The sequence below is a fragment of the Melanotaenia boesemani genome, chromosome 20 (genome assembly GCF_017639745.1).
Source record: "Melanotaenia boesemani isolate fMelBoe1 chromosome 20, fMelBoe1.pri, whole genome shotgun sequence".
NCBI classification, from domain to species: domain Eukaryota; kingdom Metazoa; phylum Chordata; class Actinopteri; order Atheriniformes; family Melanotaeniidae; genus Melanotaenia; species Melanotaenia boesemani.
Window position 1 is genome coordinate 2,592,258 of NC_055701.1, and position 55,451 is coordinate 2,647,708.

General features: G+C 42.5%; 1 protein-coding gene and 1 long non-coding RNA gene across 12 annotated transcripts; both read right to left on the minus strand.

Annotated features, from left to right (window-relative positions):
* Window positions 1-2,073: 2,073 nt before the first annotated feature.
* LOC121631177 lies at window positions 2,074-4,340 on the minus strand. Of its 10 annotated transcripts, none has more exons than XR_006008693.1 (5): window positions 4,297-4,340; window positions 3,985-4,200; window positions 3,621-3,928; window positions 3,525-3,556; window positions 2,074-2,823 (listed from the first exon to the last, which is right to left on the minus strand). It is a non-coding gene; the product is annotated as an uncharacterized LOC121631177 (long non-coding RNA). The 10 variants fall into 10 exon arrangements; XR_006008691.1 differs by adding an exon at window positions 4,225-4,248 and having other exon boundaries at window positions 3,621-4,172; window positions 4,285-4,317; XR_006008692.1 differs by adding an exon at window positions 4,209-4,224 and having other exon boundaries at window positions 3,621-4,172; window positions 4,285-4,311.
* Window positions 4,341-4,710: 370 nt separating this feature from the next.
* clmna (calmin a) lies at window positions 4,711-39,522 on the minus strand. 2 transcript variants are annotated; one of them, XM_041971887.1, is made up of 14 exons: window positions 39,201-39,522; window positions 15,952-16,013; window positions 13,963-14,058; window positions 13,778-13,861; window positions 13,560-13,652; window positions 13,221-13,417; window positions 12,957-13,150; window positions 12,402-12,484; window positions 8,621-10,265; window positions 8,322-8,524; window positions 7,835-7,992; window positions 7,263-7,353; window positions 7,125-7,177; window positions 4,711-6,828 (listed from the first exon to the last, which is right to left on the minus strand). In XM_041971887.1, the coding sequence occupies exons 1-14, from the start codon at window positions 39,283-39,285 to the stop codon at window positions 6,711-6,713; spliced, it is 3,162 nt and encodes a 1,053-aa protein (XP_041827821.1). In that variant the 5' UTR covers window positions 39,286-39,522; the 3' UTR covers window positions 4,711-6,710. The 2 variants fall into 2 exon arrangements, with proteins under 2 accessions (XP_041827821.1, XP_041827820.1); XM_041971886.1 differs by having other exon boundaries at window positions 8,322-10,265.
* Between the last annotated feature and the right edge of the window lie 15,929 nt (window positions 39,523-55,451).

Sequence of the window (55,451 nt, forward strand, 5' to 3'; positions counted from 1 at the left end):
AAAATCAGAAGTCATAAAACCGTCAAGATGAGCTGATTACTGAAAGTTAAACATGGTTAATTTTTTAATATTTACAGAAAAAAATGGAAAATTCTGTTAGTTGTAATTGACAACGGGGAAATAATAAAGCTTTGGTATATGAAAAATGTAAACAAAAACTAATGCAATTATTTACAAATGTCATCAACCCACATTTTATTCCCCTTTGTTCCCAAAACAGCATAGCAGATGCTGAAATTGAGACATTTTACTATTTCATGGAAAATAGGAGCTGATTGTGAACCTGAAAAAACTACATCCTAAGTTTAAAAATGTATAAGATGTATGAAAAGGTATTTAAAAAATAAATTGTTCAAATAAAAAATATATGAATAAAATTATTTGTTTATTTTAATAATTTTATATGTATTTAGATATAGATATGTGTGAAAATGCATTTTATTTATAAGATATATACAATAAAAAAAAAAAAAACATTAAAATAAATATGTAAATGAGATAAAATGTTGTTTTCATGTTTTCTAAATGAATTCATTAAATATAAAGGTCTTCATGATGAACATGTACTTCTTTGTACTAAAACCAAGGAGAAATTTGCAAGTTTTCATTATTTATATATGATATTATGCTGTTATTTTACTGGTCCGACCCATTGGAGATCAAGTTGCACCATGTGTGGCCGCTGAACTAAAACAAGATTAACACCCCTGAATTAAACCCTTTTCGTGTGTGTGTGTGTGTGTGTGTGTGTGTGTGTGTGTGTGTATATATATATATATATATCTATATATATATATATACACACCTTATAAACATTGAAGAAATTGTCAGGAAATGAAGTCTTTTCACAGAACATGTGATCATTCAGATCTGATCAGTCTGATAGCAGAAACCAAGACAACAGACAGGAGACAAAGCTTAAACTGGGACATTTCTTCCACTCCAATGGTTCTGCTGGAACGATGACAACAGAGGTCCAAACAAAAGATCCGACGTTGTCGTGGGTCGGTGCTGTGGCATCGGGTGGGGGTGGGATCTGAAACATCTCAGCTTCTACCATCTGTCTATCACCTGTCACCTAAATTTTAAAGTTTCATTCCTGGAAAACAAAATCATTTATAGGTAATCATAAAAATATATATTTATATAAAAGTTTTCTTCAAACTCAGTTTTTCTAGAATTTGTAGAATTTAATTAATTAACCAAAAAAAAGGATTCCAACACTGTGGTGTTCATCTTTTATTAGTGCTGCAGGTCAGGTTTTCTTCCACTTTCTCCTTAATGTGGTTTGAAGGCAAGAAAACTGAATTTGGTCCAGAGGAAATAAAACAAGGTAACAGGAAAGTTCTGGTCCCTGCAGCACTGATTAATTTTCATCAGTAACACATCTGTAAAGAGTTGGAACAGGAGCAAAAAAAAAAAAAGGCTGGACAAGTAAAAGCTAGAGGAATGTTTGATAATTAATTAGGTTTTATACCCAGTCAGGAATATGAGTATAAAATGAGCATTTCAGAGAGTCAGACTCTTTCAGATAATATATGGACAGAGGTTCACCAATATGAAACAAACTGGCTCAAAGTTGTAGAAGTTCAATAAAATGTTCCTCAGACTTTAAAGGTTCCACCATCTACAGTGTGTAATATCATCTACAGATTCATAGAATCAGGAGGAATCTCTGTGTACATGGGACAAGGCAATTCACAAATGCAGATTAAAGTTCTATCACTTTCAAAGAAGTCGCGAGTGAAAACATTTCAGAAACACCATCTTCTCTGAAACAAAGCTCATTTAAAATAGTCTGAATCTGTCTTAATGTTAAATTCACATATTACGCAGCGTCTCAACTTTTTTGGAACTGAGACTGGATAATGTTAAATGTGTCACTTTTAAAACTGATTAAATTAAATGGAAATAAGTTTTTACCTAAACAGATTCTTTTAGTCAACAGCAGCTCAAAATGAGTTTTTACCAGCTCGATCGAACGCAGTTTCTGTTTAACATTAAAGGAGCAGCAGAAGATTTTGTGTTTTAATATTAAAAAATGGAAAAAAAATCAAAGCATTACACTGAAAATTTGCATAATAAGAACACTTTAATGATTATTTACAGTATAATAATGTCATATAATATATACAAGATAGAATTCTTCATACTGGCCATTTTTCGTGCAGAATAAAAAGTGGTTTTACGTCTGGAGACAGAACTTGTGAACTTTTAACAGAATTTGAAAGCAGAATTTCTGGTGTTTTAAAGTTTGTTACAAAATTTTACATTTCTTTTCAGTAAAGAAACAACCAAAACATTAAAACCACCTTCTTAATGTGATGCTGACTTGTTGGCATGGATACCGCAGGTGATGGTGGTCTGTGGTAGTACTGGGACACTGTGGAGTGGACTCGGAAGTGGGCATATAACCAGGTCAGGTACCTGAGCAGCAGCGCCAGGAGTGTGTTTGGCCTGCTCCAGGTGGGGGTTGATGGTCAGAAGTGGAGGAGACCTAGCAGTGTTACCCGATGATTCGCCTCTTAGTGGTTTTAATGTTGTGGCTGATGTTCAACGTGTGTAGATGTGATGTGATGAAGACGAGCAGCTGGACAGAACGTCCTATGTGACGCTATCAGTGGGCGATGGAGTGGGGTGATGACGATGAGCAATAGTGCTTCATCACACACATCATTAAAAAATGATCAGAAGATTACTACAGATTAATTCACATTAAAAATGTCTTCATCAGAAAACTTAGAAAATCCACAAAAACTAGAAACACAGAGAGTTGCAAGACAGGGAATCCACCACACCTGTTCAACAATTCACCTGTTCAATCTGTTCATCTGTTCACCGATTCACCTGTTTAATAATTCGCCAGGTTCATCTGTACAACTGATCTATTTGTCTAGATTAAAATCCCGGTCCATAATGACACCCAGATTGGTGACAGCAGGTTTAGAGTATTGTATCAGAGGGCCCTAGTCAACAGGAGAGGAGCCACTGGCACCAGGACTAAAAACCATAAATTCTGTCTTCTCTTCGATAAAATGGAGAAAGCTTAAAGCCATCTGGCTTTTACTTCATCAAGACAGACTAATAGTGATTTTAGGGAATAGGAGTCCTTACCTTTAAGAGGCACATAGACTTGACTGTCATCAGCATAGAGATAGAAATCACACTTCCGCTTCCTAAGAACTGACTCCAGGGGAAGGAGGTACAATGAAAAGAGCACTGGCCCAAGGATGGACCCCTGGGGGACCCCACATGACTGACTGGAAATAGTCCAGTTTAACACAAACTCCTCTCGGACAGTTACGACCCAAACCATTCCAAGGCAGAACGCTGAATGCCAACCAATGCTCCAAGCGTGTTATTTAAATGCTAAGATCCACCGAGTCAAAAGCAGACGTTAAATCTAATAAAACCAGAATCTGTAGATAAAAGAACATCATTTAAAGTGTTCAGTGTTCATCCACCTGTTCACCTGTTAAACAATCTATACACCTGATTTTCTATTTATCTGTTCAACGATTCACCTGCTCAACTGTTCAATGATTCATCTGTTCACCTGATCATCTATTTACCTGTTTAACGACTCATCTGTTCACCTGATCACCTGATCATCTATTTACCTGTTTAACGACTCATCTGTTCACCTGATAATCTATTCACCCGTTCAACGACTCATCTGTTCACCTGATCATCTATTCACCTGTTCAACGACTCATCTGTTCACCTGATCATCTATTTACCTGTTCAACAACTCATCTGTTCACCTGATCATCTATTTACCTGTTCAACGACTCATCTGTTCACCTGATCATCTATTTACCTGTTCAACAACTCATCTGTTCACCTGTTAAACAATCTACACACCTGATTTTCTATTCATCTGTTCAACGATTCACCTGCTCAACTGTTCAATGATTCATCTGTTCACCTGATCATCTATTTACCTGTTTAACGACTCATCTGTTCACCTGATCATCTATTTACCTGTTCAACAACTCATCTGTTCACCTGTTAAACAATCTACACACCTGATTTTCTATTCATCTGTTCAACGATTCACCTGCTCAACTGTTCAATGATTCATCTGTTCACCTGATCATCTGTTTACCTGTTTAACGACTCATCTGTTCACCTGATCATCTATTTACCTGTTTAACGACTCATCTGTTCACCTGATCATCTATTCACCCGTTCAACGATCTGTTCACCTGATCATCTATTTACCTGTTCAACAACTCATCTATTCACCTGTTAAACAATCTATTCACCCGATTATCTATTCACCTGTTCAACGACTCATCTGTTCATCTGTTCAACTGTTGTCCTGGTTACCTGTCTATCTGTTCAAACATTCACCTAGTTAAAACCAGTGTCTTTATGGCTGCTGGTGAGTTTCTAAATCAGCTCCTCCATCTTGATCTTTGGCAGCGTGTTCTGTTTGCAGCAGATTCCAGTTGGGACCTGACCGTGAGGGTCAGAAAGTTCCAGTTCTGCTCCAAACAGCTGAATTCTCTTATTATCTGAATCTGTTATTAGCTGTGCAGGCAGAAAAATGTTACAAGAACACTTTCGTTTAGACGGAGAGCAGGATTCTTCTTCCTGTTCCAACAGTAAAAACCACATTCATTTAAAACATCAGTCTGGTTCTGTTCTCTATCCATGTGCAGAGACTTTCTGAGTCAGAACCAATCAGGATCATTGACACACAGGGTGCTGATGAAGAGTCAGACGATGTCTAAAAGGATGTGAACTGAGACCTACTTCATATTACAGGATCTAAACCTGAGGAGAGGAAATCCTGCTCTCAGATGGAATAAAGATGCTGATTTACACAGGAAGTCGCCTGCAAATGAATTTTCTGTCCGAGTCACAAAATATGGCATCATTATAACTCTTAAGTCCTGATTTATCAGTACATTGGTAAAAATGCTGGACTGAAGCTGCAACATCAAATTATACAACTCTTCATTTAATTTGCAGATTGAATTACAGATTATTCCAGTTCATTTGCTCGTTCGCTTGGGGAGGCGTGAATACTGAACTCTAAACCCATGACTGATAGGATTTGAGGTTTTGCTGTTATGTGGCAAAAGACACATTAATTCTTGACACAGCGCCATGTCTGGCAGGGAGGGGAATGCCTGATGTAAAAGTATAGGTTTGTTCGAGTAAAGGCACATTTATGCTCTACAATAAAAACGGATACAGAGCCTTGAGTCCGTCTTCTGAATCCATGATGGGAGTAATTTGGTTAATTTCCAGGGCTCATGTGGACACATCATAAATCATGGGGACAGTATTGAGCAGTATAGCTGATGAGTACAGGCCACCGCGGTCTACTGCGCTACCTCCCTCCTTGTATGTCTCTTTCCGAGAATGAACATTATCACGATCTCGTCCTGTTTGCTATTGTTTGAAACTGATGTTAAAAGTCGGAGGTGAACTCTGAACTCAGCACTGCCCTGTAGTGAATTATTAACAACCATGCCAACAAAAATGCATGGAAGTATGAGGGCAGGGACATATGAAACAGAAAACAACTCTTTTCATATGAAAAGGGAGCATAAATGGTCTATGTTGAATTGCAAAGTTTAGACACATTGCAAACACTTGCGATGCAACGTCAGGTTCAGACACCGTTTAGCAGCGGTAACGCGTCGCTATGAAGTTGTTTCCAACCGCCCAACAAGCCATTAACATTCGCATATAGTCTTTCTTCAAAAACTTAGGTAATTTATACAGTTGTGCTTGTCTTCAATTCTTTCTGCTTTTTTTCCCCTTCCTGATCCTCTTCTTCTTCTCTGGTTTGTTTCTTTTACTGGTCACACGGCAGTTATTCTGCTCAACACTGCCCCCACGATTTCCGGTGGTATTGCTCCGTTTTCTGCATCAAGCTCCCTATAAACGGACCAAATTACGCTCGTAACCGATGCAGAAGACGGAGGAAACTGTCCACAGTGCGTTGAGCTTAAATGGGCCGTAACGCTGATGTTTGCTGTCCTGTAGACCGATCCAGAACTTTGTGTTTGTGGTGATTCTGGACGGAGATGCTGTCCCGTACGGTTCTGATCAGACAAACTTAAACGTTTCCAGATGTGTTTGAATGTTTGCGAACCCTGCCAGATTTTTTAACCTCATGTGCAGCCGAGATTCAGGTAGCAGTGACTGAAGAAAGAAAAAAACCGAACATGGTCCTGTTTATATTCTCACAGGATATTTCCAGCTGTTGTATGTGTAAGGAAAAACAAAATTAATTCATGTTATACAGCATTTGATTAAACGTGACAATGTTTTTATCTAGGCACCCTGAACTCCTCACTGGTGCCATCATAGATAAATGTTGACTTTTTCCTGTAAAATTACAACTTAATTTTAATAATTTTAGCTTTCCTCAGAGAGCTGCAGATAGATTCTTCAGAAATCATCATTTCTAATATTTACAGCAGCAACTTTAGTCCAGAAGCTCTACAGAATATTCAAACTTTGTAAATTACATTTTTTCCACTCCATTTTTACACATCAGCTGGGAAAAAAAAAAAAATATCACCACAATTCTCACAAAGAAAAAGAAAAACCAAACACTCTGAGTTAGAAACAAACGTTAAAATCCTTCATTTAGTCTTAGAGTGCAGCCAGAGTGGTGCAGAGGACGGTGGCAGTTGACCTGTGTGTGGGTGTGTGTTCAGCAGTCCGGGTTTAGGGGTCCGGGTTCAGCGGTCCAGGTTCAGCAGCAGGCTCGGCAGTGTCTTCAGGTCCATCTGTGGCAGCAGCCAGAAGGAATAAAGCAGCAGCCACAGCAGCAGCAGCAGATACAGCTCCGGGTTCTCCCTGCAAACACAGACGGGTCCGTCAGTTCCAGCTGGACTTTAACCAGTAAACCTTTTGGTCCTTGTCTCTGTTAGCGTCTCTGTGTGGCTATTTAAAAAGTCTTCAGGTCTTTGACTAACCAGGACTTTGAATAACTAGCAATGATGTAACTCTTGGATGGTGCAGACACTGACACCTGATGTCCCATCGGCATTCAGGACATGAAGCCATCATCATCATCATCATCATCATCATCATCAGTTTTTCTCTGTTCAGTCTGACAGACCTTATCTAGTCTACCAGGTCCAGGTTCTTACCAGAAGTCAGAGTCCTCATTGTGAGCTCTTCTGGGTGCAGCTCTCTGATGGGTCTGAGGGTTTAAGCAAACACACACAGTTATTACAAAGCATCGCTGCATCAAGCACACACAACATGAAGTGGAGCGTCGAACCCACCGTGGATTCAGTGAGGTGAGCCCCCTTCCTGTGCCGGAGAACCGGGGGGATCTGGATTACTTCTGGTCTGCTGGAACTTCCTGCGTCCCTCCTGACAAGACAGCCGAAGACGGACCATGTCATGATATGAATATTTTTAGGTTTTACTGAAACCATCCACCAGGTGGCGCACTAGAGCAGGAGACTGTTGGCAAACTCCCAGTGAAACCTTCAGCAACTCAGATCTGTGCCAGGAGACCCGGTTCAGTCTAGTTTTATTGCCTCTGTGTGAATTCATCCAACTGTTTATGACCCATGACACATGGAGAAGATCACAGGACATCCACTAAGAGAACCCAGCTCTGATGTCAGGAAGTCTGAAGGATCATGGATTTAATTCCAACATGAACTGAGCTGTGATGTAATAATTATCTGAGGACATTAATGTGTGTAATCCTCATCCTTCAGCCTCCACTAAAAGCTGAGATCAGGAAATGTATGGACATCTCTGAGCAGCTGGGTCACAGTGGTCTGGCTTGCTACCGTCCCCTGGGACTGGACTGTTTCTCAGAGAACCAGAATAGAAGACCTACCTCACCGACTCCATTCCTTCTCCATCAGAGTCTCTGAGATCTCCACCGTCTGCTGGAACATCTCCACCCTGCAGCCCCCCGATCGTCACCCCACACAGCATGCACTGCTCCAGGGATGCAGAAGGGTCAGAGGACTCCTCACTGGTCTGACAGATCACCTGAAAAAGGAAGAGGAGGAGTCAGACAACAACATCCAATCAGCACACTTCAACCCCAAAATGATGATCGAGACCAAGATTATACATACAGCCCTGGAAGATGTGAAGATATACTTAATTTATTTTGATTGTGTAATTTCAGACAGGAGGCAAGTAGAGGTAAAATAGATAACAGAATAGAAATAATAGGAATTTGTTCTTTGTTCCTCTCAAACACTCTGAGAAACCTGAGTTCTCTTTCAGTCTGTCACATCCAGATTCAGAACCATCCTCACATGGACATCAGACTAACAGAGAAAACCCAACCCAAAAAAGACCAGAACTTTTACCTTCACATCCTCCTGATCCTTCATCAGGTCCGGTCTGTGGTCCTCCGGGTCAGCATCTGAGACCGGCGCTGGCTGGAGAGCAGAGACGCTCAGAACAGAAGGCCACCTCTGCATGTCAGTGTCAGGGGGTTCTGGAAAGCCCAGCTCCTCTTTATCAGGGTAGAACAGATCCATGGGTTCTACCGGGTCACCAACCAGGTCCTCTGAGGGAGAACTTTGATCAAAGTCCAAGTAAAACAGGTCCATGCTGACAGGTTCCGAACCTGAGGTCACTATCTGACCATTCGGCTTTAAAATACCTGGATCCAGCAGATTCTGTTGGGTGTCATCTGGATCCAGAAGGTTCTGCTGGGTGTCAAATGGATCCAGAAGGTTCTGCTGGGTGTCATCTGGACCCAGAAGGTTCTGCTGGGAGTCGACTGGATCCAGAAGGTTCTGATGGGTGTTTTCAGTCTCACTGTGATGCAAGGCATCAGTGGGTTGGTCCTGATGTCGGTCAGATTTATGGTTTGGACCTTGGTCCTGGTCAGAAGTTTCAGCCTTGGAAGTAGGTGGAGCTGTGACATCACTTTCTGTCTGAGAACCGTCGTGGCCAGAACCGGTCTCGTGTCTGGCTCCTGTGGAGTGGGTCCAGTAGCTGCCGTCGTGTTTATCAGTCTCGTCCACATGATGGGTCTCTGTGCCTCTCACCAGTTCTGAAGGTTCTGGTTCTGTGTTCTCTGATATCGGACAGGAAATTTCCTCAGATCTGACCCTGTCATCACCTTCCCTGCAGATTTGGTTCTGTCCATCTGAACTGCTGAGACCTTTATCCTCTCCACCAGACTCCTGGTTCTGGTCGTCAGGCTCAGTCGAGATGGAGATCAGAGGAATGTTGAGACTGGACTGTGGTCCTGGTTTATGTTTGGCTGAATCTAAGACATGGTCCTTGAAACTTCTGGTTCCTTCATCACCTCGTTTATCTCCTTCCTCTAAAAGTTCTGACCCGGTTCTTCCATCTTGAGGAGGTCCAGGCTCAGACTGACTCCCAGTCCGATAGGTTTTTGCTCCATCCGGTTCTTCTCCGTCGGGTTCCTCTCTGTGAAAGATCTCTGCCACGGGGGAGAGGACCAGCTGGATATGATTTACCTGATCAGGATCCATGTCTTCAGTACTGGTTCTGGTCCAACCTTCTGCCTTACAGAGTGTCAGAGCAGGTTCTGTTGGCACTCTGTCTTGTTGAATTGGATCTCCTTCCATCGTTTCAGAGTCTGTTTCTCTCAGATCCAGTGTCTGGTCTGGTACCTGGTCCTGGTTTTGGTTCTGCAGGTGTGTGTCCTTCTCTTTCAATGGTTCCTCCTGGTTCTTGTCCAGTGAGGACATCTCTTCCTCCATGTAGGAACCACTAATGGACTCGTCAGGAACTCTTTCCTCCAGGGACGACATGAATCCTTCATCGAGGGTGGTGACCTCCACCGGTGTGGCCCGGTACAGATCTGCTCTGGTGTCCCACAAAGACCCATCACTGCGAGTGTCGAGAGTCATCTCACTTTCCACCCATGAGTCCGGCGAGTTGATGGCCGAGTCACAGATCAATGACTCAGTGTTTCCAGACTCGGGTGAGCGAGCAAACGCCTGCTGAGGGGAATCACAGGCTGAGTCCGGAATTTGGGGGTTTCCATGGATACTGGAGACGTGTTCAATGTTGGGGGAATCAGCTAGGAAGTCCTCGCTAGACCAGGAGCGAGTGGTGGCCACCCGTAGACGTGGTGACAGGATGCTCCGGTCCTCTGACATGGAGGAGATAAGGATCTTAGGAGGCGGTTGGTCCTTCTGGAACATCAAGGCCCGCCCCCTCACCCGGCCGCGGGGAGCCCCGTTCCGGGCACGGTCCAAGTCACCGTCATGAAAGTTGAGTCGGCCCATGGAGACGCTCCGCTCAATCAGCTGGAAGGACTCCTCCGGCTGCAGAGAGACACAGTCATATATATATTAGGGCTGGGCACGTAAATGCACTCATTATCTAGTTAACGCATTCATTAATTAACGGGGTTAATATTTTTATTGCACATTGATGCAGAATTTTGTCTTTTTTTCCCCAAACTTCTTGCTACTGGCTCTGAACCAGAGGAACCTCATACAGAGGCTGCATCCAGGCCTCTTCCTCCATGTCTGGTCCTGCTGCAGTGGTGCGTTTGATGTAATCAGGAGAGAGCGGCTTTATTAACATGAAGAGATGTTTTCTGTCTGGAACTTAAGAAAATAGATAAAGAACCAACATTTCTCTTTGTCCATCTAAACCCTTGCAGATGGTAGAAAATTGTGATTTTTGGACGGAAAACTGCTCCCAAAGGACAACGACAAATGTAGTTTGTTTTTTGTTTGTTTGTTTTTTTTAACTGCAGTTTTATCCTGGTAGATAGAAGTTTTGAGGCAAGACAGCAAAGGTGAGACACTTTCTGACTATGTTTTACAAGCGTGAAGCATAAATCGGGTCTTCTTCTGCCTCTGGTTCGGTGAATCTTGGTCGTAGCGAGATGAAACTTCCAGCTGTGGAATCTGTGAGATGTGAGCTTTCAGTAGAGGAGTCGTTTGTTCGTGTTCATGGGGAAACATCATCTGTGTTTACATGTGATTTCAGACTTTGTGTACCTGGTCTTTTAATTATTGTTGTCTTAACTGTGTGTGTTGGTGATAGAAATGGTTTTACTGAGCTGGTAGCTGAGATTCTGGACTTTCTGTGGATACCACACATGTTTATAGTTACATCTACAGACCTGACGCTACACCCGGAAACCAGATGTTAACCCCTTAACTCCCGGTAGTGGAGGCTGCAGGTGCAGAGGTGAAGCTAAACAGTCAAGCTAAGAATGAAAGTTTAGACAATTTATATCCAGAAATGTGGATAATGAAGCAGTGAAGCTGCATGGATGGAAGTTATTGTGCATATTGTGAATATTTCTCTCTCCTCACCATCTAGAAGCTGTGAGATTCTCATCCTGCTTTCTGTCTGTTCACCTGATGCTGATATTCATCACATATTGTTCCTTCTGTGTTTAGAAGGAAGCAGCTTCACAGCTTTAAATCCATCCTGCTGACTTTTTACCTTTTAGTTAGTAAATCCTGAACATTTCATCCTTCTTTCTCATAAATATGTGGTTTTATATATGAAGAAATATTTTAACTGTTGGTGTTTAAAGAGAAAACTGCTGCTAAACCTGTTTATGTGTTTAGTGCAGGGGTCTGCAGCCTTTCCAATCCAAAGAGCCATTTTTCCCTCAGCCAGCTAAATAAAACTCCTTCAGAGACGCAGATGTTACCAGACTTTTAGAAAAAAGACAAATTATAATGTTTGATAAATATCTACTTTAGAACCACATTTTTATTTCTATTTTCAGGTTTTAAAATAAAGAAAAACAAGAAGCATTTGCAAAAAGAGGATAAACAGACTTTCTTCTATGGGATGTAGATAGTTTCCAAGCTAATGATAAAAAAAATGATAAAAAAGAAAATATTACTGGTACTTTTAGCTTCATTATGTTGTGAAATTTAATCCAATTATTCCATGTAAAAAACACTGAAAAAGTGCAACAAAATTCCCTGTCAGCCACAAATTGAACACCCCTGATTTAGTGCTTGTAAACCAAAATTTACTACATTTTCTTCATACAGCAGTAGGCCTTCTTTTAGAGGAAAAAGACATTTTGCACGTAACAATGTGATTAATTGCGATTAATCACAACATTTCAATGAATTAATCACGATTAAAAATTTTAATTATTGACCAGCACTGTCTATACACACACACAAACACACATACATATATATATATATATATATATACATATATACTATTTTACTGTTTGTTAATGTACTTTTTTACTGATGTCTTTATACGTGCTTTGTATTTTTATGTGTAATGTATCTGTGTGCTGTGTGTGTTTTGGAAATTAGCCCAGAGAGCTACAATCTGGAACAACACATATTTTACTTTGTGATCAATGCCGCTGTACATGGTCCCTGTTCAATAAACTAAATAAACAAACATACAAATATCAACACAGATCTGTTTACACCCAGTCCCACAGCGTTCCAGCCTACCTCCTCAATCCCAGGGAAGTGCTCCAGGAACTGGGACACATACATGATGATGGACTGCTCGTCCGGGACGTTAACGGCCACATCTGCATGGAAAACAGAGCGGTTCAGCTGTGAGTAGAGATACCACCATGACAGATTTTCTTGGTACGATTATTGTCAAAGAAATAATGACCCCATTGACGGATTTTTACACCCAATTAATCGTGGTGTTTAAAACTGCTATCAATGGTGACATTACATAATCGTGACATCCCAGCTGTGAGTCAGGTTCTGATTCTGCACACCTAACCATCAACTTCATGCCACTTCCTGTTCCCTGACCCAGCTCCTCCTCTTCCTCACTCTAACCTACCCTGTGATGACTGGCTGATCTCCTGATTGGTCCTCCCTACATTTGTTCTGCTTTGGAGAAAAAGAACTACCTCATCTTCATCTTATAAAGATTTAAACTCAGATGGGAACAAGTTCTGGTCCTGGTCTGGTCTGGTTGCTGTTAAAACAGCTCATCAGAACAGCGGTACCGGCAGGTTAGAGGAACCAGAACTGTGTTGTTACCCTCAGGCTCCAGCAGCCGTGGTATTCCCAGACTGTAGTGAGCGATGCGGAAGGCGTCCTCCAGATTCTCTCTGGGACTCCTCAGCAGAGCCTTCCTCATGTCCACCAGACTGGAGTCGATGGACTTGATGACAGCCAGGAAGGCCAATCCGCTGGTCCAGCTCTTCCCGAAGTCCTGGACAGTCACGCTGTACCTGCAGGAGGAGGAGAGGAGGTCAGAACTGTTCCCACTCCCAAATCAGCATTTTCACTTCAGAAGCTCACCTCCGAGTTCTCTTCTGGATCCACTGCAGCAGTTTCTTGATGGCCCTGCTGTTCTCCTTCATGGCGGCGGCTGCAGACGGTCTCTCCTCAGACGGCGTGCTGCTGCAGGACGCATCAGAGTCGGAGCTGGTCGGGATGGATGACAGGCTAGAGGAAGACGGGAACTGGCTCCGGATGTTTCCAGTCAGTTCTTTAATCTGGGTGGAAAAGAAGAGTTTTGTTTTCCCATCAGTCCTGTTGAGCATCAGACCTGACCCAGAAGTGAGCGGTTCCGTTCGGATGACAGGTCTGAACGGAACCGCTCAGACCTGTCAGGTCTTCAGGTTTGTCTGACTTTACCTGGAAGAAGAGGATGATGTTCCAAATGAGTCCGAGGATGATGGAGGAGTTTCCATCGGCAACATCAGCTGCATCAATACTGACCAGCTTTACCTGAAGACAGACACACACACACATATACACACACACACACACTCTGTCAGGTTGGTCTGGACTATCGGGATGTTCTGATGGTCCGGACATCCATCATCCGAACAGCAGCGGACTGTTTAACTCACGTTTCTCTCCTCCAGGAAAGACAGGACCTTCGCGATGTTGTTGAGTCTGAAAATACGATGAGACGACTTCTTGAAGCCGTGGAGCTGCGAGGTCGTCCAGGAGACAAAGAAAAGGTTACGATGCTGCGCAAACAACAACAACAACAACAACAACATGTCACCAAGAAAGGTTTGTTCAGTCTCACCAGTTTGCAGCCGGAGAGTTCCTCCAGCAGAGACATGAGGACATGTCCATCCTGGATGTCCTGGAAAAGGTCATCGACCTGCAGGGGGGGGTCACACTGAGGAAGGGGAGAAGGGAGGAAGGAAGGAAGGAAGGAAAGGAAAGAGGAAGAGAGAAGAAGGAAGGAAGGAGAGGTGGATGAAGAAATGAATGAAGGGAGGGAATCGGAAAGGAGGAATGGAAAGAAGGAAGGAGGAAAGGAAGGGAGGGGCATTAAGGAGGAAGGAGTGAAGATGGAAGGAAGGGAGGAAGGAAGGAAGGAAGGACAGAGTTTCAGTGTTTAGTATAAAATTCACCATCAAAACAATAAACAAACTGATCAGCTGTTTGAGACCCTCTGCTTGTTGCCATGGTGATGACAGCAGTTGATAGCTCCCTGAACGTTAGTCTCAGTTTTGTTTGAATCTGGTTCAGCTTTGTTTACTGAAGAACTGGTAAACTTCTGGTAACTTCTGGTTAAGTGTTGGATTAGAATCACGTTCAGCAGAACCTCTGACCATCCTGTCATCCTTCAGTTAGACCAAACACGGAGTGAGGAGATCGACTGAGAAGAACCCAGGACCTAGGTTCTACTCTAGGTTGGTCCAGTCTGCGCGTCTGGACCATCTCTGAGTGGAAGGGGTTCTGTTCTAAGTCAGTGGGAGACTCAGATGGACTTCATGGTTTCCGCATGTTGCGTCTTTGTTTTGTTGCTTCAGACATGATCCAACTTCAAATCCAGCAGCAGGTTAGCACTCTGAGGAAGAAACATCCAGATGTTCCTCCTCATCCTCATCTCAGCCTTTTGGAGTGTTTCCTGTTTTGCTCCAACATCTGCATCAGCCTGATGTTCAGAGTCAAACAGCTGGATGGTTTCCTTTGTGTTTCTGCTCTGCTGCATCTGAACAGAACTTCCTGAAGTCTCAGATTGATGACACAAAGCAGGAAACTGTAGTTCAGATGTACAAACTGTAGAGGGAGACCAGAGACCTGAGCTGGAGACCCGATGAAGGCAGCTCTCACCTCCAAACACAGGAAGTATCTTTACAAACAACAAGAGAGTAATCAGTGGTTCTGATGGAGGAGGTGGAGCTCCGAGTTCTGCAGAAATCATACCTGCTGTGTGTAAACAACAAACGTGTTTCCACGTTTGGTCGTCTTATCAGAACAAGTCATCTTTGGACCTGTTAGGACAGTTGCTGCAGGAGGCGGGGCAGAGGTGACTGGAACTTTCCAAGAAGACTGAAAACAAATGTCTGATTGTGTAATTAGTGGGTCAGAGATTTGACACAAGGCCAGACGGAGACAGAAAATAGGCTTATTGTCTGAGAGAAGACAAAGAATCAGTCACTCAGCTCAGAGCTCAGACTGAACCCGAAGATCCGACCGAGCCTGCATACGGTCCTCAGGTGAGCCGGCAGCAGGTCTCACCTGTAGTAGATCCCTGCTTCACTGTTCTAGGTTGGGTCAACACTTCCTGGTTTCAGTCTCTGCGCACCGATTGGTTGTTTAATCACTACTTTCATCTCAGACTGAACACCTGACTGACACAGAACCCTAAACCCTCCCGTTCTCAGGTTCTGACACCAGATCATTGACCCTACCATTGTTAACCCAACGTTTACATCATTTTTACCTGATGTTATCCAACATGAAGAACAAATGAGCTGTTTGAGATCACAGACCGTTCTGGTGCTGCCGGTCTTCCAGCATTCAGGTGAGCTACTCTCCGCCTGTTGTGCGTACAGGTGCAGACAAACACAGTTTGCATACTCTCAGATCCAACCATGAAACACAAATGAGGTATAGAGTTACATGTGGTCCATCTTACAGCATGAAGGGATTTGGCACCATGGTGATAGCATGAGGAGTTTTTATGGATTGAGGGGTCCCTGTGGGGCCCAAACTGGTCCCATCTAGCTGAACACAGCAGCACAGACTTAACAGTCCCAGAGACAAAGACTGAACAAACCTTTTCCAGGTGGAGGTTCATCCATCGGGTGAAGGTCCTCTTCTGCACCGCTTCTCTTTCCACTAAAACACAGAAACAAAGAGAGAACATGATTCTGCACAAACTGAAGCTCGTTCAGAGGAAACAGATCTGGTTTTGCCTCTTACTGGTTTATTTTCTTTGGCTGGTAGATTTTAGAGTCTGATTTAACAAAAACAGAGCAATCCAAACAAACTTTGTTTCATTTGCGAGTAAAAGAAGCTGCATATCAGAATAATGGGATGTTTTATAGATGGAGAGGATGCAGCAAGTTTCCTGTTATCTCATTAATGTCTGTAACCCCGAGCCTGAGGTGAACCAGGGAGAGGGTGGGAGGAGCTCAGCAGGGGTTACCATGGCAGCAGAGTCAGCTGTTTTTCATTTTTATGTCCACGACGACTCGGTGGGTAATAAGAGCTGCTGTGGTATTGATTGTGTGGCCTGTGGAAGGCCTGAACTTCCTGAGATAAAGCTGATGCTGCCTTGTATTCAGGAGGCAAAGGCGAGATGTGATGCATGAATCTGTCAGGGTGGAGGAAGAGGAGAAAGGGAGGAGGTGATGAAGGAGTGTGAGACTGCGCCTGAGGCCAGATGACAAAGATGACAGATCAAATCAGGAAGATGCTCATGAGCCAAAAGCTGCTTCCAGCTTTCTGTCAAACACACAGAGCTCGTCACTGATCAGGAATCAGGAAAACATCCACCTTCTCAGCATCCTTTACACGTTTCCTGTAAGAGCAGAAGCCAGAGAGTCTGTCCCTGACTGGGACCCTTCCCTAAGAATGGCTGCCTGACAGCCACGTTTCCATGGAGACCGCTTCTGATGAGGCTTCAGCCAACAGTAGATGGATCAGCTGAAGGTCCAGATGCTGCTCTCGGGTCCTGGCTTAGGTCTTTTTTGGATTTCAGATCCTGTTGATCTGCTGTAGATAATTTTAGTCCTGATTCTTCTTCTGTCCTCCACGTGTCCAGTTTCTGCCTCCATGCTGAGATGAGCCAGGTTTCCAGCTACCAGCTGTCTGGGAATCACCTTGTTGCTGCTAAAATCCTGTTTTCTGTCAGACTGTCTGATCTTTGCTGGTTTTACAGATGAAACTAAAGACATGGGAACAAATGATGCGTATTTGTAACAAAGAGCCTAAAGATCCAATTTAAACTGTTATTTATCGACACAACTGGTTCATCCCTTGAGTTAGGAGCCTTTTTATGTCTGAATGATTCATGGGTCAAAGTTAAGTGACTTGGGTACAAGAAATTCAAGGGAATTCAATTTAGCTTCATTTGTATAGCACCGCTTCACAACTATGTCATCTCAGGGATTTACAGACAAATCGGTCTGAGCCAGTTCTTGATAACTAATAGGATAGCAGGGATAAGTAAAAAATGTCCACCCAAAAAAACAACCCTTCAAAGACCCTCAGAAAGCTGGAGAACTATTGATCAAGACCAGATTAGAGGGTTAAAACAAAGTAAGAGATGAAGAAACGAGGACTGGAGCAGGACTGTGGAAGCACTGAGAAGCTTTGGCCTTTTTTTAAACTAAACTAAAGTTATAAGTTTTCTCACATGTTCTCTCTGTTTCAGTCCAGCATCTTAGTGGTGTTTGAATCTTTAAATCTGTGGTTCATTAAGCCTCCATGTGTTTCGCTCTACAGGTCTCAAGTGCCTTGAGATGACTTTGTCATGGACTCACAGAAAACAAAATAAACAGAAAACGAAAAGAATTAAATGAATTAAATTTCAGACGCATGAACTAAAAACAAACACAACTAAATTAAATCAGCGAAGATATATGTAAATTAAGTTAACTGAATTAAACTGAAATGACCTGAAATTAACTAAAATAATTTAAATGAACTGAATTTAACTGAATTGAATGGTCGATTTCTTTTCTTGTGCTGAACTTTATTATCACTCACTTGAATTTCAGTTTGTTTTTTGTTATTTTGTTTTTTGTCTTTTTAAGAATTTCAGTTTTCACTGTTGACCTTCTGGTTATCTTCAGAGTTTTTTTTTCTTAGAGTTCACAGCTGTTCAGTTCCTGAAGCAGTAAAACAGCCCAAACCATCACACGTCCACCTCCGTGCTTCACATAACTCTTTGTGTCTGTCAGTCTCAAAAGCTCCATATGAGACGTTCTGGTCTATAAACATGGTTCTGGAAAGAAAAACTGGGCTAGGTTCAGTCTTATGGCCCAGCTTGCAGCACCCTCCATGAGCATTAATGTTATCCTGGATGTTATGTCCCATTAATGCTGATCAGAACCAGAGCCAATAAAAACCTGAACTGAATGAAGATTGAACCCTCAGAATTAGAAAGATTCATTTTTTAAAGCGCTTTAATCTGTTTGATTTGTCCAGAACTTTTTACTTTAAGAGTCAGCTCAGAGTTATATTTGATCAGAAGCTGTTTCAGCATCGGTTTGGATCTGGTTCAGATTTGGTTCTTTGGGTTTTGACAGCCAAAGAACCACCTCTCAGCATGTACACTAGTTCCAGATCAGCACAAGCTCTTTGCTGGTCTAGAACTGAGAACTTCTTCGATCAGGGGCTGCGGACCCTCTGGTTCTGGACGTGGTACAGACAAAAGTTTCTGACCGTGTTAAAGGAACCAGAACCAGTTCATTCTGATCCAAAGAAGAAGAAATAAAAACAGGCCCAGTGTGAAGACGTGGAGGACAGATGGCTTGCCTGTCCGTTCTTTGCACAGGTGACGTGAGCAGGACAGGTGAGTCGAGAAAACACACAACCTGCAGTTTGTTTATGCAAATGAGGTCATTTACAGGAAGTGACCCGCTGCTGCCTCCATGTTCACCTGAGTTTACCTGAGCCAGGTGAAGCAGCTGCAGAGGGGGGTTTGTCTCCAGGCAGGCAGTGATCAGTGTGTATTTTCTGTCTGTACATTCAGTAAACGCCACTTTTATAGACTTCAGCCTGCTGGGAATCTATCCAACAACCTTCTGATGGTGGACGCCTGCTCTGCCTGCTGCTAAATGTTCCGTCTGCTTTTATTTGATGAAGTATAATTACTAAGAATGAGAGAAGAATTAATTAATGTAAAAGAAGAAAATAAAATTAATATGGAAATAAACTAAACATCATTGATGTCATGATGTTTTCATTTTTTCTGTATTTTTCAAAATATAACTTTATTTTGTATAATTTTGTTTCCATTCCAGCTGATTAAATTGAATATTTATCCATTTTTTTTTTTATTTTACACATTTTTTGTACTAATAATTCCATAAAGTATGAGAAATTAATAATTGTTCTGTCATAAATTAATGAGGATGTCCTGTAGCTCCACAAGTATCTCTTTATCTTCAGATTTTCAACATTACCAGGAGGGTATCCACCAAAGTCGCTCGACAAAGAGACACGTACCTGGAAAAGTCAGATTCAGACTAGCTGCTTCTCCTAAATAAGCCTCAAGTCGTTCCATGAACGCAGCGCAGCCTTATTTAATCCAGACTGATCCCAGACAGACTGGCATGGTCTGGCTTGGTGCAGCAGCCAGGACGTCTAACAAGCCCAGATGGATGGATGAACGAAAAGTGGACGAAATGAACGAGACTAAAGGTAAAATCAGAGCCGTTTCCACCAAAAACAGTCAAACTGCAGCCACTAACAGAACCAGAGAGGTGGGACGCAGAAACATGGCGACAGACCAAATGTGCTGGTTCTGGGAGTTTCCAGGGTCACATCTGTTCCACTTTTAACATTCCCACAGAGCAGCGGTCATCGAGGTGGCTTTGGGCTTCGCAGACCCAGTTACAAGCACAGTGTCGGATGATTAATAATCTTTTTGGGGTTTGATGATGCATTAAATATTATTCTCTGATCCTCTAAAATTATTTAAATTCTCTATGAAAAGTTTTATTTAATTCATTTAATGTATTTATTTATTTTGTACATGGCTATGCACAACCAACATAAAACTGAACAAAACAAATCCAAATCACATCTTAATGCGCCGCTGAATTCCACAGTTTACCTCCACATACTGAAACACACGTGTGAATTAAAGTGGTGTTTGCTAACTGATGTTAAAATGAAATGTCCTTCTATTGTCCTGATCTTCTCAACTAGAAACAACTTCTGTTGTGTGTCCAGAGGATGATGCGACATTTTGTTTCAGTCAAAGTCCACAGATATTTTCCTACTTCATTAAATAAACCTGCAGGCTGCTCTGATCTGGCGCGTCTGCAGCCTGGCGTCTGAGTTTTTGTTGCCACGGTTACCAACTACCGTTTAGTCAGCGCAATAATTTACAGCAATAAGGCTGGAACTTCTTTCAAAGGTGTCCATTATAATTTTTTAATGAACACCGCCCAGCCAATCAGAATAGAGTATTCCCCCAGACTATAGTTCAATTAATTATAATGACTTACATACTTATTGTATTGATTGTGTTATTATTATTATTTTTTATATTATTAATGAATCTTATATTTGTATGTGTATGTGTAAATCTGCATTTACTAAAAGTGTGCATGTATGTCTGTTCATCAAGGTATCACCTGGATTCATAATAATTCAGATCATCATGCAGGTATTTCTTTTGCTTTGTTGTGTGTGGTTGATATTATCTGAGTTTTTAAGATATTTATTGTTTAAATGATTGTTATTTATGAATATGTTGCAATAGACCAGGAAAAACAACTGCAGCATTTTGATGCCACTAATGTGGTTCCTCATAAATCAAATCAAATTAACTTAAATTTTCCTTCTAAAGATCTTAGAACAGAGGTAGAACTGGTTCTCCTTTTCTGTTTTCATCCTGATAAACAGTCACATTCAGATTTATGATCTCACATTACAGGGGTGTTACACTCCGATGCTCAGGTGATGATGATGTTTCATGTCTGAAACTTAGAGCTTGGTCTCATTTGTTTGTCATGCAAACAGCGTTGATAACACTGCACATACACAGAGGCAACAGCTCGGTGGTAATCAGGTCTCACACAGGTGAGGTCAGCTGGTTCCTGACTGATCAATGCATCCACAATCGTTTACTCAGTGTTTCATCATAGTATATGTTCTAAAGGAAATGAAAGAGCATGGGTGATAGAGCAGCTCTGACTGTAAGAAGCATCTGTAAAATAAAAAGCTCTTCGTGTGTTTGATCTCTTCTAAACTGCTGTTTTATTGCAACCATCTGATCTGAGAGGCTGAGCCGTAACTGCAGGTGATTACAGAGTATCTCTGCCAGAACTCAGCCACGTGTGAGCCGGACCTCCATGATTACAGACCTTTTCCTCCAGCTTCCCACCCAGCATGGCAGGAAGAGCAGGTTGTTCTCCAGAGTTTCACTGAGGAGGTTGTTTCTCTGACTTCTATCCTCCCTGCTGCTGAATAAAAACCACAAAGCCGACTTCTTCTTCTTCTCCTCCCACACAACTCAGACCCACTGTGAACACAGACTCAGGAAATGAAAACTGATAAGCAGTAGATTTTCTCTGAGAAACTTTGTGAAATGACTCTTCTTCTGTGTGTGAGGACTGGGGATATGAGGCAGATGTGACAGCACAGGCAGAGCTGAAATATTCATGAAGCAGCTCCAGCAGAGAATCCCTGAACGCTGCGGTGCTGCATCAGCTGCATGGGCTGCAGGACTTATGTAACAGCTCAGTTCACAGAGAGGCTCTGCTTTCATCTGCATGGCCTCAAGTGAGTCATGAACCACCATCATCCATCACTGAGTGTCTGTGGAAACTCTTAAAATGTCCACATGTCCATCACTATCAGCAGATAAAAGCATTTAGTCACATGAAAATTCCTCACTGCGACATTCCAACCAACCTAAGACATAGGAGCCACACAAGGAACCCAACATTTCTTTACTCACAACAACAGATTCAGGACTGAGTGAACATGATGCAGCTCTCATTTTTCATGAAAACATCACCCAGCAGCCTTCTAACCAACTTTGATACAAACACAGAGCAGGATTTTCAGAGGGGAAACTAATTTTAACAGCACCAACACAAACGCACAGGTCCAGGAAAGTCTGAGTGAATCCTCATTCTTAGACCAGGATGCAGCATTAAACATCACCATGGCAACCTGATCTGCCAATTAGAACTCACAGATGATGGACATTTGATGACCAGCAGCTTCTGTCATCTCTCTCTAATGACTAGAGTAATCCTAGAAATGAGTAAAGTAGTTCTAGGAATGAGGAAAGTAATCCTTGGAATGAGAAAAGTAATCCTAGGAATGAGTAAAGTAATATCTGATGAGGAACTGTGCTACAGTAGAAGGTAAAAAGTGAACGTGAGCAGGTTTCCAAGTGTTTAATAAAGGTGTTACACAGGTAAATATCTCTGGAAGCCATCGGCCGATGATGATGATGATGAAGATGGACACCTCTATCAATGGTCAGAGTCAGGAGGATCCAGGGACAGCCCCACATTCACCTTAGAAACACCATGAGGGTCCAGAAAGAAGTGAAGCCCAAGATAGTCTATGATAGGAAGAGACTCCTTCACTATAAAACCTCCTTCATCTCCATGGAAACCAGCAGGACCTTCATGGTTCATGTTAAACAAAGGCAGAGTCATAGGAGAACATGTTAGCAGAGTTTTTAGAGCTGGAATCAAACTTTTCACCACAAACAGCAACAGTAAGACCTGGTTTCTGGTTCTGGCTGCTAGCTCCAGAGTTTCTGTCCCACCGTGATGAGACAGACGTCTCTGGAACCAGCAGAGTCTCTGCTTTCATGTGACTCCTTGTTTGTGTGGAGAAATCAGCAGAAGCTCTAAAGTGGACAGAGATGTTTTCATGGTTTCTACATTCCCATAGAACTACTGGGGTTTGAACTGTGTTTGGTTTGGATGCCGATGCTTGGTGGAGTCTTTTAGCTGAGTTTCTCCCGTCATGTTGCTATGCTACATGTTAGCATTGCTGCTTCCTGCTAGTCATGTTGCTATGCTACATGTTAGCATTGCTGCTTCCTGCTAGTCATGTTACTATGCTACATGTTAGCATTGCTGCTTCCTGCTAGTCATGTTGCTATGCTACATGTTAGCATTGCTGCTTCCTGCTAGTCATGTTGCTATGCTACATGTTAGCATTGCTGCTTCCTGCTAGTCATATTGCTATGCTACATGTTAGCATTGCTGCTTCCTGCTAGTCATGTTACTATGTTACATGTTAGCATTGCTGCTTCCTGCTAGTCATGTTGCTATGCTACATGTTAGCATTGCTGCTTCCTGCTAGTCATGTTGCTATGCTACATGTTAGCATTGCTGCTTCCTGCTAGTCATGTTACTATGTTACATGTTAGCATTGCTGCTTCCTGCTAGTCATGTTGCTATGCTACATGTTAGCATTGCTGCTTCCTGCTAGTCATGTTACTATGCTACATGTTAGCATTGCTGCTTCCTGCTAGTCATGTTACTATGCTACATGTTAGCATTGCTGCTTCCTGCTAGTCATGTTACTATGCTACATGTTAGCATTGCTGCTTCCTGCTAGTCATGTTGCTATGTTACATGTTAGCATTGCTGCTTCCTGCTAGTCATGTTGCTATGTTACATGTTAGCATTGCTGCTTCCTGCTAGTCATGTTGCTATGTTACATGTTAGTATTGCTGCTTCCTGCTAGTCATGTTGCTATGTTACATGTTAGCACTGCTGCTTCCTGCTAGTCATGTTGCTATGTTACATGTTAGCACTGCTGCTTCCAGCTAGTCATGTTGCTATGTTACATGTTAGCATTGCTGCTTCCTGCTAGTCATGTTGCTATGCTACATGTTAGCACTGCTGCTTCCTGTTAGTCATGTTGCTATGTTACATGTTAGTATTGCTGCTTCCTGCTAGTCATGTTGCTATGTTACATGTTAGCACTGCTGCTTCCTGCTAGTCATGTTGCTATGTTACATGTTAGCACTGCTGCTTCCAGCTAGTCATGTTGCTATGTTACATGTTAGCATTGCTGCTTCCTGCTAGTCATGTTGCTATGCTACATGTTAGCACTGCTGCTTCCTGTTAGTCATGTTGCTATGTTACATGTTAGCACTGCTGCTTCCTGCTAGTCACGTTGCTATGCTACATGTTAGCATTGCTGCTTCCTGCTAGTCACGTTGCTATGTTACATGTTAGCATTGCTGCTTCCTGCTAGTCACGTTGCTATGTTACATGTTAGCATTGCTGCTTCCTGCTAGTCATGTTGCTATGTTACATGTTAGCATTGCTGCTTCCTGCTAGTCATGTTGCTATGTTACATGTTAGCACTGCTGCTTCCTGCTAGTCATGTTGCTATGTTACATGTTAGCACTGCTGCTTCCTGTTAGTCATGTTAGTCATGTTGCTATGTTACATGTTAGCATTGCTGCTTCCTGCTAGTCATATTGCTATGTTACATGTTAGCATTGCTGCTTCCTGCTAGTCATGTTGCTATGTTACATGTTAGCATTGCTGCTTCCTGCTAGTCATGTTGCTATGTTACATGTTAGCACTGCTGCTTCCTGTTAGTCATGTTGCTATGTTACATGTTAGCACTGCTGCTTCCTGTTAGTCATGTTGCTATGTTACATGTTAGCACTGCTGCTTCCTGCTAGTCACGTTGCTATGTTACATGTTAGCACTGCTGCTTCCTGCTAGTCACGTTGCTATGTTACATGTTAGCACTGCTGCTTCCTGCTAGTCACGTTGCTATGTTACATGTTAGCATTGCTGCTTCCTGCTAGTCATGTTGCTATGTTACATGTTAGCATTGCTGCTTCCTGCTAGTCATGTTGCTATGCTACATGTTAGCATTGCTGCTTCCTGCTAGTCATGTTGCTATGCTACATGTTAGCATTACTGCTTCCTGCTAGTCATGTTGCTATGCTACATGTTAGCACTGCTGCTTCCTGGTGTTTGCTAACTTCTTCTGGACTGTAGGATCTCATGCTGCCTCCTGTACAGGGGGTCTGATGAGGAAGAGGTTAAAGCTTTTCATCAGATAAAATTGAAGATTATATGCTCTTGGTAATCCTACCAGGAATTACCCCACAAAGTGAGGAAGAGGATGATTTCCTGTTTGTGTGTTTGAGTGATTTCACAAACATTCATTGAGGTGAACTTCCTGAAACTTGGTGGAAAGCTGGAGATAAATATAGAACTCACTGAACCAGTCTTCTCTGAGGATTGCCGTGCTGGACTCTGGTATTTTCTGCCATAATAAACTTTACTGATGAAGAGAACCGTGTTAAGTTCATCATCATCATCATGTGTTGTTGTAGAACCACAGCTCAAACTGGATGCACATGGTGGCGCTGTAACTGAGGTCCACTCTCAGATAGTGCTATTGATCTTCAGTGTGACACAGATCTGCTTCCGGACCATTAAATTCCACTATATTGGATTTTTTTTTCAAACATCAATAAATCCAGAAAACAAAGAGAACCCATCAGACGTTGAAACTGGCTATTTGATGCCAGAAACATGTTTTATAAAGTTATAAAGTACACTCTGAACCACTGTGTGGAGACAGGGTGAGGAATCACTATGTTTTCCCATCAAAACCCTGAGGCCAGAGCCGGAGGTTGTAAACGTGGGCTGACACTAAACATTCAATTTCTAAGAGATTAACTGAGTTTTTAATCTTCATAATGAGGCACACTGACGATGAAAACAAAGGCATAAACTGTGAATCATCCTCGAGTGAAAGGAAAATAATATTTATTCACATGACGCAGCCTCCAACATTTCAGATTAAACCGGACAGACCGACAGATGAACAGCAGGACAGGAGGACAAAGTCCATCAGCGTTGCAGAGTGTCAACAGCTTCATCAGTGGATCAATCATTTACAGGAGAGCCAATCGATCAGTGTCCTCTGTTATCTCACACAAAATGTCTGGCTGCGGCACACTGAGGCGACCCACCTCAGATCATTTCTGTTAGCACACGATCCAGGACTCAGCTGTCATTTTACACCTCATGCCGAACTGTCCTCAGCCTGCTTCCTGCCTCTGAGTGACTGATGGAAGCCCATCAGCACCAGAAACCTGGACCAGGACCTCAGCTGCAGCAACTGCTGCAGGACAGAAGCTCAGAAGAGCGTTGATAAGATAATCAGATTTTACAGCATTTGCTTCCTGATGAACACGACACCTGGATGCAGCTTCAGCTTGACTTTATGTCACCGTCACATGAAGGCCAGAGGTGTTCTCCACCAGCTGACTGCAGCCGGAAACATCAGAGCGTCAAACATTCACAGGTGGATTTAACCCCTGGCTCGCAGGAACCAGGAACCTTTACAGCTTCTGTTCTCACAGGCAAACTCAAAGGTGAACTCAGGTAGATTCACAGGTGAACTCAGGTAGATTCACAGGTGAACTCAGGTAGATTCACAGGTGAACTAATGGGTAAACTCAGGTAAAGTCACAGGTAAGCGCATATTTCTGAGCACAGTGATGACACGGAACATCCTCACACAGATCTGTCAGGTTGGTTTCCTGCTCAGTGAGAGCAGCTGGAGATCACCTGACAGTCTGTTCATACAGGTGGATGACATCACCATGACATCACCATGACCATCAATTTAAACACCTGATAGTAACTCCAGCATCATGGGAAGCAATGGGCAAGACAAGGGATTACCTCACACTGTATCATCAGAAATAGAGCTAAGTTCATTTCAGCGGTTAGTAGATCTGTATGACTTAGAGAAGCAGGATTTTTCTTAGATATCCTCAACTGAAACAATATTTTATAACAACATAAATGACATATAAATTAAGAGATGATTCAGAATCTGAAATGGCCCTTATAGATTAGTTCATTCATATAAAAGTAATTTTAGTAATAAGTTGATTTTGAAGATTTATCTGAGAAAGGACATTCCACAAGCTACATTAATTTAAAACGGGAGAAAGAGGCCAAGGTGATATTATCTACGGAAGACTGGAGAAATATTTGGAAATCCCAATGCTCTACTTCAAGTTCAGATCTATGGAAGGAATTTGGTTGGAGGAACATTATCAGATATTTCCTGACTCCACAAATGAAAAAAAAAAAAAAAACAATGTGGAAGAAGGCAGACTTTGGTCCTTGTTGGAGAATGTGTGGTAACTTATCTGCAAACCATCTTCACATCTTCTGGAAATGTCCAAGCACTACGACACGCTGGGTGCAGGTGGTGGCGAAGCTAAGCTACAGGGTCTGAGTCGGATTTTAGTATTATTTATTTGGGCCATATACCAACAAACATGACAGGAAGGAAAATATACTTACTACAAATATTGCTGGCAGCAATAGATCCTTGCTATCGATGAAAGGTTGGAAATAGTTCATTAAATTTATATAATGGAAAAAAATAATGTTTTTTTCTTTGACATATGGGTGATAAATGTGACAGATACGGACTGATTGGATTAATTATGTGGGATAACAGAAGTGAAAATGCTGGTTTGGAGTTTTTTTTTATTTTGTCCCAAACCTGAAAAATGAATTAGGGAAAACATTTGATTCTGAGAGACAATGAACAATGAGAGGACTTAAAGTCTGTTATGGAAATGGACATTCATTTAATGGCTGTGTAGTACTTTGAGAAATAAGGAGTTTGGTAGACTCCATTTGTTTTTATCCCCGTCGCCATAATTTATTTAATTTTTTTAGTACTCTTTTTTTGTTGTTGATGTTTTATTTAGTGTTTATTGCAGTTTTCACTATTAAATAGTTGACTGACTGTAACACAAACACCCTCATGGATGCATCGGAAGCTACGTGGGGTTCGGTTTCTTGCCCAGGACGCTTTGACGTGAGGTCTGGGAAGCCAGGAATTGACCCTTTGGTTAGTAGGTGCGCCATTCTTCATCAGCTATAAACATCATCATCAGCAGTGAGGTCAGCCATTTCAACATGGCGGTCTGCATCATCTGACTCACTGAGCCTCGAGTGGCTGCTCAGCAGATCTGAGCCAGATTCATGTTTCAGCCCTGCAGGCTGCTGCTGAGTGTGCAACACCACCTGGATCTCATAATAGCCAGCATTCCAGGCAAACAGTGATCTAACCTCCTTACATCCGCTTCCAGCTCAGGTTCATCTCTCCAGCGGTGACCTTCGTGAACTCAGGCTTGGTTCGCACAAGCTGAAGCTGAACATAAAAGTCCAGTTCATTTCAGAACAAAAACCTCTTACATCACAGTCATCACAGACCATTTTTAACTTTGTGTTTAACCTTTTCTTGCCTCCCGTCCAAAATGCCATCTCTAAAATACGGGTTAGCTTCCTGGTGTCTGCAAACATCTTCTCATCAGAACCGGTGCCATGTCTGATCCAAAAGAGAAGAATAAAAACTTAATGTGGAAGCACATATCTTCAGGAAGATGCTCCACTCTGTAACTCCAGTGTACATCCTGAAGTTTTTAAGCTAAGACAACGTGCACGCAGAGAAAGCACGCACACAGACACACAGATGCACACGCAACCATTCATAAATGAGCACACACACATTTCCAACCTGCTGCTCTCACTCTGCTCATTATGAAGTGCTTTGAGAAAAGTTCTGCATCACATGAAAACAAGCATCCCTCCCACGTCAATCCAAACCAGTTTGCTAGTAGGTCTACTAAAGATGCCATCGCCATGGCAACCCACACAGCTCTGAACCATTTAGAACTTCCTGTGCAGATGCTCATCAGTGACTGTAGCTCCGTGTTCAGTTCTCCATCCTCAGCTGATGGATCACAGACCTCTTCACAAACTACCTCCACCAAATTAAACACTCCTGAGTGATGACTAAAACACTCCACCATGATGACTGATCATGTGACCAGCCCATGCTCCACCCATGCTGAGACACAGTGATCATGTGACCCACCTCCACAGTTGGAGACCCTCTGTTCCTCTAACAGAAGCATCCAACTAACAGCTGACAGCTTCACATGTTCACACACACACACACACACACACACACACACACACACACACACACACACACACACACACACACACACACAGTGCCAGTCAAGCACAATGATTATATTTTCCTAGATTGTAAAGCTACTGACATCAGCACACACAACAAAATCAATAAATCTTTGTAGTTTGGTAAATACTTAAAATCTTCATGATGAAAAATATTGCATTATCACTTATTTAATATGGTCTACATTCATCTCCCGTGTAGAACTAATCACCTTACGGTTTTTTTCCAGTACAAAGTGAAACGGAGCCTATTCACATATTAATACTGTTTTGGTTTAATTGATCTCACACTTGGTTTAATTTGTATTTGTATTTAATAACTGAAGCAATTTCAGTTGTAGCTTAACAGCTAGAACCTTCTGAAATATGACACGTTATGATGAGATCATCACAAAGACATTTACATATCACCTGTACCTGAAACTGCACAAGACGTCCAACTGGATAATAATTCATGGAACAAAATCAGGCTCCTACAACAACAAATTTAAAAGCTCAAGTCAGTCTCATAAACACAAACTACAGGAAAAACCGGCACTGCACACATGGACAATGTTTGTGAAGCTGTTGTCCATGTTTGTCCTGCAGGACGATCATGTGATCACAGCGGGCTTAATGTGGAACAAGTGTGATCTGTGAGAACTTTGCAGGTTTGCCATCAGGAGGAAGGTCTGTGAAGATACAGGTGTGTGACCCCACCATCTGCACATGCTCACAGAGGAGCAAAGATACACCTGAACCCTGAGTTCTGACCGACAGTGGCTGCACACACCACACAGAAGCAGAAACTAAGAGTTCAAACATCTTCAGATGATGTCAGGAGTTTTAATTCAAAGACAAGATGTTCAGTATGTATCAGTTATGCAGCTTTAACCAGTTCAGAGCTGAGGAGTCAACAGGTTACCAGGTCATCTGAGAATAGACAGTAGGCAGAAACCAAATAAACACATAAAATTAGAATCTGATTTTTCTCCTTAAACACGGATACTGGCAGAAGTTTGGATTTGGTTCCGCTAGATCTCAATGCTGCTTTAGCTCCTATTAGACCAACTGGAATATCAGGGATCTGAACAGGTTTGAATTCCACTTAAAGACAGGAACTATTTTGTGTCATTTGGTAACTATAGATCTACTCAAAGATGACATGTGGCGTTCCCTAAGGCTCCATGTTGGCCCCCTACTGCTCAGCATCTACATGCTCCCAGTAGCTCAGATCACAGAAACAAAAATATCTGACCATAGTTATGTTGACGATGTCTGGGTCAAAACAATACTATGTACTTCTGACTCAATTTGAACAGTCATATTAAAGCAGGAACCAAATCAGCCTTTTACCACCTGGATATAGAATAAGGGGACTGATGGGTCAGCATGATTTACAAAAACTTCATCATTTGTTTATTCAACTGGTAACTATAGATCTTCTCAAACAAATATGACAGGAGCTCCTCAAGGCTGCAGATTGGGCCCCTTATTGTTTAGCATCTACATGCTCCCACTAGCTTGTTTTTATCTTATTGTTAAGCACTTTGTGATTTTTATCTTGAAAGGTGCTATATAAATAAACATTTACTTACTTACTTACTTACTTACTTTAATCTACATTAACTATTGTAAAGGAGTCTGAAAAAAATCACGTAGACAACTGCAACTTATCCAGAATGCTGCTGCTTGTGTCCTCACGAAGACCAAAATAAAACAGGAATAGGAATATACTGTAACTCTGGAACTCACATCTTTACTCTGCTTTTAAAATGTTGCTGCTAGTGTAAAAGGCTCTGAATGGTTCTGGTCCAAAATATATGTCTGTCAAGTTTGCTTTCCATCATGAGAGTTCAGACTAAACATTTAGTTTTTTCTCCTCCTAATATCGATCCACAACTTTGAGTAAATAAAACACCTATTTAATTATTTGTTGTTAAAGTTCATGTTTGTGCCTTCAGGCTCCTGTAGTTAACATGATGATGATGATGATGTCAGCGCAGCAGCTGCTAAACCTAAAGCTAACACACAATAAATGTACTGCATAAAGCATTTAAACACACCACTAAAACCACCTCCACCTGCTAGGTGGGGCAATGTTCACCTGTCAGCTAGGGCTGCAAAGATTAGTCGACGTTGTCGACAATAAAATTAGTCGACAACAAATTTAGCCGTCGACTATTGTCGGCAAAAAAACAAACAAAAAAAAAACTACAGAGTGAGACATCGTCTTCTTTTTTTATCTCTGCTGAGAGTTGCACATAAGGGGAAAAATATGGCGGCGAACTAGGGAGCAAAACGCCGGCAGAGGACATCAAAAGTCTGGGATAACTTCACGATAAACTTATAAAATAAATTAAATACATGTGAGATTTGTAAAGCAGACCATGGAAGTACGTCTGCAATGCTCGAACGCTTAAAGAGGAGGAACGTCGGACTTACATAACAACCTAAGTTTTCAAAGCTGAAAGTGAAACAAGATCCATTTATAATAATCGTGAGATACATAATCCGATTGGTCGACTAGTCGTTTTAATAGTCGGTGACTAATCGACCATCAGAATAGTCATTAGTTGCAGCCCTACTGTCAGCCACAAGGTGATAAATTCTGTAGGTTATTCAGAGAAGGAAACCAAAGACTCGAAGACAAAGCATCTGAAATTCATTCAGTAACAAAAAATAAAATAATCTTTATTGCAAATGTATTTTTTGTGATGGTGTATTTAATTTATAAACTGCTCAGCATTTCAGAGAACCTAAACATGACATTATGATGGAGCAAAATGGAGAAAAAAAAGACATTTTTAAAAAAAAGAAAGTGAAAATACTGAAGAGTTTTGTTATTATAAAACCAACCCAGTCACAGATTCAGCTTCCAGCAGGTGGTCTCGTTAAACCCCCTCAGAGTCACGTCGGAGTTGATGTGAGAGCATCACCTTTATTAAAACTCTCTTCTTCTTCTTGCCAGAGGATCAAACACTGAGCCAAGCTGTTCTTCAGCTGGCTGATTATCAGGAATGTGGAGCTGACGGAGTCCACAGTGAGTGGGTGTGACGGAGTGGGAGGTGTGATGTGGGCACTCTGCTCCATCTCGTCGAGTTATGTAAGACTTTCACTTCCTCTCATCAGATGACTCATCCCACAGCCCACCTCCACACCAGCTGCACCCACAATCTGGACCAGTCTCACACACCACAGCTCAGGTTCTGCAGGACCTCGGCCCGGTCCACACAAACACTTATCAGAACCAAAACACACAAAGAAGATGTTCACAAGGACCAATCAGAGGCGGCATGCACCGGATCCTCCTGCAACAAACCCCAAGGACACGAATCAGAACCAGAACCAGATCATATCTCTGGATCTGAACCTGATCTCAAACCCAACAACCTCCAGCATCATCTTCATAATCTTCATCATAATCTTCACTACCAGTATTATCATCTTCACCGTCATCATCATGTCTTCATTATCATCATCATCTCCATCACTCTCTTCATCATCAATAAACTCCATCATCTCATTATACACACACCTGGCACACACCCCGACAAACACCCCAACACAAAGCCGACACACACCTGGCACACACCCCTACAAACACCCCAACACAAAGCCGACACATACCTGGCACACACCCCGACAAACACCCCAACACAAAGCCGACACACACCTGAGAAACACCCCGACAGACAGCCGACACACACCTGGCACACACCCCGACAAACACCCCAACACAAAGCCGACACACACCCCTACAAACAACCCTACACAAAGCCGACACACACCTGGCACACACCCCTACAAACAACCCAACACAAAGCCGACACACACCTGGCACACACCCCTACAAACAACCCTACACAAAGCCGACACACACCTGGCACACACCCCTACAAACAACCCAACACAAAGCCGACACACACCTGACACACACCCCGACAAACACCCCAACACAAAGCCGACACACACCTGGCACACACCCCGACAAACACCCCAACACAAAGCCGACACACACCCCTACAAACAACCCTACACAAAGCCGACACACACCTGGCACACACCCCTACAAACAACCCAACACAAAGCCGACACACACCTGACACACACCCCGACAAACACCCCAACACAAAGTCGACACACACCTGGCACACACCCCGACAAACAACCCTACACAAAGCCGACACACACCTGACACACACCCCGACAAACACCCCAACACAAAGCCGACACACACCTGGCACACACCCCGACAAACAACCCAACACAAAGCCGACACACACCTGGCACACACCCTGACAAACACCCCAACACAAAGCCGACACACACCCGACACACACCCCGACAAACAACCCAACACAAAGCCGACACACACCGACACACACCCCGACAAACACCCCAACACAAAGCTGACACACACCTGGCACACACCCCTACAGACAACCCAACACAAAGCCGACACACACCGACACACACCCCGACACACACCCCGACAAACAACCCAACACAAAGCCGACACACACCTGATACACACCCCGACAGACAGCCGACACACACCTGGCACACACCCCGACAAACAACCCAACACAAAGCCGACACACAGCCGACACACACCCCGACAAACAACCCAACACAAAGCCGACACACACCCGACACACACCCGACACACACCCCGACAAACACCCCAACACAAAGCCGACACACACCTGACAAACACCCCGACAGACAGCCGACACACACCTGGCACACACCCCGACAAACAACCCAACACAAAGCCGACACACACCTGACACACACCCCGACAAACAACCCAACACAAAGCCGACACACACCCGACACACACCCCGACAAACACCCCAACACAAAGCCGACACACACCTGGCACACACCCCTACAGACAACCCAACACAAAGCCGACACACACCTGGCACACACCCCTACAAACACCCCAACACAAAGCCGACACACACCTGACACACACCCTGACAAACACCCCAACACAAAGCCGACACACACCTGACACACACCCCGACAAACAACCCAACACAAAGCCGACACCCACCTGACACACACCCCGACAAACACCCCAACACAAAGCCGACACACACCTGGCACACACCCCTACAAACACCCTAACACAAAGCCGACACACACCTGGCACACACCCCGACAAACACCCCAACACAAAGCCGACACACACCTGGCACACACCCCGACAAACAACCCAACACAAAGCCGACACACACCTGACACACACCCCGACAAACAACCCAACACAAAGCCGACACACACCCCTACAAACAACCCAACACAAAGCCGACACACACCCGACACACACCTGACACACACCCGACACACACCTGACACACGCACCTGATACATGCAGCTGATTCTCTTGTGATTTTAAACCCTGATTTTATTTCCTCTGATTATTTAAATGAATCATGTTTTTTTGTGATGATTTACACCGTTTTCTGTGAGGTGAACATTTTACTTCTGACTCATATCAACTTTGTAGTTTCTGGAGTTTAACTTGATTTTTAGAGGCATAGAGACACCAGGATAAGAATCTGTTTAAATGAGCTTAGGTTGAATATTAACAGCAAAAGGCTGAGAGTGTGTGCTACTAGTGTGTACGCACTAGTAGCACATAAAGCTACACACTGTCAGATAAGAGTCCGAGGAATTGAGTTGCATGTCTAAAATTGGTTCTTTAAACAGTTCTGAAGTGCAGGTGCAGAAGATGAATTGGTGTGTATATGAGAGATGGTGAGTTCAAACAAGAGATTTCTCTTCCTGGCCTAAGATCTCTCCAGACTGGTGCACCAGAGCTGTAATTCTGATGCAGGCCTGATGAAAATGAAGTCCTCTTTTCTTCAGCAAGTCATTTCCTGGGAGCATTTTAACATCAGCTGTTTAAAGGTCACCGACCTCAAGATACTACAGCATATTTTAGTATTAACACACCTAAACTTGTTTTAGTTCCAGAAACGTTTCCCATGAAACACAAAGTTTAAACTGGTTTAATCTTTAACACAAAGTCCAAAGAAATATTTTCCCCTCTTCTCTTGACAACTTAATTATATTTAAAGACTAGAAGCACCCAGAGAGCGCAGGCCTCCACCAAGCCATTGTCATGTTTTGTGTCAATGATTGTGGGCATTATTTTTTAGTTAGAAGCTCTGATGGCAAAATCTCCCAATAGTAAATAATCCTTTAAAAAAGATTCCTGGATTCAAGTGGTGATCTGGATCACACCCAAAATATAATCACAGGTTTCTTATTCCATTTCTGAGATTTCCTGAAAATAACTTTTTGAGTTATGTTGCTAACAGACAGACAAACCAACGCCACTGAATACACGACCACCACCTTGGCGGAGAATCCGTTGCAACAGCATACCCAGCAGAAGTTGTTCTAGAGTCAAATAAACAGAAAAGTTTCTAGAAAATCCAGTAACGTGGTTCTGTAATACTCGAACCAGCAGATAAACTGATGACTGGTAAGGGTGTCAGGATTGGGTATAAACGCAGCATGCACCACTGTGTGAAGAAATAGCTCTGCATTTGAATTTGTATTTCAGATCTGAATTTGAATTTCAGATCTGAATTTGAATTTCAGATCTGAATTTTTCAAATACAAAAGTTTCAACTTTACCACAATACACATAAAAAAAACAAAGATTCAATATCAAATATGGTCATTTGGATTCAGTTTTTTTAAGCAATTATTCAAAAAGGCATATTCAGATTCAAATTGAATGATTCAAATTCAAATATAAAGAATTCAGATTCGCTCCCCAGTGGCACAAAGCTTATCCCATACGAGAGCTTTGAGGAAAGGAGACAGGAGAAGAGTCCGGCTTCTAAACTGTTCTGCTTGCGGTCCAGACCTTTCACAAATACACAACATCTGGAGCATCATGGAAGCAGAAATCCAGCAACCAAGGTCCAGGACTGTAGAGCAGCTAGAATCCTGCATCAGACCAGAATGGGACAACATTCCTCTCCTAAAACTCCAGCAACTGGTCTCCTCACTTCCCAGACGTTTCCAGACATGTTAGAAGAAGAGATGCTACACCGTGCCGAACATCACCCTGGAACTACTTTTTACCATGCTGAACATCACCCTGGAACTACTTTTTACACCGTGCTGAACATCACCCTGGAACTATTTTTTACACCATGCCGAACATCACCCTGGAACTACTTTTTACACCATGTTGAACATCACCCTGGAACTACTTTTTACACCATGTTGAACATCACCCTGGAACTACTTTTTACACCGTGCCGAACATCACCCTGGAACTACTTTTTACACCGTGCTGAACACTACCCTGGAACTACTTTTTACACCGTGCTGAACACCCCCCTGGAACTACTTTTTACACCGTGCTGAACGTCACCCTGGAACTACTTTTTACACCGTGCTGAACATCACCCTGGAACTACTTTTTACACCGTGCTGAACATCACCCTGGAACTACTTTTTACACCGTGCTGAACACCACCCTGGAACTACTTTTTACACCGTGCTGAACACCACCCTGGAACTACTTTTTACACCGTGCTGAACACTACCCTGGAACTACTTTTTACACCGTGCTGAACACCCCCCTGGAACTACTTTTTACACCGTGCTGAACGTCACCCTGGAACTACTTTTTACACCGTGCTGAACATCACCCTGGAACTACTTTTTACACCGTGCTGAACATCACCCTGGAACTACTTTTTACACCGTGCTGAACACCACCCTGGAACTACTTTTTACACCGTTTTTGAACATCACCCTGGAGCTACTTTTTACACCGTGCTGAACGTCACCCTGGAACTACTTTTTACACCGTGCTGAATGTCACCCTGGAACTACTTTTTACACCGTGCTGAACGTCACCCTGGAACTACTTTTTACACCGTGCTGAACGTCACCCTGGAACTACTTTTTACACCGTGCTGAACGTCACCCTGGAACTACTTTTTACACCGTGCTGAACGTCACCCTGGAACTACTTTTTACACCGTGCTGAACGTCACCCTGGAACTACTTTTTACACCGTGCTGAACATCACCCTGGAACTACTTTTTACACCGTGCCGAACATCACCCTGGAACTACTTTTTACACCGTGCTGAACATCACCCTGGAACTATTTTTTCCACCGTGCCGAACGTCACCCTGGAACTATTTTTTCCACAGTGCTGAACTTCACCCTGGAACTACTTTTTACACCGTGCTGAACGTCACCCTGGAACTATTTTTTCCACAGTGCTGAACGTCACCCTGGAACTACTTTTTACACCGTGCCAAACGTCACCCTGGAACTATTTTTTCCACCGTGCTGAACATCACCTTGGAACTACTTTTTCCACCGTGCTGAACATCACCCTGGAACTACTTTTTACACCGTGCTGAACATCACCCTGGAACTACTTTTTACACCGTGCTGAACACCACCCTGGAACTACTTTTTACACCGTTTTTGAACATCACCCTGGAGCTACTTTTACACCGTGCTGAACGTCACCCTGGAACTACTTTTTACACCGTGCTGAATGTCACCCTGGAACTACTTTTTACACCGTGCTGAACGTCACCCTGGAACTACTTTTTACACCGTGCTGAACGTCACCCTGGAACTACTTTTTACACCGTGCTGAACGTCACCCTGGAACTACTTTTTACACCGTGCTGAACGTCACCCTGGAACTACTTTTTACACCGTGCTGAACGTCACCCTGGAACTACTTTTTACACCGTGCTGAACGTCACCCTGGAACTACTTTTTACACCGTGCTGAACATCACCCTGGAACTACTTTTTACACCGTGCCGAACATCACCCTGGAACTACTTTTTACACCGTGCTGAACATCACCCTGGAACTATTTTTTCCACCGTGCCGAACGTCACCCTGGAACTATTTTTTCCACAGTGCTGAACTTCACCCTGGAACTACTTTTTACACCGTGCTGAACGTCACCCTGGAACTATTTTTTCCACAGTGCTGAACGTCACCCTGGAACTACTTTTTACACCGTGCCGAACGTCACCCTGGAACTATTTTTTCCACCGTGCTGAACATCACCTTGGAACTACTTTTTTCCACTGTGCTGAATATCACCCTGGAACTACTTTTTCCACCATGCTGAACACCACCCTGGGGAGCGGTGGCTCAGCAAGATACAGCGGTCATCTTGTAACCCAAGGGTTGCCGGTTCGATCCTCTGCCAAGTCGAGTTCATTCCGAGGTGTCCATGGGCAAGACACCGAACCCCAATTGCTCCTGCTAGGCCGTGGTCGAGTGTACATACAACATCTGGAGCATCATGGAAGCAGAAATCCAGCAACCAAGGTCCAGGACTGTAGAGCAGCTAGAATCCTGCATCAGACCAGAACGGGACAACATTCCTCTCCTAAAACTCCAGCAACTGGTCTCCTCACTTCCCAGATGTTTCCAGACAGGTTAGAAGAAGAGATGCTACACCGTGCCGAACACCACCCTGGAACTACTTTTTCCAGCCGTGCTGAACATCACCCTGGAACTACTTTTTCCAGCCGAGCTGATGCCATCAGATTCAATATCAGCTCATATTTTCCATGAGATGGTAAAATGTCTCAGTTTCAACATCTGATATGTTGTTTACCTTCTACTGGGAATAAAAATGTGGGCTGATGAGATTTGGAAATAATTACATTTTGTTTTTACTTAGATTTTACATCCTTTGTAAAAAGTTGTTTATTATTAAATGATCAGTTTTATTGATTAATCCAGTTAGAAATGAATTAATCTATTTTTATAATTCCAGTCCATGAAGAGTTAACTTTAGTTGGTCCACTTTAACTTCAGTTGGATCTGAAACACAGTGTTTGCTCTCTGAGGTTCTTGAAAGATTCGGGTTCGGTTCTGTTCTTCCTGCGGAAGGATACCATCTCTGCTGCTGGTCACATATAGGTCTGTATAAACTAGTTAACTGGTCACGTGCTGTAGGGTTCTTTTATTAGACCTCGGTCGCGTGTTTTGGGCTCGTTGCCATGGATCTGTTCGCGTGTTTGGATACACTGGTTCAACCCACTGGTGGCGCTCGAACTCTGTGGAAACGATGCGCAGAGTCTCCATCAGAGAGGCTAACATCCAAACTTTCTCGCGCACGGTTGACGCGCTGCTCCACACTGCTGAGGAGGAGGAGGAGGAACAATCACCGATAGGTTTGCCTCTGCAGTTTGGCTGCTTTCACTGGATCAAAACTTCCCACATCCCGCGTGCGTTTAGTGTGCGCGTGCCTGGTCTCTACAGTGTTATCAAACAAACGTGCACGGCGCTCCTACCTTGCAGGTTCTGCACTCGGATGTCGCTGATCTGTCCGATGAATTCCTCCCGCTCGAACCAGTCTTCCAACTCGTGTCCAGCCATCCGGAGAAGCTGCAGGAATCCCGGCGGGAACGCGGAGAGGAGACGCTGCTGCGGCGACCGACTACTGTCCGGCCGGCCGAGAGGGATCCATGAAGCCCGGACCAGCGCGGAGGGTCGGCTCAGAGCTCCGACATGCTGCTCACTGCGGCGTTTTCCGTCACAGCGCCGCGCTGAGAGCGATGGAACCCGGGGAGGAGGAGGAGGAAGGAGCCGCTGCACCTGGTTGGTGTTTCCGAGTTGGGATGGAGCTCATTCAGAGCCCGCCCTCCGCCGTCCCTCCTCCTCTTCCTCACCCCCTCCCCTCTGTTGAGCTTTATATACGGAAGCCACTTTTGAGTAAAAAGTAAAAAAAATCTAAAAAGAAAGAAAGAAATCCATTTTCTTTATAATGAAATTTAAAGCCCACCTTCATCACCTGCTGCAGTGAAACAATGAACACACTGATGCCCCCACGCCCTGCAGCTGATCATACATCAACATCTCTATGTTTCCTCCAACAGCATCTGTAGAACCTTCCAGAGTTCAGATTAAAAACCATCGACCTCCTCAGATCAGAACTGAGACACAGAGACTGAACATGTAGGTTCATGAGATGCTGAAGTTCTCGGGAGTGAAGGAGCTCCTGTAGGCTGGATGAAGATACGTGTTCAGAGTGCGATGAAGAGCAGAGTTACTGGGGTTCCAGGCTTGTGTTGAAGACTTGAATCTGAATTTAGGCATCAAAGCTCCTGAGAAGAAGCTTGGATCATCATCATCATCATCATCATAGAAATTGTCACCACTTTTATCATTCTCATAATCACCCTCACATGCAGCATTATCACCATCATCATCATCACAATAATCTTCATCATCACCATAGTAATCATCAGCACTTTCATCATTCTCATCATCACCGTCTGCATTGTCACCGTCATCATCATCATCATTGTTCTCATTTTTATCATCATCACCATGATTATCACTGTCACAGTCAGCATCATCTTCATCATTGCCATCTTTATCATTATCATCATCCTCCTTATCATCACCAACTAACATGATCATCATCATAATCTTCATCATCATCACAGTCATTCTAATTATCACCATGATTCCATCATTCTCATCATCATCATTCTCATCATCATTACAGTAATCTTCATCATCACCATCACTATAATCACAATAATCACAACATCACCATATCCATAATCATCATCATACGATAAGATAAATCTTTATTGTCATCATACAAACATACAATGTGTACAGAGAGATCGGTCTCCTGACCCGACATGTTGTATGAAGGCAGTTTAACACATTTCATGTACAGGACAATTCAAAGTGCTTTACAAAAAAAACATTACAGATATTTAGAAATAGTAAAAAGCTGCAACACATAGCAGGAATCACAATAAAATAATAAATTACATTAAAATGATTAAAAGCAAGATAAGTTAAAAGTTACTGTACAGATTTCATGTATAGGTGCATGAGAAAAGAAATGTTTTTAACCTGGATTTAAAAATGTCTACATTTGGGGAAAGTTTAATCTCCACTGGCAGTTTGTTCCACTTGTTAACAGCATAACAGCTAAAAGCTGCTTCTCCATGTTTAGTCTGGACTCTGGTCTAGACTCTGGTCTGGACTCTGGTTTGGACTCTGGTCTGGATTCTGGTCTGGACTCTGGCCTGGACTCTGGTCTGGATTCTGGTCTGGACTCGGGTCTGGACTCTGGTCTGGACTCGGGTCTGGACTCTGGTCTGGACTCTGGTCTGGACTAGTTGACCAGAGTCTTTGGATCTAAGAGCTCTGCTAGGTTTATATTCTCTGAACATATAACAGCTGTATTCTGGGCCTAAACTGTTCTGGGATGTAAACGATCAGAAGGGTTTAAAATCTATTCTGTGACTGACTGGAAACCAGTATAAACTGGAAACCAGTATAAACTAGAAACCAGTGTAAAGATTTTAAACTGGTGTGATGTGTTCAGATCTCTTAGTCCTGGTTAAAACTCTAGCAGCAGCATCTGGATGAGCTGCAGATGTTTAATGCTCTTTTTAGGAAGTCCTGTTAAAAGACCATTACAGTAATCCAGTCTACTGGAGATGAATGCATGGAGGAGTTTCTCTTGGTCTTTCTGGGAGACTAAACTTTTAATTCTGTTGATGTTTCTGAGCTGGTAAAAAGCTTCTTAGTGAAGCTTTGATGTGGCTGCTGAAAGTCAGATCTGAGTCTATCAACACTCCCAGGTTATCAACTTGGTTGGTGGTTTTAAGAGCCCGAGTCTCCAGGTGTTTACCAATGCTGACCCTCTTCTCTTTGCTACCAAACAGAATAATCTCAGTTTTGTCTTCATTTAATTGTAGAAAATTCTCCTTCATCCAGGTGTTTATTTGCTCCAAACACTGACACATTAAGTCTGCTGGGCTGCATAACTGTGATTAATAATGCTAAAGTTCTGTAATATTTCACCCAAAGGGAGCATATTCTGTGATCTACAGTATCAAACGCAGCACTGAGATCCAACAGAACCAGGACTGATACTAGACCAGAACCAGGACTGATACTAGACCAGAATCAGTAGTCAACCTAATGTCATTTAACACTTTGACCAGAGCTGTTTCAGGGCTGTGATGAGGTCGGAAGCCGGACTGAAATTTATCAAGATTTCCACTTTAATTAAAAAGTCATTAAGCTGGTGAAATACAACTTTCTCAATAATCTTGGAAATAAAAGAGGTTAGAGACGGTCTATAGTTGTTCATTTTTTTTTGTTTTTTTTAACTTGTCCAGCATCATAGCAGCAAAATGATAATCTGGTTGCTGTATCGTGCTGAACAAATTTGCTCTGCCAAGGGGAGGCCTATGGGTAAGGCTCCTCTTGATAATCTGATTTATTTATTTACTTTGAATCACGGAATCTATGTAATCTTGCTGGACCTGACCGGAGGGGACAGAAAAAGATGGAAAATAGCAAAAAGAGCAAAAGGGAAAGAAGAAAGGAGACAAAAAGATCACAGACAGAAGGAAACGACCCTTCAGTCCACACCATCACCAGACAACAAACTGTTACACCTGTACATGAACACACCAGAAAATTTCCTACAACTTTTACAAAAGCAGAAACACACACACAGAAAAAACAACAGGGCTGCCAGTCATTAAGAGTTTTTAAATAATAACCAAATCAAAAAGACATAACAGCGACCAGATACTAACTCACAGGAAAAATACAAAAAAAAAAAAATGTAATAATTATCACTTGAGGAAGAGGAGTTATTAGTGATGAAGAGTGGTGAGTGAGATCATGCAAATGCGACCTCGCCTCCACGGAGGCCAGAGGCAGACCAGGGCCTGGGCCGGGCCCTCAGCAGCAGACCCGGAGCACCAACCCAAGCTACCCCACCACAAAGACGACTCCAGCCCCACCCGAAGGGCAGCAAAGGAGAGCCCCAGCAAGAGCCCCCCACGGTCCCGTGGCACAGGCCCCAGTGGGCCAAGATCAGCAGCCGCCGGCCCCGCCGGGGACCGGCCACCCAGGGCAGCCCAAGCGAAGGGCCCAGGGCCCCAGGAGCCCAGAGGCGGCCGCCCCACCCCCCAAAAGCAGAGGGCCCGCAATATGCCTAGGAGGACCAGGCCCCCCCAGACAGCCACCCGGCGTAGGCCAGCACACACCCCGATGTTCCAGCCGCACACCCCGGGAACCAGGGTGCTATCGGCCCCCTCCCCCCACTCCCCATCTACTTCAACCTGCACCCCATATAACCCCACACTCACACCCTCCCCCGTGCCGCACCCACAATCACTCACCACCACACAGTCACGCCTCACACAACCCACCCACCATGCCCCGTGGGGGACACCCCAGGCGGACCAGCGGACAGCGAGCCCCAAGCACCCCCCCTTGACCCAACCCCCACAGCCAGCAGCCCACCAGCGCAGCCACCCCGGGACCCGGCCCTGGGATCGTCAATCCTCCTCCTAGTTCAGGTTTAAAGTCTCATCTCTGCATCTCTGACTGATGAGCATCAGTTAGAGCCACAGATCTGCTGGTGGGTGTTTTGACAGGAAAGCTGTGTTACAGCAGAAAGTTGGACTGAGAGAGCTGACAGGAAGAGAGGCAGTTTGATCTTTTCATTAATAACTTAAGCTCTGCACAAATCTGATGTTTGTCTGCAGGTGAAAGATGTTGCTTTACAGCAGGTATCAACCTGTAACAAGCTAACAACAGGTAACACGTAGCAACCTGTAGCATCAGGTGCAGTTTTTCTCCAACATCACTTCATCTTGTCAGCTCACCTCCATCAGCAGCCAGAAGGTTGGAGCTCCTTCTGGCTGAAAACAGGACAGTCGCTGCCAGCAGAGCTCTCAGCCAATCAGCAGCCAGAAGACGCGCAGCAGGGCAGGCTATATTTAACTGTATATCTGGGTCTGAGTCAGTGCATGTGTGAGGTTCAGTCATTTCCTCCATGTAACTCACTTACAGATGCACTAATCTGAGTGTTTTCATGAAAATGATGTTTGTCCATACGAGTCTGCAGAGTTAATGAGCAACATGCATCTGCAGAGTGGAATCAGGTGGAAACAAACACAGAGCAAAGAGCTGCAGTTCAGAGGCTGAAGTCGTCACGAAAGAACAGAAACAGGTTGATCCAGTCACAAAAACTTCCTGACCTTTATCTGCACAAATACACCAACAAAAAGAGCAACTTCCTGCATAATGCACACTTCATTTCCCTGATGGAGGATCAGTTTCTCCGAAGGGGAAATTAGGATTGTTAACCAAGTTACATCCATGTTTCCATCCTGACCAGCTTCAGGGAAACAGCCTGTAATGCTGGTAAACCATCATCTACAGGTTCACATGATTTCATCCACATGTCCAGATTATTCCAGAAACACAGTCCTCCTTTTAAACTAAGGTAAATTTATTTCCCTTCTAAGGCTTTGGAAGCACTTCAGCATCCTGGTGGTGATTTCTAACGTCGACACGTCCTTCAGGTGGGTTGGCTTCAGTTCAGCTGCACAGCTTCTCGCTTAAAAAAAACAAAAAAAAACTGGGCTTTTCTTAAAAGAGCCAGTGCTTTAAAAAAAGATCAAAAGGCTCTCATCAGTTAGTGTTTGCTTTGGGTTACAGCCATAACCTGTACGACCTGACTAGGTTAACAGCAACAAGTTACAACATCCAAAATAACATAAAGGGAAAGAAAAAGGAAGAAAATGGTTAAATACATTGAAAAATACTTTATTAAACACAAAGGGAAATTGCAATAATTTAATATTTAACATTTAAATGATATATATTATATAATTAGTAATTTATCATATTTTAATAGTAATATTAAAATATTAATTTATATTAAAGGTAATATAAATTATTTAAAATATTAATGCTAAATTTTATTCTAAAAAGATACATTTTATTAATTTATTTTACCTCTTTTTGCCTATTTTATTTGACACATGGAACCAAATGAACATATAAACATACCAAACATAGGAACATATCAAAGAAACAGAAACATAAAAAAAGACTAAAAAAACTTATAATAATAATAATAATAAAAGAAAATATTTAATAAATTAAGATTAAAGAAAAGAAAGAAACAAGACATTAAAAAGAAAAAAGAAAAGTAAAAAATAAATCTAAAAGGAAAAAAGAGGCCAGCTGACAATAAAACGACTCGACTCTTTATTATCTTCTCGCTCTTTCCAGCTTGTTGACATCTGATCTGAAAAAACAACGAATTCCTTCAAACTGACGTCCACATTTTTCTGTCATCAGAAGCCGGTTGAAAGCGACGCCGTTCCAGATCAGCAGGTTTGTGGCCTCGAACGGAGGCAGGTGAGAAAAGCTGGAAGCGCCTTCAGTTCACAGGAAGCTCTGCTGGCTTGGCAGAGCTTGAGCTCCAGATTGCAGCACAGCTCGGCGGTTCTGGCCGAGAGCGAGGCGATGCACACACACAAACACACCAACACACACACCTCTGAGGAAAGTCACATTCACAGTCAATATTATTGGCAGATTTTGTTAATGGAAATATTGAAAAGTTACTGATGTATTAATGAAGTCTGGAGGAAATTTTTCATCTCCTCCTCAACACTCGGTGTGTCAGTGATGCTGAAGTTTGGTAGCAGGTCTGAACTCAGCAGCTTTAACATATCTGAATGTGATGCTAACATTAGACCAGAAGATTCTTAATCCACCGACGCCGCTCCAGCTGGGCCGAAGAAGCTATGATTGTGTTACATTTACAGCGAGCAGCGCCTCCATCAGCATCCAGCTGCCAGGACTTGGGTGGAGACTGATGGTGGCAGAAAAGTGAGGTCCAGCGTTTCACTGTGAAGCCTCATTTATAAGAAATTAGTTAAATAAAAATACTTCATGTATTCCTGAGGAAACTTACTAATATGCTAATAATGCTCACTAGTTAGCCTGTCGTTTCCCTCATGATCTACTTTTCTCACCCTGGAACGCCTCCAGCTCGGCCTCAAACACAAAGTTTAATCCAAACGTTTATTTTAAATAATGACGGTGACTCCATGAGAACGTGGCTTGAGGGCAGAGTGGGTCACATGTCCACCAGACATCTGCAGGTCAGGTGGCTGTTTCATGTGTCATGTGACCATTTCAGAGCGTGTCATGTGACTGCTCCTGTCCAAAGACTACTTCTGTTTTCTGAACTTCATCCCTGTGATCAAAATCATGTGACACTGCCAGTCAGCCAGGTGAGCTACACCTGAAAATCACAGGCAGAATGTTCCAGAACAGCTGCTCAGATGTAACCATGGCAACATGCAACCCTCAGTGAGGTGGAGGCGTCAAGATTCAGGTCCCCTTCCACTGTAACCCACACTGTTCCGTGTTACTATGACAACGGAGAACACAGTGCAGTGAGGAAACATAAATACAGGATGTTGTGATAAAAATAATGTTTCACATGTTTAAATTCACACGTTTGCCACATTCAAACACGACAAACTGTAGAACAGAAACAGAAAACTCACAGAAAAACTGACTTTTTGTTTGTTTTGTGAGATTCTTCTTCAGGGTAAAAACATGCAGTTCCATAGCATCATGCAGTTCTTTATGATGTTGGTGGCATCTTTGCAGACCTCCGTAGGGCCGTGCATGGGCAGCGTTCAGACAGAAATGCTGTATGTCTTCACTGCAGTGGAGTTCCTTTATGCACCAGCAGGGGGAGCCAAAGAGCAAAAAGCTGCCAGAATCCGGTGCTGCTTTAATCAAAGTTAAATACTTTCGTCAGATTCAATAAGACCAGGTGTTCCAAGTCCAGTCCTCCAGATCTACTATCCGGCATCCCTTCTCCAACACACCTGAATCAAATGGCAGAATTCCCTCATCCACATGTGAGCGTCCCGAGGCTGAGAAACTGCATGATACAACTTTTTCTTCCAGGGCGCTGCGTGATGTTACAGCTGAGTTTAGTTTCACACACCATGCCACATGCTAGCAAGCAGATATAAACACACCGGCCATTTTGAACGTGCATCGTGGATGATTAAGCAAAGAGACACAGGAAGACATTATCAGAGGAAGAGAGGAAAAGAAAGAGAAAAAGGGAGAGAGGAAGAGACGAGTCAAGATGAGACTGTCTGTTACTGTCTGGAGACATGTCACAGTACAGGTAGGATGGATGCTGGATTAGCCGGCGATAGGAGGAGTTATTGAGGAACTCTGCTGAAGTTCTGTAGCATCTTTAAAGCATCAAGACACTGACAAGACCCGGCCAGACGAACACGTGTCTGAGGTAACGAGACTCTGTCGGTGTGGTCACATGACTTCTGACATGCTGAAGCAACGTATCAAAACATTACTCGCTTCACTTCTGCTTCATAAGCTCGATGCAGAGTCTGGCAGATGGGCTCGAGCAGAAAATCATCACCTTCAGGTTCCAAGATGAAGAACCAAGTTTCAGACAGGAAAGGCTCAACAAGGAGAGGTCTAAACACAGCCAAGCCGCCTCCTGAGCTTCAGGTGACCTTCTACAGGTGTGTCAGCAGCTGTATGAAGGCAGCAGATCCGATCCCTGGGACGAAGTTAACGGCTGCTGCCACCTACTACACGCGTGGACAAAATTATTGGTGCCCTTCGGTCAATGAAAGAAAAACTCACAATGTTCACAGAAATAACTTGAATCTGACTAAAGTAATAATAAATAAAAATTCTATGAAGTTTAACCAGTGAAAGTCAGACGTTGTTTTTCAACAGAATTTTTTAAAAAATAAACTCATGAAACAGGCCTGGACAAAAATGATGGTTCCCCTAGAAAAGACTGAAAATAATGTGACCAAAGGGACGTGTTAATCCAAGGTGTGTCCACTAATTAGCATCACAGGTGTCTACAAGCTTGTAACCAGTCAGTGGGCCTATATATAGGCTACAGGTAGTCACTGTGCTGTTTGGTGACATGGTGTGTACCACACTCAACATGGACCAGAGGAAGCAAAGGAAAGAGTTGTCTCAGGAGATTAGAAAGAAAATTATAGATCAGCATGTTAAAGGTAAAGGCTGTAAGACCATCTCCAAGCAGCTTGATGTTCCTGTGGCTACAGCTGCACATATTATTCAGAAATGTAAGATCCATGGGACTGTAGCCAACCTCCCTGGACGTGGCCGCAGGAGGAAAACTGATGACAAACCAAAGAGACGGATAATACGAACGGTAACAAAAGAGCCCAGAAAAACTTCTAAAGAGATTAAAGGTGAACTTCAAGCTGAAGGAACATCAGTGTCAGATCGCCGCATCCGTCCTTGTTTGAGCCAAAGTGGACTTAATGGGAGACGAGGAACCATTGTTAAAAACAAACCATAAAAAAGACAAACTACATGTAGACAAGCCACAAAGCTTCTGGGAGGATGTCCTATAGACAGACGAGACAAGACACATCAGCTCTATGTTTACAGACGGAGAAATGAAGCATATGAAGAAAAGAACACCGTCCCTACTGTGGAACATGGAGGAGGCTCTGTTATGTTCTGGGCTGCTTTGCTGCATCTGGTACAGGGTGTCTTGAATCTGTGCAGGTACAATGAAATCTCAAGACTATCAAGGGATTCTAGAGAGAAATGTGCTGCCAGTGTCAGAAAGCTTGGTCTCAGTCGCAGGTCATGGGTCTTATAACAGGACAAAAACCCAAAACACAGCTAAAAACACCAAGAATGGCTAAGAGGAAAACATGGACTATTCTAAAGTGGCTTCTATGAGCCCTGACCTAAATCCTATTGAACATCTTTGGAAGGAGCTGAAACATGGCGTCTGGAAAAGGCTCCTTCAAACCTGAGACAACTGGAGCAGTTTGCTTATGAGGAGTGGACCAAAACACCTGCTGAGGGGTGCAGAAGTCTCACTGACAGTTACAGGAATCGTTTGGTTGCAGTGGTTGTCTCAAAAGGTTGTTCAACTAAATATTAAGTTATGGGTACCATCATTTTTGTCCAGACCTGTTTCATGAGTTTATTTTTTAAATAATTCTGTTGAAACATGGTTGAAAAACAATGTCTGACTTTCATTGGTTAAATTTAATAGGATTTTTATTTATTATTACTTTTGTCAGATTCAAGTTATTTCTGTGGCCATTGTGAGTTTTTCTTTCATTAATTGAAGGGTACCAACAATTTTGTCCGTGTGTACACCCAGAGATATCCTTCATTGCTCAGCTCTGACTGAAACTCAGCGTTTCGTGATGTGACGGATGTCATCAAGATGCTTTATGTGTTCGACATCGGCTCATTTGAGACTTTCATCCAGATTCATTCAGAAGTCCAACTTCATGGTTGCTGCATGTTTTCTCTCATTTCGCTCTCTAAAGGGAAATCACATCGTTCTGAGTCGAGCTTTAATTCTGCCTGAAGACGTCTCCATCTTTTTCCTCTGATTATGAACAAATGATAGTCAGAAATGTTCAGAAATGCCTCGGCGTCCTCGCAGCACACAGGCAGGTTTAGAAACAGAGAAGCTCGCCCACGCTTTACCATCATGTTGCTCAGAGACCGATTCAGGCCTCCGCTCTGTCAGCTGTGAATCATGTTTCCACCTACATTCAGAGGAAATCACTGAGAAACTGAACCAGCAGAGATTACAGATGATGATCACAGGCCTCCTGACGGGCATAAACCGAACCACCGCTGCTGATCAACAACAGATTTATTCAGAGATGATGGACAGGATGGACCCAGGAAGGAACCGGGGTCCCTGAACACTTGCTGCTTCTAGAGTCCGGACTCAGAAAACAGTCTCAACGTCTGTCTAACGACATGTAGACCAGGGACAGGCAATCCTGGTCCTGCAGGTTTTACATGTTTCCTTGCTCCAACACACCTGATTCAGATTAAATGCATCCAACAGCTTGTTGGCTGGTTAGTTAAGTAGAATTATTATTATTCAAATGACAACAAGACTATAATTCTGTCTTGTTTGTAGATGTTGTAGATTATTATTATTATTATTATTATTACTCCTACTACCTTTAAATTATTTATTTTCTTTACCTTTTTGCTTTGAAACAGGGAAATATCTAAAAGCTGCAGGACAGTGGGCTCGAGGACCAGGTTTGCCATCCCTGATGTAGACGTTTTATGTCCTGACGTTCGTGCACATCAATCACTCCTCCAGGTCTGAAAATGAAGCTTCATGGTGTCCTGATGCTTCTAGCGGCAAAAAGAAGTCTGATCTGACAGAACCTCAGCCTGGTTTTATACTCTCTGGTTTTTAATAATTATCCAAACCTGGACAGTGTCTGGAGCTGTGTGGGAACCCTGGCAGATCCTATCATCAGGTGACAAACGGATCAGATTTTATCACTGCAGGCTCGTCTGTGTTGTGAGTTAATGATCAATTCAGCCGGAACTGAAACTGATGGTCACATAGCAAACACAGACAAGATAAAGTTCCTAAGAATCAGACTTCAGAAGGAACACCGTGGCACATTTTACTCCCTATGTTCTCAGTAAAGCTAATTTAGTTTTTCTATGAGACAACCTGGTGGCAGAAAATCAAGCATCTCCAAGGTTTTCTTTATAAGACTCATTTCAGACATCTGAGCACAACTCCCAGCCTCCACTACTGCTGTAAATACAGATGTTGTTAAAGCTAACAATGAGAAACAAAATGCTTTGGATCATTATTTCAGTTTCTGTAGTAAATCCCTGTTTCCTGCCACAATAACAAAGCTGAATATTGTTGTATTTTACATCACATTGTTCACGTCTCATACCTTTGTTAAAAACTCTTCATTTTAAAAAGGTTCTATCTAAAACTGTTGTTTCTTATTATTTTTATTGTCATTCATGTAAAATTTGTTGGTGTACTTTTTAGTTTAGTGGAGATTTCAGGATTTAATTGTAAAATAAAAAAGTGGAAAAGTATCATGCTCTGTCAGTGACAGGTGAAGATTTGTCTCCCTCTGGTGGTGAACAGATGAACTGCATCATGTCTGCCTGATGGAGAGAAAGTTCAGATTTAAAAACCCATTTCAGATCTGAGGATTTTGTTTATGGTGTAAATAAAAATGTCCAGATTGTTGTTCAGTGTGCTGCAGAGCTGACTTCAGCCGTGTCCTTCATTACATTTAGATCAGCTTATTTCTAGAATAATCCACAACATACAGATACAATAAAAAATATTTTATCCTTTTTTAATGAAGTGACATCATGAACGTTAGTTATGACTGATCTGCCTAATCAGGGAAGATTTGGCTTTCTAAGTGGTTTTCAGGATTCTAAAAAAAATCTAGTCTGTATGAAACAATTCTATTACTGTCTTAAATAAAATACTTCATCTTTTAAAGTTCCACTCCTGAACTTTATCAGATTTTCTTACTGTGTCCCACCTTAACAACGGCTAACCCAGCATCGTCTTTATCTCGTCTCTTCTCTGAGATTCAGCCAGCCAGTAATCGTACCTTCCAGTTGTCTCTTCTCTGCTCCTCCCACATGGAACATGTTGCGAAAGGACTGGAAATTAACAGAACTTATTTCAGTGAATGACTTTCAATCCAGACTGAGAGCACAGCCTCTTTAACTTGTAACTGTTTTCATAACTTGTAAGTAATTTTGTGTATTTTAACTGTTAATTGTTGTAATTAATACTTTAGTTGTAACTGATACTTTTTGCTGCCTCTTGGCCAGGACTCTCTTGCAAAAGTGGTTTTTAATCTCAGTGGGATTCCTGGTTAAATAAAGGTTTTAAAAAAAAAAAGCTTCTGAAGGAATTTTAGTCATTAATGACGAAGTGAACTTCTTCATAAGTTGCAGAATGGTTTCCATCCAGATTTCAGAAGCAGTGCAACTTCCATTGTTTGTAGTAAATTTTCTTCTAATTTCTATTTTCCTGAGTAAACAGCAGAGTTGTTGTTGTGACATTAAGGTGGAGTTGTTTGTAGCACGCTGCATCATAATGCTGGCTTCTTAATCATGATCACCAGCATTGGCTGCTGTTTTCATGTTGCACATGTTTCAACATTTTATACATTTTTTATACAACATAATTGTAGATGTTTACAAACTGGTTATTTTGGAGGCGTCCAAAATGCCAAGTACCAGGTAACTACGTCACCTACTGTCAGGCGCTTGGAATTACGAGACAACTGGAACGCACCATCAGAGACAGTTTGATGTCAGCTCCTGTCTCTTACTCTTACCCATGGTGTTCATTCAAACCCGCCAGTGTGTTGATATCCAGTTGCTGGTGTGACGTAAGTGATAAAAAAGTCAGGACGCTGCAGGGCAACAACAGCTCCAGTAATGTACACATTAAATGTCAGTGTGGCATGAAAACAAGTCAGAAACACAGATATTTAAGGTACATAGAGCTACTTTAATGGTCATAACAACCCAGAAAATGTTGCTATTGACAACATTAATCACATGAATGAACATTTTATCGTCGCCCAGCTGAAGGCTCCTCTTCATGCACTTCTTAACAGTTAATAAAGGGAGGATTTTTTTACTCTCTTCTTCACCTTCATCATTATTATGGAATGTTTGAACCATAAACCACGAACCTGAGTGGGCATCGCCCTTTAAATTATGAACCGAATAAAAAATTCTCATCCAGTTCTTACATCCAACGTTTTATCCAATGAGCACATTTCATAGTTACTCAAGAAAGCAAAGCAGTCAAAAAGGAAGTTGTTGGTCCATCCATGCAGGGCGGGTCTTTCCTACAGGCGACATAGGCGGTCGCCTTGGGCCTGATGTTGTTAAATGAATTATTATCTAATTAGGCTTCTTGTGCAGTTTCATGGAGGTGATATAAAAATGTCTTTGTGATGATCTTTTATTATCATGTCTTCTAGCTGTTAAACAGCAAATAGATTTACTTCAGTTACTGAAAACAAATTAAACCAGAGTGAGAACAATTAAATCAATGAACAGTGTTGAGACGTGAAAGGGACCCGCACCAATTTGTTCAGGAAAAGTTGGGCCTCAGCATAAAAAAGATTAGGAAGCCCTGGTCTACGCAGGGTCATTAGTCCCACAAACACACTGAATGTGGACCATATTAAATAAATGAAAATGCAATATTTTTCATCATGACGATTTTAAGTAATTACCAAACAACTAAGATTTAGTTGTTGTGTGTGCTGATGTCAGTAGCTTTACAATCCAGGAAAATATCTTCATGGTGCTTCACTTTAAATATTAATACTTCATATGTGAGAACATTTAGAGACGTTTAGTTTCCTATTTTAAATGCACTTTTAAAGGTCCTCAGTTCAGTGTAAAACCTGATGAAGGGCCAAACATGGACTGGAATGCTGCTGGAATTTCAGGTAAAAAAAAACTACACACACACACACACACACACACGCACACACACACACTCACTCACTCACTCCATCCAACCAGACTCTCTTACCAGAACTACACCAAAACACTGGGTTTTGTTTTCACCACAAAGCAGCTTCGTTGTCAACACAAACAAAGAGGCGACCCCCCCCCCCCCCCCCCCCCCTTCCTTGTCTGATATTACAGTTATGCTAAAGATTCAGATTCAGATAACCAGCCAAACAAGAATGTGATCAAACCAGTTTTGAACCATTTATATCTCACTCAGATCTCACGGTAGATTTCAGCCCTAACTGTTTGCTTTCTTTATCAGACTAAAGGATGTTATTACTAAAAAACAGCCGTTACTGTGTAATAAAGTCAGTGTGATTGCATGTGTTGTAGCTACAGATGATGACCACTAGATGGCAGTGATGACATGTTTCCTGTAACTGTCCAGTTTCATCCACATAAACATGAAGCATTAATATTTGTGTTGAACATGACACTACTGTGTATTCTTTCTTTACCTGCCTAGTGACTATGGCCGGAAATGAGCTTAACAGCTATAATCCAGCATGTTTACATCTGTTGCTATAGATGTTCAATGACATGCACTGTGCCTATCAAATAAACTAATAAATTAAATTATTGAAGGTTAGTAACAGTCATGAATACATTTATAATAATTATTTAAATTTATCCCAGCACATCAGGTCATGTTATTAGACACCTACCGCAGGTCCTTCATTCCCACTGCTGTCAGACGGTACAACTTATGTGTATAGTCATAATACTGTGCAATATTTATTTATATTTTACTGTGCAATACCCCCCATTATCAATATCATCATATTCTTCATATCCCACCATCACCATGTAAATATGTATATAGCCTGTGAGGTTGTTTTTCTTGCACTGTCAATTATATATATATATATATATATATATATATATATATATATATATATATATATATATATATGCATATATTATATATATATATATATATACTTTTTTATATTTATAATGTTACATATTTTTTGTTGTAAATAATTTATACTGCACCGTCTCGTTGTGATGCATGTTCACTTTATTCTGTAATAAGAGCTGCTGTAATGAGTGAATTTCTCCACTGTGAGATTAATAAAGTCCAATCTAATCTAATCTATTAAACTGAAATCATACAATTCATCTGTTCACCACCAGAGGGAGACAAATCTCCACCAATGAAAAGTCCACCTTCTTTAAGTGAAACGAGTCATGTTATCAAGTCAGCTTGACGCGTGTAAACACCCTGATGTGGGGTCCTTACTAGAACTGTGGCTCAGAGGCACATCAGCAGTGAAAACAAAAGTTCTACAGTGACAGACATCAGCTTACAGATGTAACCGTTATATCAGTGTTTTCTCAGTCACTCTCTGTAACTGTCTGAGCTAACCAAGTTAATGTTGGTCAAGTGTTCCTGTTTGGATGAGGTGATGTTTGACTTTAACAAGCTTAAAAGAAGATGCTGGACTGCTCTGATCTCCGGTCTCTGATGGTTTATGGAGGGGCATCTCCATCTCCCCGTCCTGCTTCCTTCACAGATGGAGCTCTGGCTTCTGGAGTTCACCTGTGTCAGTTTGTTGTGTTCACACGTCGAGTAGAAAGTCTTTTTCCTGCTGCTTTCTCTTCTTATTCAACACCTTGGACTGAACAAACTGTACGGTTAAACTTTGTGTAGGGTAATTTTACTGTTCTGTTCTATTTTAATATTCAGAGAAAATGTCCACATCAGGATGTTTGAGTATTATTGTGTTTGAAGAGAAATCTAGATTAAAAGATTTTTAACTGGAATTAGCTTTTTTTCTATCTACAATACAAACACACAAAAATACTAATTATAAAGATGTAATTAAATAGAGAAAAGTGTCAACAGATGGAAACGGTTTAGAAATCTGCTGATGTGTTTAGCCTGTAAATCAGCCGATGGATCTCGTAATCTAATCTTAATGTTGAGTAAAATGTGTTTTATTTAATTTAAGTTTTTGTGGAGCTTTGCTGGAACTGTTCTAGCTTGATGGAAACGTTTCAGAGTCAGAAAATGCAAACGTCAGCCCATCATCATCATCATGACGTTTGCTGGGTTGCAGCTCCATGCCGCCATCTAGTGGCCAGACTGTGGAAGTGCAGCAGCCGACTGTAGCTTCCTCTGCATCGTACTGGTGCTAAAAATCAGAGTGGATCCATTTCCAGCACATTTGATGAAAAGGAGGATTTGAGTTGACGTGTAGATGAAGGTAGAAAGTGTCTGAGAGCAGATGTGAATTCAGCAGCATGTACACCAAGCAGCTGAAGACGAAGCTGGAGCTTCACCAAAGCAGAAGATGAACCCAGCACTGAAACAT

Bases quoted from the DNA above. Each gene is read 5' to 3' on its own strand.
- clmna (XM_041971886.1), bottom strand. From the start codon at position 39,285: ATGGCTGGACACGAGTTGGAAGACTGGTTCGAGCGGGAGGAATTCATC. The intron at 13,653-13,777 runs GTGAGTTAAACA...GTCTGTCTTCAG, and splicing joins CTTTCCTGGAGGAGAGAAAC to GTAAAGCTGGTCAGTATTGA. The intron at 13,151-13,220 runs GTGAGCTTCTGA...CTCCTCCTGCAG, and splicing joins ATCCAGAAGAGAACTCGGAG to GTACAGCGTGACTGTCCAGG.